We start from the raw sequence: 72089 nt of genomic DNA, 5'->3' as shown, positions 1-72089 counted from the left end.
GATAAAATCTCCAAAGCGAATCCATGTGATAATAATCAAGGTCCAGAAATAAACTTGAAAGACTTATCAGCATTTCTGGAAGAATCTATTTCAGAGATAACTTGTTGAAGGACTCTATTGATATCGTTCGTTTTCGAGCAAGATCTAAATGCATTATTAAGACTTTACTTTAAGAATGCTACCAAACTTTTTCATGGTCAAAAAATCTGGATTTTTCCAGACGTGATAAAAACTACTCAGGATTGTAGGAGAGCGTTTCTAGCTTACAGAGAAGAGGTTAAAACTATGGGTGCTACCTTTTTGCTGGCTTATCCCTGCAAATGCTGTATCAAGTTTTTAGGGAATAAATATATATTTTTTGAACCAGACCAGCTAAAAAAGTTTATAGATGCTAAAAAGCTATCCAAGTAAATGTGTAGAAGATATTAAGGAAATGGAAATTTGACGGGGGAATATGAACCAGGCTATTTACTTTTTGAGTATCTTGTTTTATCTCCTTAATTGCTTTATCTCCTCTCCCTCCTTCTGATTGTTGTGGTCTAAGAAAGTAGACTATGTTTCATAGTTAATATCTGTTAGGTATACTGAAATACTTATTAGTTTGAGATTATGTTGAATTGCTTCATGGTAATACTAACCTATGACAATTTTACTGCTGTATTTCCATTTATAAGTCTATCTTGTAAAAATGAAAAATTCAATAAAGAAAAAAAAAAAAATCATGCCTCTGCCCTTAATGGCAAAAACAATGTTATTTTTTTCTTTCTTCTAATGGAAAGGAGGAAAAGTCCTCAAATGTCCTCTCTAGGCGGCAAGTATGAAAACTTAATGCCAGCTCATATTGGACTCCGGTCATATCATTGGTCAAAAACCTCCTATGATAAACTCTTCATTATTTTTTGGGTTCTTTTTTTTTCTTTTATATGAGATAATCAACACTTTGAGAAAAACACCATGGCTGTATATATAATTCCTCATTTCGTAAAAGTCCAGCGGCTTATTAAATAGATATGATTTAAAAATAAATCTATTGAATAGATAAGCAGCACTTAGCTTATTTTGCTTGATTCATACACCCAATGGGGCTTTCCATTTCACTCTCCCAATGAGCTTCTTCATGGGACTAAGTGCTTTCAGGACCTGCAGAAAACATATAATCATATCAGCCAATACTCTTGATGTCTTCTAGCAAAACCATAAACGGCAGAGTGCATTCTTACTGTGATCACAATGACGGCACGCTTCCAAAATGGCATTTCACCGGCTGTGTGACTTTGACCTTAAAACCGGAAACGGAACTAGACCCTGTAAATAGACTAAAGCATGTCTCATTTGAATGAATGAATCAATCAATCAATTAAAACATGTTTATTCTCTATAGCAGACTAAATGATTCTTCAGAAAAAAAGCCATCCATTTTATTTGAGAATTCAAGCCCCATGGTTCTAGGGATTTTAACAAATAAATCCAATGTTGTTCTCGTCTTACTAGAATCTTGTTTTGGTCTCCTCTCCTGTTATTAGGCTGAACATAATTTCATTGTTATCCAGAATGAGATCACTTAGTAGATTAGCCATTGTTTCTGTGCTATGGTTTGTGCAAAAGCTGGCCTGTAGAGGATGTAAGATAGATGTTTGTTCAACATAAGATGTAAATTAGTTCTGAAACACATGTGTACACTGGTATTCTAGCCATTTACTTGGGCATCTGCCATATACTGTAAATAGTGCCTTCTTATCAGGACTCAATGTGATTTGGCTTTCAACAAAAAGGACCTTTTCATATGTAAGTCCTTTACTTTGGAACTCTTTACCATGTGAACTGCATAATGCTCCCTCTTATTTTAGCTTTCATAAGTTTTTAAACATTTGACTGTTTCAATAATGTTTTAATTAGCAATTTGTATTGTTTTTGATTTTTGTACTTTTGGATTATAGGTTATATGATGTTATATTATATTGCTATTGTTGATGTTTTTTTGTAAATTGCTTTAACACATCGTACAAAGCAGTATATAAAAAAAATCACTAAATCCAATCCAATCCAACCTAATTTTATGAGGATTAGAACCAGGGATGGCCCTAGGCATAGGCCAACAGGGCATGCACCCCATTCCACCTAACTCTGCTTCGAGTCAATGTATGGTGAGTACAATAGCATCCTCTGATGTTTGCACATGCAGCATATCAACATTTGCAGAATATGGAAGGAGGAGAAGTAGGATTCCATCTTGCTGTTGTCATTTGATTTAGCCCCACCTGTGCTGGCACCAACAACAGGTTCTAAACTTGTGAGATGGTACTTTCTGCTATGAGCTCTGAACCAGCCTGCAGTGCCAGCACCAGTGGCGGGAAAGCAGTTGATAGCCATAGGATGGATACTAGGGGAAGGCAGACATTAGAGGAAGTCATGCAGGATGGATGCTGGAGTGGAGGGAAGTATAATGATGCTGGTGCTGGGGAAGGGGCCCGAATGGCAAAGGGGTAAATGCTGATGGCAGAGGCTCAAGTGCAGGAAGAGAAGGGGAAAAGTGAAAGAGAAAGAGAGTGGATTCTTGGAAAGGGGGTAGAGGCAGTGGACAGATAGGGAATAAAAGGGGGGATGAGATGGGTGTTTGACAGAGAGAAGTGGTAAGAAATATGAAAGAATGAAAGAAGGAATTATGGAGGAAAGTTTATGACTGGGTGCCTCCAGTTAGGTGCTCCGAGGCCGTGCAGAAGCCTATTCGATAACAGAACCCAGACGTAACCCAGTGTCAGTGTACCTAACATCTAGGTGCCCAGATTTATGCCAGCCATAGAGGTGGCATAAATGCAGGTGGCTAAATGTGGCAAGAATGCATGAAACTTACAGTGTTCTCTAAGATATGCATGTTAATGGGAGTCCCGCCATGCTTGACCCCTGTGTAACTGTTGCAAATACTTGCTATGTAAGTGGGTATTTGCAGAATAGCACTTGGGCAGAATATTGCTGTTTATGTATGTATGCGCACATATACACATGCATATGTTCATTATTCTAAATAGAGGGCAACCAAATTGCTTTTTTCAGTTTCAATCAAAACCAAAACTGTGGCCAAAACTGTCTGAATGCTTTTGGCCAAAATCAAAACTTAGTTATGTTAATGTGAACCAGTGAGTGAATGAACAAGTTTATTGACATACATAGGAAACACATTTTGCAATAACCAAATGCACAGTAGTGCAATCTGAACACACATTCTTGGATAATGTTTCTGTTACCAAAGTCAAGCACACTGCAGTATCCAAATATACTGGCCTGTCATTGTTAAGTATTAGAGCAGAACTTTGTTATAAAGGACCTGGATATAACAGACACAAATGATATAGCAGATGAAAAAGTTTGCCCTAGCCAAGAGAATAGGACTTCCAATGTATTTCTGTTCGGTTATAGCAGATCCCGTTATATCGGATTTCCGGTTTCAAGTGACCATCTTACATGGGCCTGTGACTTGAAAGGACTATGTATACAAGGAACTCACATGGCGGTCACACTTCTAGTGAATTGGCTTATGGCTAGTCTCGATTTATGACAAATGTGGTGAACTGACTTATAGCTGGTACTGACGTCTGACAAAGTAGACATTCTATGCTTGATTTGGAAGCAAAAATTGCCATAACTACTGACACTGAGAACAGTCAATTGTATATGCAAGACTAAATCTTGCAAAACAAACAGTACATGGGATATGGCAGGAAAAAGAAAAGCCTAAGAAAGTGTATGAAATGTCTTCAACTGCGAGTAGAAAGCATTTACGAATGGTAGAATTTGAAGATGTAGAATCGGCACTGTTAAAGTGGTTTCATTTGGCACGATCACAGAATGTTTCAGTTAATGGTCCAATGCTGCGTGAAAGAGCAGATATTTTCACCAAGAAATTAATGCATGATGCATTTCAATGCAGCGTTGGATGGCTGGAAAGATTCAAAGACAGACATGGCATTGTGTTTCACGAGGTGTGTGACAAAGTGGCAGCAGTGGACAAGAAAATCATCACCAAATGGATGACATCAATTCTACCAAACCTGTTATCATCATACCTACCATGCGATATCTTTAATGCTGATGAGGCAAGCATTTTTTCCACCTATTCCCCGATAAGACCATGTGCTTCAAAGGAGATGCATGTCACGGTGACTGCAATGGTTTGTGCAAATATGGATGATAGCAAAAAAACTGCCACTGTTAATCATTGGCAAGTTCGAAAGACCCTGCTGCTTTAAGTACATAAAAATGCTGCCGACCAAGTACATTTTCAACAAGAAGGCTTGGATGACTTCAGAGATGTTCACCAATTGGCTAATGAAACTGAAGAAACGATTTAAAACACAGAAACAGCGTGTACTGATGGTTGTGAACAACTACCCGCACATCCGAAAGTAAAAATATGGACGGTGTGACACTAGCATTTCTGCCACCTAATGCTACAACATTGCACTTACAAACATGTGATATGGGACTAATAAAGAACCTCAAGGTGAAGTACAGGTGATTAGTAGCGAAGCGCTTAATCAAGAGCGTTGAAAACAAAATGAACTTTTAAATCAATATTCCTGATGCAATGCAAATACTACTTGAAACTCTGTTATCCGGCAGACGATTGTGAACTGCTTTACTAAAGCTTATTTCATAATTGTGTTCCACTCACAACGCAGTGCAAACGAAGACTCTAGTCAAGAAGTTATTGATGATGAAGATAACTTGCTTCTTTCCAGTTTATTATCTGAGAACAGCACATTCATGGATTACGTCGACGTGGATGATGCCGTTGAGACATGCGAACAACCAACTCATGGTGACATTGTTGCTGAAGTTGTATCACTGAAGGAAGAATCAGATGATGATGATGATACAGCCAATGATACTGGAGGTAAAGTGAAAGCCATTTCCACCTTTGTGAATGCTGTATCAGCTTTGGAGACGTTACAGCACTATCTTTACGCTGTCAAAGACAGTGAAGTGGCTTTGCAGTACACATAGGCGGTCGGTGGCCCAACTGTTTGGGGAGGCTAAAGGGGGCGGGGTCATGGGTGGGGCTTATATCCATAATTGTCTGACAACACAGAGAAAAAGAAATAAGTGAAAGTGAAATAGTCACAATTAATACTGTAAACATTACACTGGGCAAACCCTAATACACCAATTACCACCTATAGGAAAACACAGATTATCAACAATATGAAACAAGGAATCATAATATCACAATTCCTCATGTACAGCCACAAAACAAACTTTTAGGGTGGATAGTGTTCACAATGAGCTCCTTTTATTAATGACCAGATAGAGATAAGAGTTTTCAATTTCAACTGACACTAATATGCAATGGGATGTACCCCTATCAACACTACACTGGCTACAATTTCCAAAACAACCCACCTTACTTACATATACTGCTTACAAAATCATTAGCAAACTTGCATGTAAATCGAAGTTAACTTGTTAAAGCTGATTTGAAACAATGCCCCAGAGATCTTAAAAACAAAACACCAACCTTCAAGAAAACAAACGTTTCTTAGAGCAAAGAGCATTTCGCGGAGCCGCATACATGCTGCAGCTGCTGCTCCCACTGCCGTGATACTACCGCCCCCTCCCCCCGCATAGCTCGGGATCAGGAGCCAGAAGAGAAACATGAAGCGAGCCTCGGGGGTCAGCTGACAGAAAGCGAGCAGGCCTGGATGATGACGGAGCAGGAGAAAGGGGTCAGACACTGAGCAGGGGCTGGGAGTGGGGGGGGGGGGGGGGTCGGGGTGAGCGGCGGACACAGACCAAACAGGTGAAGGGAAAAGGGATGTCACACACCGACTAGGCCCCCAGACGCTGATTAGGCTCGCTGCACCTCTCTCCCTTTCCCCGAGACACTATAGGCAGAATGGGACGGAACCCGGCACCCTTCACCGCACTTGCTACAGGCCCGTGTCCCCAACGAGAAGCTGACGGAAGGAGGTTCCCTTCCGGCAGAGATGGAACCGCTGCCGGAACCACTAGGGAAGGAGGCTTAGGGAGATAGCGAGTCAGACAGGCAGGCAGTCAGTCAGCCTGTAAGAAAAGAAATGCGCGGTGGGGTGGGTGCCGGCGGGGAGCGGAAGATACAACAATTTTGTTCCTGAGGAGGAAGGGGAAGGTTACGGTTGGGCTGGGGAGGCTTAGCCTCCCCAAGCCTCTTATACGGGGCGCCTATGGCAGTACACTTTTGACATTGACTTATTCCTAATTAGGCATGAGTGTTGTCTTAAACAAACATCTCTTTCGGACTATTTTAACTGAAATGTAAGTGTTGTTAGAGACTTCTTTGAATCTATATTTGCATTTGCCTATATAGTACTGTACTTTACGTTTTTTTGTTTACAATAAACCTAGGTTAAAAAAACAGGTGTGAGCTTTCATTGAGTGTTAAAAGTTCCTTGTTTGGATATAACAGACCTTAGGAATAAGGGACTATTTTTGACAGTTCCCAGAAGTCCCTTATAAGGAAGTTCTACTGTATTGGCAATTGCAAAGGCCCAATATACTTCAGTGTAGTCAATAATTAAATTCAAGCAAGCTGTGATTTGCATATAGCTGACCAGCTGCTTGCTTGTACACTAGTTGGCAGAGCAGACAGGTAGGGAAAGGGAAGAAGATGGGATCTGATATACCGCCTTTCTGTGCCTGCAATCAAAGCATTTTATATACAGGTACTTATTTTGTACCTGTGGCAATGGAGGATTAAATGACTTGCCCAGAGTCACAAGAAGCTATAGTGGGAATCAAATCCAGTTCCCCTGGCTGCTGCACTAACCATTAGGTTACTCCTCCACTCCTTGTTGGCAGACTTGGCAACTGACTGCAATGCCAGTAGCCAAAAGTGTTGGCAGAATGAAGAATGTGTGGCTCCTTTGAATATGCTGCAAGCTGTTGTTCATACATTGGTTCCCGTTCAGTCCAGCTGATCAGACTCTGCAGCAATTGGCATGCTGTCATGTGCCTCTCATAGACCCGATGATATTGATGTCAGCCTTCTCCATACCTTTTCTAATTCCGCTATATCTTTTTTGAGATGCCAGAATTGCCACCATATTTGAGATGCGATATACCATGCAGCAATACAAAGGCATTATAATATTTTTAGGTTTGTTCTCCATTCCTTTCCTTATAATTCCTATTTGCTTTTTTAGCCGCTGCTGCAATGTATCATCAGTGCTTACACCTAGATTATTCTCCTGACACCTAGATTATTTTCCTGAGCGGTGACTCATAATGTGGAACTTTGCATCATGTAGCTATAGTTTGGGTTCCTCTTTCCCACATGCATCACTTTGCATTTGCTCACATTGAATGTCATCTGCCGTTTGGATGCCCAGTCTCCCAGTCCCATGCTGTTCTCTTGCAATTTTTCACAATTTTCTTATGATTTAACAACTTTGAATAACTTTGTGTTATCAGCAAATTTAACCACCTCAATCACTATTCCCATTTCTATATAATTTATAAATAGGTTAAAAACAGTGGCCCCAACACAGACCCTAGGAAACCCCACTATTTATCCTTCTCCATTGAGAATATTGATCATTTAACCCTGATCTCTTTCTTCTATCTTTTAATCAGTTTGTAATCCACAATAGGACACTGTCTCCTATTCTATTACTTTCTAATTTCCCCAGGAGTCATTCCTGAGATACTTCATCAAATGCCTTTTGAAAATCCAGACACACAATATCAACCGGCTCACCTTTATCCACGTTTATTCACCCCTTCAAAGAAATAGAGCAGATTGGTGAGGCAGGTTTTCCTTTGGTTAAATCCATGTTGGCTTTGTCCCATTGATCCATGCCTATCTATATGCTCAGTAATTTTGTTCTTTATGGTAGTCTCTATTATTTTGCCCAGAACTGATGTTAAGCTTACCAGTCTATAGTTTCCCAGGTCACCTCTGGAACTCTTTTTAAAACTTGGCATTATATGGCCACTCTCCAATCTTCTGGTATCACCCTTGATATTAAAGATAAATTACATATTATTAATAATATTTTTGCAAGTTCATTTTTTAGTTCTATCAGTAATCTCAGATGTATACCATCTGGTCCAGGTGATGTGCTACTCTTTAGTTTGTCAAATTGCACCATTACATCTTCCAAGTTTAGAGAGATTTGTTTCTGTTCCTCTGACTCATCACCATTAATACCATTTCTGGCATGGGCATCTTCCCTATATGTTTCTCAGTACAGACTAAAGCAAAGAATTCATTTAGTCTTTCCACTATGTCCTTGTCCTCCCTGAGTCCCCCTTTACCCCATGGTCCTCTAGCGGTTCAACTGATTTTTTAAAGGTCTTCTTGCTTCTAATATACCTAAACAAAATTTTATTATGCGCTTATGTCTCCAAGGCAATCTTCTTTTCAAAGTCTGTCTTTGCCCTCCTTATCAGTGCTTTGAATTTGATGTGTCATTCCTTATGCTGATTGCTATTATTTTAAGTCAGATCCTTCTTCCATTTTCTGAAAGATGTTCTTTTAGCTCTAATAGCCTCATTCATCTCACTTTTTAACCATGCCGGTTGTTGTTTGGCCTTCTTTCCACCTTTTCTAATGTGTGGAATAAATCTGGTCTGGGCTTCCAGGATGGTATTTTTGAATAATATCCATGTCTGATACAAATTTTTGATTTTTGCAGCTGCTTCTCTGTTTTTTTTTTCTTTTTATCATTCTCCTCATTTTATCATAGTCTCTTTTTTGAAAGTTAAATGCTAACTTATTGGATTTCCTGTGTGTACTTACTCCAGTTATTAATTCATATTCTGGTAAGACCTATGGTTATTCTATTGAACTATTTGGACAGTTTTGGCTGTTTTGTATAAAGATGTCATTTGTAACCCTCAGCAGTTTATGGATTGTTCTGGCACTTGGCAGGATTAAAATCTACCTGCACAAGTGGTTGTCCAGGAGCACACTGAGGGGTTGATAGCTAATGAGACCAAGCTGCCAGGACAATGATCTATTAAGGAATCGTGGACACTAGATTAGAACTTGCTGCATCAGAAACTGGAATTTGTTTTTCTAAGGCTCTCAACCTTAGGCTAATTTTCTGATATCTGCAACAATTATACCAAGAGATAATCCAATACTGCTTGTTGGAAATTTTAAAAATGGATGGAAATGAGATTTCTGCTATCAATAAGATCCACTAGCATTACACTGGAAGGAGAACAATAAGAGAGAATAGATAACCTGAGGAAGGACTGACATCCTTACATACCTGTATGTGTACTTTAGATCTCACAAATCCCTTCTTTTACAAAGGCGCGACACAGGCCATTCACTTTGAATGTGCTGTGTCGGCATTACCGCATCAGCAGCCGCTAGCGAAGCTTTGTAAAGGGGGGGGGGGGGGGGTTAAATCTTTAGAAAGATGTGTTAGTGAGAAATTGACCATATCTACACTTTTGGTATATTTATATTTGGGCAGGATTTTTTTTAGAATTGGCAGTCATTGCTCTGTGCATATAAAATTTGTATATTGTATTCCAGTAGTTAGGAAGTAAGGCCAGCGCCAGGCAGACATGTATGGTCTGTGTCCTGATTATGGCAAGGATAGATTAAAGAACAAGTGTGAACATTTTATATCACATTCATATCATATGCTATGAGTGTATCTCAGAGGGGGAGGGGAAGACATATTAAGGTTAATAGAGAGTAACATGTTATCAGCAACACTGTTGGATTGGATTTAATCAAGTATTGACCATAAATGTAACTCTACACTGCAGCCAAAATGATAAAACTACTCTTCCATGATGGCATTAAATATAACTGTCCATATGTGGCTGGCATGTGGTGAATTGCTGACTACCCTATTTACGATGGCAGTATTTGTTTATGAAGGAGTGTAACCTACACAGACTGGCATGTGTAGCTGGCCACCTTGTTGGGCAGACTGGATGGACCATGCAGGTCTTTATCTGCGGTCATCTACCATGTTACTATGTTATTATGTATTTCCTGCAGAGGATGACCAAAAATATATTTTTTTCAATTTTTGCTGAAACCAAATCTATATAAGTACATAAGTATTGCCATACTGGGAAAGACCAAAGGTCCATCAAGCCCAGCATCCTGTTTCCAACAGTGGCCAATCCAGATCACAAATACCTGGCAAGATCTACTACTACTACTTATCATTTCTATAGCGCTACTAGACTGCTTGGTTTCGGCTGAAACTAAAACTGACAGCTACAGTCCAGCTGGGCTTGCACCACCCCCCAATAGGAGTAGCCTTGCTCCACCCCCTAATAGAAGTAGCCCCCCTTCTAGACCATTCTCCACCACCCATAGGCCCCCTCAGGCCTAACTTTTAAGCCTTGGTGATCTAGTGGCGTAGTCAGGCAAAAGCCAGGGCTGCTTTAACCATCTATGGGGTCCTAGGCAAACCTTTGAGGATGCACCTCCCACCCCAGGTCCAGTGGCACCTTTCCCCCCACCTCATTCCCTGTCCAGCAACACAACTTTCTTACCCCCTGCCAGCCAAACCTCACTAAAAACAAATGTGGCATAAAGGTATGAAGCCAATGTCTAGGCCACGCTGCTGATGGCTCTGCTGGTTCTACCCCTCAGAAACAGGAACTCCACATCAGAAGGGGTGAGATCAGCAGAGCCTAGACAGAGGCTCCACACCTTACCACTTTGTATTGTTCAAAGTACTTTAGTAAAAGTAAAAATAAATGTATATTTTAATACTTAAGTAAAAGTACTGTGAAGAACACATAAAAAAATACTTGTGAAAGTAAAAAAGTTATTGCCTAATATAATATTTTTGAGTAAAAAGTACCCCAACTACAATGAATGCAAGTATTATCAATGTTTTTATCCCAATAACTTTATTGCTCTACAATTCAATCTACTTTGCTTGTAGTAAAACTACATTTTGAAAATGACTGTCACTGATGCAAATGTGCTTGTGAGCACGACTAAATCCAGCACAACTATTCCAGCACAACTAAAACAGCTGCACTAGAAGGAAGTGGATTGTTCAGTTTGATAAAAAGTTCCTTCAGATCAGGACAGGTTTCAGTATTACTGATGTCTTCCAACCGGGTCTGCAGGTTTTGATCAAGGGAATCTCTGAAACACTTGACTTCATACAGCAAAGAATACTTTTATCACCATTACTGTCACTATCATCTGCATTAGAAGTAATGCTGTCTAATTCATGTCTAATTCATCACTTGCATCTTTTATTTTTATGTTCTCATCATCATACTGCCCAATTATAAAGAAGGCTTTCACAAAGTTGGAATCATTGTCTGTTGTTGTTCAAACAATGTATTGTCTGATGCCAAATTCTGTTTGAATATCTTCAGGAACTAGTGCAAGAATGTCAAATGTGTGGGAACATTTCAGTCTTAAGGCCCAACAAGCAGACTTCCTCTCATAAGACTCTATCAATCCAGTGGTCAGTCAACGCAATGTAAAATTTTCCATGGGATGACCAGCAGTCTGTTGTTGTGTTAGGGACACGTGTCTGTTCACCAAAACTTTGCACCAGCTTCATCTGTGCTTTAAAGTGACCCAACTCATCACTGATCTGTTTGACTGGAGACCAGTAACTAGTTCAACAAACACAGGCAACTCCACTGTTCTCGTAGGCTACATTCACTGAATAGCAAAACTTAAGATGAGATACTCCACTGTTTGTGTGACGAGGTTTGCAATAGCCCTGTTCCTGGTTTTGCTGTTTCATTTGGTTTACTAAGGAATCGTCATTTTGATCTCATTTCCGCTTTTACTTTTCTTTACTATGAGCATCCATCCTTACAAAAACCTGCACTGGGGGAATTCATGTCTTTTGGGCACTTCTATGTATCTAGGTTTAATAGCAAATACCTCCATTCCTCTGAGATTTAAATGCATTGTGTGCTGTCAGCATAAGTCTTTGCACAGTTAGCTCACATGCAAAATTCATTTTTTATGTATTTATTTATTTGTAGCATTTGTATCCCACATTTCCCCACCAATTTGCAGGCTCAATGTGGCTTAATTTTGCTGTAATGGCGGTTGCCATTTCCGGTAACAGAATTACAAATGGTATTGCTTTAAGGTGCATACATACATGGTGACATACATGGAACATAACATATATGGAATAGATCATGGTATATATATATATATATATATATATATATATATATATACCATGTGCATACATACATACATGGTAAAAAAGAATAAATTATGGTATTGCATGAGGGTTCCTGAGTAATAAATTGGATTGTAACATACGTTAGGTCATCGACTATAGAGAGATCCTATTCAACATAAGGTTTAAAGTGGTATTGCTTGATCATGCATATCAAAGAAGTTAATCAGTCATGTCATAAGAGTTCGGTTTTGTATAGTCCGTGTATAGTGTTATTAACACCTACTGCAAAATTCTGTACAGAAGCAGCAGCTATGTTGTGCATAAGGCCTCCCAACTTTATTACAGTGGTGAAGACTTTTCCACTCTGAAAATTTGGGCATTCAGGCTTGTCTGTATCCTTTCAGATGCAAGAAAATCAAATAGTATTTTATAAGGTTTGTTTCTCATTTACAGAACAATTCAGTTTGTCTAGATTTATACCCAGGCCACACCATCTGAAAAAAATCTCACTCTTGGAGGTGGCTCACCATTGGCACCTCTGAGCCTCTATTTTTTTTAAATTCAGTGGTTAAAGATGAGAGTTAAACCATACTTTCCCTAACTACAGAAGTTAAAATGTGAGACCGAAATCTCACACTAGAAAGCCATGTGAAAAATACAACAAAGAAAATGTTCTATTCAATGTGGAAACTCAAAAGAATAAAACCTTTCTTCCCAAGGGAAATATTCCGCAGCCTGGTACAATCAATGGTGCTAAATCAACTAGATTATTGCAATACAATCTACGCCGGATGTAAAGAACAAATCATCAAGAAACTCCAAACTGCCCAAAACACAGCAGCCAGACTCATATTTGGAAAAACAAAATACGAAAGCACCAGGGGCGTAGCCAGACAACAGATTTTGGGTGGGCCTAGGCAAGAAGTGTGTGGGCACCAAAAAAATATCTCAGCTGGTGGGAAAGCACTTCTTTTCACCTTGGCAGTCTGCAGCAGGCATGCACTGAAAACTGAGCATGAGCAGGTGCCAGTATCATGGAGAGTACCATTTTCGTTACCATCAGGGGGTTGTCTTCAGTTGGCAGAGCATGGGATCCCCAGCAGCTACCGCTAAATATGTGCTGCTGTTGGGTGGGCCTGAGCCCTAAGTGGGTGGGCCCTGGCCCACCGAGGCCCACCTGTGGCTACGCCACTGGAAAGCGCCAAACCCTTAAGAAAAAACTTACACTGGCTCCCATTGAAAGAACGTATTATGTTCAAAATCTGCACTGTGGTACATAAAATCATCCATGGTAAGGCTCCGGTCTACATGTCAGACCTCATAGACTTACCAACCAGGAACACCAAAAGATCAACATGTACATTCCTGAATCTCCACTACCCCAGCTGCAAAGTTCTAAAATATAAATCAACATATGCATCCAGCTTCTCCTACATAGGCACGCAACTGTGGAATGCACTACCAAAAGCCACAAAAACAATACACGACATAACTAAATTACGAAAAATACTAAAAACCAACCTGTTCAAAAAGGCATACCACAATGATCCATCCTAAATACCAGACAACAAAACCCATACCAGAATTAGACAAAACCGAACTCTCTATACCTGACTGCTTAAATTACTCTGTCACTAATGCACTTTAACGCAGTTACCGCTGTATCTCTCACTACGTAGAGAGGTGTGGTAGCCGTTTTAGTCCACTCTTAAAGGTTATCAATAGAAATCAAACAAAATAAAACATGGAAAAGAAAATAAGATGATACCTTTTTTATTGGACATAACTTAATACATTTCTTGATTAGCTTTCGAAGGTTGCCCTTCTTCCTTAGATCGGAAATAAGCAAATGTGGTAGCAGATAGTATATATGAGAGAAACATCAAAGCATTACTTTGACAGTCTGACAGAGTGGGAGGGTGGGGGTATGCATGGGGACATCAAAGCATTTCATTGATATTCTAACAGAATGGGTGTTGGTAGGTGAGAGGAGGGTAATAAACAGAGAAATAAACAGAGAAATACAGCTTTATGTTTTACTAGTAAAAAAGGCCCGTTTCTGAGAGCAATGAAACGGGCGCTAGCAAGGTATTTGTTTTGTGCAATGAATGTTTTGAAAGGTTTTCGTGATTAATTTTGTTGTGTTAGTAATGAATAAGTGACATTTTAGAATTATGTGCAATATGATTTTGTTAGGGGGGGTTGGGTGTGTTGTTGTGGGCTTGTATTTTTGTGTTGTTGTAGTGTTTTTGTTTTATGTTGTTGTAAATGTTGTTTTTGTGGGGGGGGGGGGGGGGGGGTTGGGGGATGGCGGGGTTGTTGAAGTGTGAGGGTGGAGAGACTGAGTGGCCATCTGTCCATGTTGTGGATTAGTGTTTATGTTTTTTTAAGGGGGGTGGTTGTGTGTGTGAGTGTGAGAGACAGAGATGATGTGTCACCAAGATAGATTGTGAGTGTGTGTTTGGAAGTGAAAGAGGGTGTGGCAAAGTAGTAGTACGGGGGTGATTATTGTGCAAGAATGTTGGGGAGGGGGTGTGTTTTGCGATTTGTAACTGTGCTTCACTGTTCGTGTGACACAGAGAGTGTGTGTGTGTGTCACAGATAGTGTTTGTGTAGCGGGAGTGGCGGTCAGGGTGTTTGTGGGGGAATGTGTGTGTTTCTGTGGCCCCCCCCTCCGTTGCTGGCAGTGGCCCCCTCCCTGTCTCCCTGCCATGTGCGAGTGTGTGTTTGTGACAGAGTGAGTGTGTGGGAATGTGTTTGTGAGAGTGTGTGTTTGTGTCAATGACAGTGTTTGTTAGGCTGGGCCCCCCTCTCTCCCTGCCAGGTGCAAGTGTGTGTTTGTGATTTTGAGAGAGTGAGACTGTGTGCCAGTGTCTCTGTGGGAATGTGAGTGTGTGTGAGAATGAGAGTGTGTGCCAGGGTGGGGCCCCTCCCTCCCAGGTGCAAGTGTGTGTTTGTGACAGAGAGTGTGTGCCAGGGTGGCCCCCTTCCTTCCTTTTCTCCCTTCCTGCCAGATTGAAGTGTGTGTTTGTGACTGAGAGAGAGTGATTGTGTATGTGAATGATAGTGTGTGTCAAGGTGTCGGCCCTCCCACCTCCTTCCTTGCCTGCCTGCCTGCCAGTGTTGAGGACTTATTTCACTCCTGCATAGCATGGTAATCGTGTCTTGTCTGTCAACTGGTGGAATAAGGAGTGTATTGGTCCCCCTGCGGGTGGTGGATTGTGAGCATGGAACGGCACCGCCTCCGGAAAGGGGCGGAGCTTGTTTTGTAAGACAGCTACCCCCTGAGGAAGGGGCGGGATTTGTGTGTTTGTTTTTTTAAGCAAACAGCGCTGCTTTTTCTTCGCTGTCCCCCTCCTTCTCGTCTGCGGTGCCGATTAAGGGAAGGCGGTTTAGTAGTCCGTGTGAGTGTTTGGGAGGGGGCGTTGGTCTTGTTGCGCATGCGGTGGCTGGAGCTGGTAGTGCAGGAATCATTGACAGCTGATTGGTAGGCAGGGGGAGGAGTAGGGAAACCCTGGCTGTTTCGCGAGAACGGCGGCTTGCAGAATCAGCGCATGAAGAGCTTGCAGAGTAATGGTCGCGATGTAGAGGTGGTTTAGTGGGGGGGGTCTTCGGGCGCGCTTTCGTCGCGGTTGGTCCCCGTGCTGGTAGGTACCCCCGCCTCAGGAAAGTGGCGGGGCGGGACTCGTGTGTGGTTTTTTTTTCCTCCGAACTCCCCTGCTTTTTCTTTGCTTTCCCCCTCCTGCTTCTCTGCCGCGCCGATTAAAAGTCAAGGTGGTTTTGACGTACGTGTGAGTGTTTGTGAGGGGGAACCGAACTGGGTTTGCATCACCGGAGGCACAGCCAATCAGCAGAGCGACACGGTCGGTGTGTGTGTCATTGCTCCGCCCTCGACGTCATCACGTTTGACGCGTGGGTGGGGCAGACACTAATGGTCTAAAAGTGGTCTCTGCCGCCTCACTTTAGAACGTTGGGTAAGTGAGGCTTCATTAGAATGTTGGTGGTGCGTTTTATATAGAGAGATAATGAGTTAGAAAACCCAGATCCTTATTAAGTCCTGTTTGTTAGGTGTCAAAATATTCAATCATTCTTATTTCAAAGGTCTTACAAAAATGAATTCTCTATTCTTCATTGCTTAATCTACTCTGTCACTTATGAACTTTAATGCAATACCACTTTGTATTTCTCATTCTGGAATTGGCGATCGCCATTACGGAATGTAAGCCACATTGAGCCTGCAAATAGGTGGGAAAACGTGGGATACAAATGCAACAAATAAATAAATTAATAAAATAGAAAAAAATTAGCCTGCAAAAAGGTGGGAAAATGTGGGATACAAAGTGCAATAAATAAATAAATAAATCACTTCGGGCATGGCACCCGGACACTAGAATCAGAAGTTAATAGGTAACAAAAAAAAAATCGGAACCACCTTTTTATGGTGGTTTTAATGCATAGGAAAAGGTTGTACTCGGGAGGATGCGCGTTTGAGTCACCACAGTAATCTTACCTGCCCAGCCCTCTTAACGCTGGGGGATAGCGCAGAGCCATCGCCCCCCCCCTCCTCGCCCACCTGGAGGAGGCCGAACCCTTTCCGGCCCCGCCTATCAATGCCCGCCCCCTGCGCGAGGCGGCCCGGGCCACCGCCCCCTTCCCTGCACATAAGTATTCCTACATACATCACTACTTCTACCTGCAGCAGAGCTGTGATTCCGAGAAACCTGATCTTATACCGTGCACCCACGCCCCCTCAGCTACCTAGACCAGTAGACGGTGTTTGCTTGTTCTCATTTACAGGCGAGTGTTCCTATATTCACACAATTTTGCAAAACTGACAGTGGGGACAGAAAGAAGTAAGAAACGTACAAGTGCTGCTTGTAAGATCTGCCAGCTGCTGGGAGATACTTTACAGGTGCAAGCATGGGCTGCTGCAGGAGCGTTTACCAGCTTTGCATTTTTATGGGTAAGTCCGGCTGGTCCTTTCGTTGGGGCTTGCTTGCCCCCAGGTGTGCAGAGAAACTTGTTTGGCCCTGGAAATGAAGGGCTAGGGATGCTTTTCTGTTACAGGAACACCGTGTTGGCACTGAAAATCGGGTTTCTTCTGGGTACTGGACAGCGACGACCTTCGTTTAGGGTCATCTTGTTCTTATTTAGGCTTTACCTGGGGCATCTGAAATTTGAAAGAGATTCAGCAGAAGTTGAAATTACAAGGTATATAATAAGCTAGTATTTGAGAACCATCTTAAATTATAAAGAAATGACTGCTTAATCATTTTTTTTCATCTCAACTCATGATACCTTATGATGGTACTAAATTTTCCAGTATGTGTCAGTTCATAGAAATAGAGAGCTCTTGGGTTCAATTAATAAATAATAATAAATTAGAAGGTTATAACTTTAAACTAGCTAAATTAAAAGCTATATTATACAGCACCAGCTCTAATGTTGTTTCTTGATGGATAAAAACGATTTTACAAAGCATTAAGATTCCTGCTTTCTGACAGCCACAGATTATTATTATTATTATTTTTACCTAATTCTTAATTTACTACCAAATTCTCTATCTCTTATCTGCATGTAGATGGGCAAATCTGTCACATTTAATGTGCATGTGTCTCCATTTAATTATATAAGGCAGATATTTCATCACTCTAACCAAGCCCTTTGCAAAATAAGCTGGGTCAGTTTCTGTTTTCCTGGTGCCTTTGAATTTCCTGGTAGAATTAATTTCTCTTTACCTTTATTTTCTAGCCATCATCTGGTCAGTATTTATATAATTTGTTTCCTGTAAATGCCAGCCCCTGGTTAGAGGGTAGGGTTAAATGGTCATTTCTCTCAATGGAAAAAGTTTAACAGTGGAGTGACCCAGGGGTCTGTACTGTGACCTTGTAACATTTATAAATGGTCTCAAAATTGGAATGAGGAGTGAATAGTGATGTGATTAAATTTGCAGATGATGCAAAACTGTTCAAAGTTGTTAACTCACACACAGACTGTGAGAAATTGCAGGAGGACCTTAGGAAACAGGAAGATTGGGCATCCAAATGGCAGATGAAATTTAATGTGGACAAATTGAAAGCGATGCACATTGGGAAGAATAGTCCAAATCATAGTTACTTGATGGTAGGCTTCACATTAGGAGTCAGCACCCAAGAAAAAAGATCTAGGTGTCATTGTGCAGTGGTGGCCAAAAAAGCAAGCAGAATGCTAGCAATTTTTAGGAAAGGAAGAAATTAAGACAAATATTGTAATGCCTATTGTTCTATGGTGTGTAATTCTGGTCACCGTATCTCAGAAAAGAAATAGCAGAATAAGAAAAGATTCAAAGAAGAGCGACCAAAGTGATTAAGGGGATGGAACTCCTCTCATATGAGGAAAGGCTTAAGAGGTTAGGGCTCTTCAGCTTGCAGAAGAGGCAGCTGAGCGGGGGATATGATAGGGATCTACAAGGGCCAGGTTTTATATAAGGTGCCTAAAAATAAATCCATGCAGAAAACATTTCCGCCTAAGCGTATTCTATAAGCGACGCCTAGATTTAGGCACGTTATATAGAATATGCTTAGTTGACATCCCAGCACCTAAAACTACGTGCCTCCATTTACACCAATGAAAATGTGGTGTAAATCCCTGCTGCATGTATCACTACACATGTAAATTTTGGCACGCCCATGAAATGCCCATTTTGCTGCCTATAGCCATGCCCTTTGTGAACTGCTCGCATTAGAATTTAGGTGCAGTTCATTACAGAATACACTTAGCGAGTTATACATGTAAATTGTAATTATTGCCAATTAGTGTTAATTATTGCTTGTTAAGTGCTGTTATCAACGCTGATTAGCTTGTTACGCCAATTAAATTATGCGCATTGTTATAGAATATGCCTGGATTTCGGCACGGATCTCTAGGCGAGGTGTATAGAATCCGGAAGATAATGCATAAAAGTGAATCGATTGTTTACTCTTTCAAAAAGTACAAAGATGAGGGCACACTCCATGAAGTTAGATGGTTATACTTTCTAAAACAAATAGGAGAAAATATTTTGCACTTAAGGAATAGTTAAGCTCTGGAACTCGTTGGCAGAGGATGTGGTAATAGCAGTTAGCTTATCAGGGTTTTAAAAAGGGTTTGGACAAGTTCCTGGAGGAAAAGTCCATAATCTGTTATGGACAAGGGGAAGCCACTGCTTGCCCTGGGATTGGTAGCATGGAATGGTGCTACTATTTGGGTTTCTGCCAGGTACTTGTGATCTGGAGTGGCCACTACTGGGAGCAGGATTCTGGCCTAGATGGACCATCGGTCTGATCCAGTATGGCTATTTTTATGTTGCATTCACTTGTTTTACATATATTCTGTACCACTACCCATAGAAGAGGTGGTGTTGTATATACATGTACAGCAGTGACCACTGCTGTTAAATAGATGGTGATACTGTACATTTAAGTGGTTTAATTTAGGACAGATTTTTTTTTTTTTGCTGTCCTAAATTAACCCACATAGCTAGGTTGAATTTTCACACTCTGCCTTACTGCTCTCTGGATGGTGCTAGGGTGGTCTGCAAGAGGTTTCAGCTCCATTATAGTCGCAGGCCCCAATGCATGAAAGTCCCACTAAAAAACCGTGAGCGTTAAGATCCATAGACAAAGAAAGCATTTTCCAGAAAATGAGCGATGCTTAAAGGAAATCACATGCAAATGAGCGGTACACTATTCCAGAGGCCGATGCATGAAAGTCTTGGTAACATGTTGAAATCCACGCTAGTGACGTTGCTAGCCCATGCGCACAATAGTCATTCACAAAGCACCTGGTAAGCGCTGCTGCTGCTGTACACATGTCTAAGAAAATCACATCCTAGACATGCGTCCAAGGCATGTGTGATATGCATCTGGCCGTAAGACGAGGACATGGTGAAGTGTCACAAAGGGTTAGAAGCTGGTCTGCCGTTTGTCGTGTTCATCACTTTGCATTGCCGCAGAGTATTGTACTTGCACAATTGTCCACACTCTTGTGTTTTTATGGGTGTGAAATGTTTTCATTTTTTTCCCGCAGTTTGGGGAGAGACATCATTGGTGAGGTTTTGGGGATGTCAGGGTATCCTTTACCTTTTCCCCAAGGGTGGGAGGCACTATGCATTACTGAGGTTGCCCGGTGATGTTTTCTTAGCTGCCCGGCACGCTTCTTTAGTTCTTCCACCTGAATAACAACAGACCCACAGTTGTCATTGTTGCCACTAGGTAAAGTGCATATGGACAAAGGAGACGGGTGTGGGGAGAAACGGTGGGAAGCATGCTGTTGAAGGTGACTTTCCAACCCTCATCCATCCTAAAAATATTCCTTTTTCTCCCTTCCCTGGGAAAGAGCCTCTTCTTATTGACAGTAATCAGCTGGGCCAATCAGAGGACACCCATGTCAGAAAAATTTGGGTTTGTGCCCGGGAGGACCCAGTGCACCTTCCATTTCTGATTATAAGACAACAATGAGCAGTTTTTTTACCACCCACCCGCCACATGCACGCACAAATAACATGCCTCAATAACATGCACTGTTGGCAGTGCAATACATGTACATCATGGACGTGTTATGTTAACAGCAAACAGGCCCACAGTTGTCATTGCTACCCCAAGATAAAAGTGTGTATGGACAATGGAGATGGGGAGGGAGGTGCAGCAGCGTCACAAATGGCGCAAATACTATCTTACCATCACAGGTGGGAAGCATGCCTGTTGAACAGACGCTGGGTGACTTTCCAGCCCTCATCCATCTGATATATATTTCTTTTTTGGCCGTCTATGAGAAAAGCCTTTTCTTACTTATAACGATGAGCTGGACCAACCATAGTACGTCCATATCAGAGAAATTAGGTTTCAGCCTGCGGAGATCCTGCGCACCTTCCATTTCTCCAACACTAAACACACACACGCATGCATACACAAAGAAGATGCCCTTATAACATGCACTGTTGACAGCACAATACACGCAATCATGGACGTCTCATGTTATGTTGAGAGCTGATACTCAAAGCTACCGACAGCTCCAGACCACCCATTAAATGTGAGCGGTGTTTTATGTGTTAAGCTCATTTCAGTGCTAAGCAGCTCATTGGCATACATTTGCATATGATTATCATATACTTACATGAATGGGAAAAAGCTCGCTCCCTGTGTGCATTTTATGATACCTTGCATGATAAACTGGCTGGAACTAGTTGAAGTTTCACGTTGCTTGAATGGCAAGCTTTGTGCTTTGGCACGACAATGTCGCTGTCAATTCAGGGAGAAGGGAATTATATGTTTATCAACCACCACTAAATGTATTAACCTTTTTGAAAATTTATGGTACAGCCAATAGATTTTTTTAACGGCGGGGGGGGGGGGGGGGGGGGGGGGGGAGTGGTAGTGGTGAGAGAATGCAGCATAAAAACCTTGTTTTCAAGAGAATCAAATAGCAGCTCCAGTGAGACTTCAGTGAAAAAAGGTCAATGTTTAAAAATTTAGTCCACTAAAATGCATAGCACCTGTAACTTTAGTTTTACACATTCATTTACATCTCTCTTTAATAAGAATAACATTTTTTTTATATCATCCTTATATTATGATGTATTCATATAGTATGATATGGCGCTATGCATATTGGATTAAATTCTATATATAGTGCAGAAAAATCAGTGCCAATAGAAATGAGCACCAAGCACTATTCTAGAAACAGCGCACAGAGTTGGACACCATCGAGATTAGTATTTGGTGCCAGGATCCATGCCCAATTTTGGGCACGAGGATTTATACCGACTGAAACCTGGTGTAAATTGTCACACCTAAATTAGGCATGGATCCCCATTATTCTGTAACACTGTGCAAATTCCAGGAATGCCCCTGATCTGCCTCTGCCCCCTTTTTGGATCCATGCATAAAATTTACACTCAGATCCCGCTGCCTAAAGGTGCTTGTGTAAATCAGTGGCGTAGCTACATGGGGCCACGGGGGCCTGGGCCCCTGTAGATTTGGCCCTGGACCCCACTGCTGATGACCCTCTCGACCCCCTGCCGCCGCCGCCTACCTTTGCTGGTGGGGGACTCCAACCCCCGCCAGCCGAGGTCCTCTTCTTCCGGCGCAAGGCTTCGTTCTGTTTCTGAGTCTGACATTCTGTGCAGGACGTCAGACTCAGAAACAGAACGAAGCCTTGTGCCGGAAGAAGAGGACCTCGGCTGGCGGGGGTTGGGGTCCCCCGCCAGCAAAGGTAGATGGCGGCGGGTTGGAGGCAGGAGGGGAGGGTCGAGAGAGTTGTCGGCGGGGGTCAAAGTTGGTGACGGCGGCGGGGGGAGGGGGTCGGCAATGGCGGGGGGGGGGGGGGCTAAAATGTGCCCCCTCACCTCAGGCTCTGGACCCCCCTCCCAACAAAGTCTGACTACGCCCCTGGTGTAAATTAAAATTAATGCCTGTTAGCATCAATAATTATCGATGCTAATTGGCTTGTTGGCAATTAAATTGCATGTGCAAATTGGGTACATGCCCAAATTTGCACACATAGTTTTGAGTGCCATAGTAGAATTGGGGGATTATGATTTATATGATTTGTGTTGTAATACCTTCTGAATTACTGCAAATTGCTATCACTTGAACTTTGGATGGCAGTTGGGATATAATTTTGAGTTAGAAACCGAAAATTGTCATTTTTCTTTTGTTTCTACATATACAAATGGATGTGTCAGTGTATTTAGCTGGAATATTTAATGAGACTTGCTGCTTTTTCAATCATGGTAAAGTAATTTTAGTTGTTCTTTGCAGCACCTACAGTGTGAGTTAGAATAAATACCTTGCTTTCCAACTCCGCCCCCGCTTTGCTGTAAATGAACTTATTTGTTTGTTTAATGATGCATTCTTTTTTTCTAAAAATGAAGTCCCCTTTTAAAAATACTGAGATTAGTTTATTTCTTGTACAGTTTAAGCTAGGTCCTGTATCTGCAGTTGCATGCCGTTAGGTACATTAGAACATAGAAAACTGGCCACAGCTCTATGGCTGATCATTCCTCCCCCCCCCCCCCCCCCCCCCCCTCTTAGATCTTATCAAATAAATCTACAAAAAGTTAAGGGGCTCTAACATTTGCTAATTTTTTTGGAATCTAAGATAAGAACTCTCACTGTGATGTTGGCAGTGCACTCAACAATATAAGAGTCCTATGCAGTAAGTTACACTAAAGGGAAATTCATCATGCAGTGTTATGGCCTTAATACACGTTAAAGAAATTAGTGCGCGCTAAATGATAAAAGCCTATTCTATACCTATGGGCTTTTAGCATTTAGTGTGTGCTAATTCCCTTAAAGTGCGTTTACGGCCATAACGCTGCTTGATATTCCCTTCCCCCCCAAAGTGTTTAATATGATTTTTTTTTTAACACAAGGACATTGCACTGTTAAACAGTTAATTGCCATGTTAAATACCTAAGGCCCATTTTAGATAGAACTAGGCATTTGAATTGAGATGTTCCTCAACCCCCTCCCAGCTGGCAAGGATTAGCTGAGCCACCCAGGTATCCTAAATTAAAGTGTATAAGACTTGATTGTCAACCAACAGTCAACCCAAAGATCTCATGTCTGCACTTATTCCTGAGGCTGGAAAAGCCCTTTAATGGCATAGTAAACAAAGTTCTACTCTATAAAACTGGGTTGTGCTGTACTGTTGCAGCGTTATCACCTTGGACTTTCATCCTGAGAGCAGCTGGTCAGAAGCTAAGCATGGCTGAGCCTGAATCTGATAGTATTTGGATGAGAAGCATTCACAGAAACTGTAGAATGAAGGAAGTGGTATTGGGGATTCAAAATACAGAACTCCTCCCTCAATACAGCTGGTCTGGCCACTGGGCTACACATTTGCCTGGGGTGCAGTGGTAAATCAGTTATCCCTAATTAACCAAAATCAGTGTGACCTGTGTATGAGGCTTTGAATAAGGGATCGTGATCAAAGTCTGCCGCCTCCCACCCCTCGGAAGAAGAAAGTTTAGAGAGGGGCAAAACATAGTAGGCCTTGATCATGCTCAGATTCTCAAGGTCCTGTGCTGACCATGTAGATTCTTGTTTGTACCTTGCAGGCCTAGGAAAACTTAATGGTGCCAGTATAGCTGCAGCAGCAACAGTGAATGAGGAGAGGGAAGGGAAAGCAGAGAGATGCTTGAACATTAAGGGTGGGGTTAGGGAGAAAAGGAAAGGCAGAGGGCTAGGGAAGAGAAGATGTTGACCATCTCGCTGGGGAACGGAAGATGATATACACCTTTGGAGGAGGCTTGGGAAAGAAAAAGTTGATGCTGAACACATTGGTGGAGGGTGCAGAAGGGAAGGGGATATGCTGGACATCTTGAGGCAGAGCAGCACATGGCTAAAGGTTCACCTAGGGCATTAGATATCTTTTGCCTGGCCCTGGTAATCTTTTCAACAAGGTTTAAACGGAAGTTTCCTACTCTGTAGACATTGTGTCATTTAAAATCCTTGCAGGCCTCAAACCTCTGCTTTAAAAGTTGTAATTCTGGAAGAATTCATGATCCTTTTTTTAAATCTTACTAGCTCTGGTTATGCCCATATGTTTTATAGTACTTACTTTAGGCTCAAAGTCTTACTGAATTGTTTTCTGTGAGGACAAGCAGTCAGTTGTATTCTCACAGCTGGGTGACAGTATCCCACGGAGCCCAGTGCGGACGCTGACTAGTGAGATCAAGAACTTTCTAGTAACGTTCCACCATGCATGTGCTGGTGCCTTCCTGCCTGACACACAAGTGGGTCCCTCAAGTCTGTTTTTCTGTGGAGCAGGGAGGATGCATCTTCCTGTTCTCCACAAGCATACAAGTGTGATTTATGCTATTTATCTTGTTCCTTCCTCTGTGGGTTTTGAAGTCCTCTCGGATAATTTTTCCTTTCCTTTTTATCTTTTCTTCAGTTTACATTTTAATTTGTGTTAGTTTTTCAGCCCTTAGTTTCCTTTATTTTTCACTGTTTTAGGCCAGAGCCCCTACCTCAATTTGAACCCTACCCCTTTTTCTAGTTCAAGATTGAGGAGTTTAATTTGGCCGCAATTCTTTTCTCGATGTCCAGGAAGACCCTCTAGTGACTTCAAAAGGTATTCCTACTGTAATCGGTTGATTTCCGTGATGGACCCACACAATTGGTGCATTGGGTGCCTTGGACCTGACCATGAGCCTAATGCTTGTTCTCTCTGTTTTCAAATGTAGGTGAGGAGGACTCCACCTTCCTCAACACTGGGTGCTGAGAGTAGGTCCTGGGACCGGTCAGCATTAGACCCAACACTGAAGACATCTTGAGGATATCGGTTCGATGTCATCCTTGTCAGCACTGAAGGACTGCAATGCTCTGTATCGGAGCAAGCCCAAGAAGCATAAGCATCAGTCCTCCTCTATGCATGGTGCCAGGATTTCCGGGGCATCAGCATCGCCGGGACTCGAAGTGCCGACACTGGGAGGAGTGCTCCCCCTCCTTGGAAGAGGTGCCAGTATACAAATCTCCCAGCAGTCAGGTCTCCACTACCAGTTTGACACTGACATCTTCTCAGGCTGCCTCTCTACTTGCTTCCCCACCTTTGCTGATGCCTTTCTTTGATGAGCGATTCCAAACCATGCTCAGGGAGGAGCTGGTGCAGATGCTGCAGTTGCAAACTGCTTGGGCATTGAGGGCACTTGAGCCAACTGCGGATCTAGCCTAGATTTTTTCCTGAGGCTCCTTCTGTGCTGGTGCAGAGATTCTTGACACTGGGACCTTGAAGGGTGTCAACCTCAACCTCGACCTCGATGCATGCATTATCACTCTCGATGTTGGGGGAGGACGTTTTCCCAGAGTCAGACAGTAGGGCTGTACCTTAGCGCTCTTTGGGGCATGGACATAGATCCACTGAGTCAAGTCAGACACAGACTCATTCAGTACAATCTAAGAAGAGTCTGAATGGGATCGCTCATGGGATTCAGAGAAGGACCCACATTACTTCTCAGAGGAGGAGTCTTGAGGAGAAATATTATGGGATACCTTCTAATCCTTCCCCACCTCATGAGAGACATAAATCTCCACCTGAAGGTGTTTCTTTTTCACTGATTTTATCAGGGAAATGGCTTCTGCCATCCCATTTTAAGATAGAAATGGAGGAAGAGTCCAAGGTGGAGATGTTCACTGTCCTGGACTATGAATCTGTTCCTAAGGAAGGGGGGGAGGGGTCACTGTGCCGATGCACTGATGAAGAACTAGGAATCTCCCCTCAGTGCAGGTTTCTCCTAAGAAGGTGGATATGCAATACTGTATCCAAAAGCTCCTGGATTCGAGAGGCCTCAACTGCTACACCTTTCTCTGGTGGTTGAATCCGCTCTCAAACAAGCTAGGGGCTCCAGGAGTCATGCCTCGGCACCTCCAGGTAGAGAGGTCAGGACACTAGACTCATTTGGGAGGAAAACGTTTCAGGCCTTGATGCTAGTTGTCCACATCCAGTCCTACCAGTTCTACACAGGCCTTTACTTGCAGACTTTGGTCTGCAATATACTAAGTCTTGCAGATACTGTCCCACCGGAGAAGGCTGCAGAGCTTTGGCAGTTGGCTGCAAGCAGCCGGAGTGCAGGAATATCTGGCCAGGGACATATTTGATTCTTTTGATACAGCATTCAAACTCTACGTTATGGGTGTAAGGTGCACAGACTGTCATGGCTGCGTATCTCTGATCTAGAACTGGCAGTTCAGTAGAAGTTGGCAGACATTTCTTGCTGGGGTGACAACTTGTTTGGAGATAAGGTGGAGGAGGACCTCGTAAAGAAACGTACAAACACCATCCGTCTCTGCACCCTCCAACTGCATCCTCTTCCTTACAGAGGTTTTTGAGTGGGCCTAGATGATGAACTTACTGCTGCTGCCTTCCCATTCTGCCCAGCAGCTCCAGGCCAAGTGTTCTCGGACTCACCAACCCTGTCCTCAGAAGCTCCAGTTGAAGCAAGGGATGAGCTTTTGACTGGCTTCAAGAGAGCATAGCTGCACTCATAGTAACCATCCTGGATGGTCTACAGGTAGAGGGGAGGCTGAATTTTTACCATCACAGGTGGTCCCTTGTAACCTCAGACCGGTGAGTTCTTCAAATAGACCGTCTCAGTTATGCCCTGCTTTGGCATCAAAGACCACCAGATTGTCCTCAGCTCTCAGCACAAGCAAGTACTTGTAGAGGAAATCTCTGGCCTTCTCAAAGCCAGTGTGGTCGAACCCATGCCACTAGGGAACAAAGGGATTTTTTTCCAGGTACTTCCATAAGCCCAAGAAAAAGGGGATTTCGTCCCATCCTAGATCTAAGGGCCCTGAACAAATTCCTGGTCAAAGAAAAAAAGTTCAGGATGATTTCCCTGGGCACCCTTTTCCCCATGATTCAGGAAAATGATTGGATATGCTCTCTGGACTTAAAGGATGCCTATACCCACTTTTCGATACTTTCCAGTCACAGTATAGGGAAACACCATTACCAGTATCGCGTACTGCCATGTGGTCTCACATCAGCTCCCAGGATATTCAGTGCTGGGCCAATTCTGGTGACCGGCATTGATTATTCAGTTTATTTTTGGCCGGTTTAAACTTAACCGGCCAAGCTAATATTCAGTGCTGACCAGTAAAGTTTATAGTGGCCAAAGATAGGCCTGCTATTTCAGCAGCTCGATTTGGCTGCCAAACTTGGCCGGCGATGCACTGAATATAGATGGCTTAGCCAGCTGTATCACGCGATATAGCCAGTTAGCCACTATGCATTGGCCATGAAAATTCAGCAGGAGATAGTCAGCTATCTCCCACTGAATATTTGTGAATGGCCCGTTAAATAATGCTGAATGTCAAGGGTGGGGGGAATATCTAGCAGTAATAGCGGCATGTCTACACAGGCAGGGAGAGTATATGTTTCCCTGTCTGGACGATTGACACATCACAGGAGGGAGTCTCAGAGTCAATGCGCCTAACTGTTTGAATGTTGGAATTACTAAGGTTCATCATAAACAACCCCAAGTCACACCTTCTCCCAGGACAGCTATTGGAATACATAGGAGCTCTGCTACATACATTGCAGGCTCAGGCTTTTCTTCCACAAATGATAGCAGAGACCTTATCAGCGTTCGCCTTTCAAGTCCAAAGCAGAAAGCAGGTCACAGCTCGGCAAATGTTGAGATTGATGGGTCACATGGCTTCAACAGTGCATGTCATGCCCATGGCACGTCTCCACTTGAGAGAAGCCCAATGGATGTCATCCAGATTCCTCCAGAGTTGACTCATGCCCTTCTCTGGTGGACAATTCAGACTAATTTGACTGTGGGACTACCATTCCAAATTCCTTCTCCTCAGAAGATGCTAACAATGGATGAATCCAGCTCATGTAGATGGGCTTCACACTCAAAGGGTCTGCTCAGGAAACAGATTTCCATATCAATCTCCTTGAGCTCAGGGCTATTTGGAACACTAAAGGCTTTTAGAGATCAGCTGCAAAACCAAATTATTTATAACCAAATGGACAACCAGGTTGCAATGTTTTATGTAACCAAGCAGGGGAGTATAGGATCCTACCCCTTGTGGCAGGAAGCAGTGGGGATGTGGCAGAGGGCCCTCCTTCATGGGATGAACCTCCCAGCCACATACCTCCCAGAGAAGGACTGCCTGGTGGACAGACTGATCAGGGTTTTGCATCTGCATGGGGGGGGGGGGGGTCTCAATATGGGTGTAGCTTACAATATCTTCCGTGAGTGGGGCACCCCCTCGGTGGATCTTTTTGCCACTCATCTCAACAACAAGGTCCTCTGGTTCTGCTCCAGGCTCAGGTCACATGGCAGACTAGCCTCAGATGTCTTTCTTCTACATTGGGGGGGGGGGGGGGGGGGGTCTTCTGTATGCATATCCTCCATTAACTTTCAGTGAGAAGACTTTGCTGAAACTCAAGTAAGACCAGGGAACTATGATCCTAATCGCACCTTACTGGCCGAGGCAGATCTGGTTTCCTCTTTTTCTGGAGTTATCCTCCAAAGATCCATGGAGATTGGACTGTTTTCTGACACTCATAATGGAGAACAAGGGGTCTCTTCTACATCCCAACCTCCAATCGCTGGCTCTCATGGCTTGGATGTTGCAAGCATAGAATTTGAGACCTTGGATTTGCTGGAGGGTGTCTCCTGCATCTGGCTGGCTTCTAGAAAAGACTCCACTAAGAGGTGTTATTTAAGTGGAGGAGGTTTGCTGTCTAGTGTGAGGGCAAGGCCTTAGATCCCCTCTCTTGGCCTACACAAAATCTACTTGAATACCTCCCGCACCTCTCAGAGTTTGAAACCAACTCTGTAAGGGTTCATCTCAATTCAATTAGTGCTTATCACCCTGTGGGAGGTAAGCCCATCTCTGTACAGCCTCCTAGTTGTTTGCATCACGCAAGGTTTGGTATTGACAAAACTCTACTGCTACTACTACTACTAATCATTTCTATAGTGCTAATAGATGTACGCAGCGCTGTACACTTGAACGTGAAGAGACAGTCCCTGCTCGACAGAACTTACAATCTAATTAGGACAAACAAGAGATAAGGGAATATTATCTCTTGTGTCATGGGATCTCAACGTTGTCCTCATCCAGTTGATGAAAGCTCCTTTTGAGCGCTTGATTCGTGTCATCTGAAGTATTTGTCCCAGAAAGTTGTGTTTTTGGTGGCGATCACTTCAGCTTGTAGGGTCAGTGAGCTTCAGGCCCTAGTAGCTGACCAACCTTATACTAAGTTTCACCACAACATAGTAGTCCTCTGCACACACCCTTAGTTTATTCCTAAGATAGTGTTGGAGTTCCATCTTAATCAGCCAATCGTTTTACCAACATTTTTTCCAAAACCTCACGACCACCCTATCGAGAGTGATCTGCCCATGCACAGTCAACCCAGCTTTTTGTTTCTTTTGAGGCAAACCGGATGGGGGTAGCCATCGGCAAACACATAATTTCCAACTGACTAGCAGAGTACATCTCCTTTTACTTATGCCCAGGCTGGGCTGATTCTAGTTCTAGAGGGACATGTCAGAGCCATGGCTATGTCAGTAGCCTACTTGAGGTCAGCCTCCATAGAGGAGATTTGCAAAGCTATGACATGGTCATCTGTTCACATTCACATCTCATTACTGCTTTGTGCACAATACCCAATGAGACAGCTGATTTGGGCAAGCAGTCCTGAAAAATTTGTTCGGTGTCTAGAATTCAACTCCACCCCCCTCTCCCAGGGCCAGTTTTCTTCTGTTCCAGGTTGCACCTCCACAACTAGTAAACAAATTGTTTCAGGTTGATTGAACAGGCCTCAACATTAAGACCTAGCATTGTTGTTGTCAGTGAGCCTGATAGCTAGGGATTCCCAGATGTGAGAGTACAACAGCCTACTTGACCTCTGAGAAAAGCAAAGTTACTCTTATGTAAGAGGTGTTCTCAGAGGACAGCACATTTAGTATTCTCACATACCTTCCCTTGGATTTACTACTACTACTACTTAACATTTCTAGAGCGCTACTAGGGTTACGCAGCGCTGTACAATTTAACAAAGTGAGACAGTCCCTGCTCAAAGAGCTTATAATCTAATAGACAAGTGAACGGTCGGTCCGATAGGGGCAGTCAAATTGGGGCAGTCTGGATTCACTGAACGGTAAGGGTTAGGTGCCGAACGCAGCATTGAAGAGGTGGGCTTTAAGCAAAGACTTGAAGACGGGCAGGGAGGGGGCTTGGCGTAAGGGTTCAGGAATTCTTTAGCTTTTTTACAATGACTGAGGGACCCGCACTCGCACATCTGGCAGAAAGGCACCAGCGCATACATAGTGTAATTAAAATCTGGAATTCATTGCCAGAGAATGTGGTAAAGGCGGTTAGTTTAGCAAGGTTTTAAAAAAGATTTGGACGGCTTCCTAAAGGAAAAATCCATAGACCATTATTAAAATGGACTTTGGGAAAATCCACTGCTTATTTCTGGGATAAGCAGCATAAAATGTTTTGTACTGTTTTAGGATCTTGCCCAGGTACTTGTGACCTAGATTGGCCACTGTTGGAAACAGGATGCTGGGCTTGATGGACCTTTGGTCTGTCCCAGTATGGCAATACTTATGTAGAAAGTTCTTGATATCGCCAGTCGGTGTCTACACCAGGCTCCGTCGGATGATGTCACCCAGCTGTGAGAATACTTGGCCTACTGTCCTCGGAGTACACCTGCTACAGCTGAGTAACTTTGCTATAGTGTTTGAAGTACTAGAATGCTGGCATCCATATTTACAGTGGCTGTTTAGTTAGAATCTGCTTTTAGAAATTGATTTTGACAGTCCTTGACAGTCCCCACCCTTGGCACAGCCAGGTGATGTATATTGCAATGGCTTCTGCTCCCACTTAGAAGCATGAAGTACCCATGTCTTTCGGACCTGATTAACCAGGCCTTTTCCTGTAAAAGGAAAGAGTAAAACATCAAGAGATTTCTTGATAGAGCCATTGTCCTATGGCAATAATGTTTTTCTTTCCGTCAGCCTGTCACACTGGAAATGGTTGTTATCCCTGTAAATTTTGGGGAGATGGGCATCTAAGCTCCTCCCAGGGAAGAGGGGCCATGGCTTCCTTCCTCTTCCCCCATTTTTAGATTGTAAGCTCTATTGAGCAGGGACTGTCTCTCTATGTCAGGTGTTCAGCGCTGCGTGCATCTGGTAGCGCTATATAAATGTTAATAATAATAATAATGGACTCTGACCATTTAGCTTGTACTGTGCTTCTCACTATCTTATGATTAGAAGATAACAGGTTTCAGTCAGTCACTGAAGTTGTTAAAATGGGCCTAGCTGCATGGCAATGATTGATTCCTTTTTGTTGTATTTATTCATTTATTTATTAAATAGTCCATTTTACAAGTTCTGTCCTCACTATTCTGCTCAGTAGTGCAAAAGTATGCCCAATAACAACCACTGTATAGCAATTAAATGCTGTTGTTCAGTTTTTCAAGCACTACCCCTGCAGTCCTCCCTTCCACCCAGAAATCAGTTTATCTGAAGTGAGATCATGCAGCATGTGATAAGCATATGATAGCAATAATAATCTTAGAGAGCCAAGGGGTGGACAAGACAGATTTAGCGAATGGAAGGGAATTAATAGTATGTGTTTTTTAGCAGGAGGTGTGGAGTCACCTAGTAGTTAGAGCAACAGACTGAGAACCAGCGAGGCCAGAGTTCAGATCCAACTGCTGCTCCTTGTAATCTTATACAAATCACTTAACCCTCCATTAGCTCAAGTGCAAACTTAGATTGTGAACTTTCTAGAATGTACCTGAATGTAACTTGCCATAACCTACTAGTGATAATGCATGAGCTAAAAAAAAAAAAGAGCAGTTTAAAGAATTACAACACACGCGCTAGGTTAATTTCTGAAAAATATACACTACAGTGTAACAATGAGAGGGTAGAAATTAATTTAAATAAACTGGTTCCTGTCTGTATTTTTGTGTTCTCCGAGGACAGGCAGGTTGCTTGTTCTCACCAGAGCCGTAGGCAGACTTCGGCAGGAGGGGGGTCCAGAGCCCGAGGTGTGGGGGCACATTTTAGCCCCCCACCATTGCCGTCGACACCGCCCACCTGTCATTGTGGACCCCCCCCCCCCACCCGCCGTCGCCTACCTTTGCTGGCGGGGGACCCCAACCCCCCGCCAGCCGAGGTCCTCCTCGCAAAAGGCTTCCTTCCGTTTCTGACGTCCTGCACGTCCTCGGAGAATACCTGTTACAGGTACGTATCTTCGCTTTGCAGAGGGTACAGATTCCTCTCAATGACTTTAAGGTTGAGAGGTGTGCAGTACAGCTACGTTCTTATGGCCCATAAATCTGGGTTGCACCGTAGAGAGCGGCACTAGTAGAATCAAATATTGGCTCTTCACAAACAAACCGTGGAGCACCAAGCAGTTACACAAACACTCTTTATTGATGATAGTTAGGGACTCGACACGGTACCGTATGTCAGTTCAACGTGCCTGGCTCAATCAGCTGGTCTTTATAAAGACCTTTGAAAAGTTCCTTCCTGGACAATTTGAGCGGGTGCACAGTTAGTAATACGGCTGATCTAAAGTGTTCTTTTCCTTTGAGACGCACTGTAGTTTCAGCACTAAACGCTTATACCACACCTCCCATCAAGAGAGTGCTGAGGCAGACACGTTGAGCTGACAATACAGTGCCTTGTAGAGTCCCTAACTATCACCAATAAAGAGTGTTTGTGTAACTGCTTGGTATTCCACGGTTTGTTTGTGAAGAGCCGAGATCCCGCTTCCCACTCTTTCCTCATTGGTGTTCCTCTGTGGGATTCTGGTGTTCTCCACTTCTGTGGCCTTTACTCTTGGGCTTTGATTCCACTAGCACCAAGTCCAGACTGACCTTGTCTTGCGGGGATGTCTCTGAATTCAGGTTTCTTTATTCCCAGTGATATTGTACCACTCACAACAAAGGAAAACATTTGAAAATGAGCCATTTGATTGACTTTTTAATAAGGACATCAACCATGCGCAGCTGTGCTTTCCGGACAGCATTTTGGCTGTGGGTCTGCTTTTGGGGGAAGGTTGCTATTCTTTACTTAGAATTTGTGTAATCACATTTGCCCACTTATAGGGTAGGGCACATATCTCGGGAATTAAGGGCTTTGTTAGTACTTAAGTGCCTTTGCCTCTAGTTTGGCAAGCAGGTCAGCAGCAGTTACTGTTCAGCTGCTGCTTGTTCCCTTTGCTTACTATCTATTTATCTAATCGGACATAGGTATTTGCTTAGGTATAAAAAAAATGGAAATGGTATGATGAAATCTAGATCCCGTCCTTTCTAAGCTAGTTCTGATGTGTAACAGAGAAATGCGTGTGTGAGCCTTATACAGTGGCGTGCTGGTAAATGTTTAACAACAGGCTCTCTCCCCGGTCCACCTCTGCGCCCCCCCCCCCAAATTGCAGAGCTGGCTATAGCCGGGGAGAGAGCCTGGGGGGGGGGGCAATCTAATTCATTTTTAATGTGGGATAAAATGCCATAAATAAGTAAATAAAAATAAACCTTTAATGTTGAGCACCTGATTCTCAAAGTGTTTTTCTGATCATGCCGGCCCAGTATCCGATTCTGCTGCTATCTGTCCTCTTAACTCCATTTCCAGGGCTTCCTTTCCATTTATTTCTTTACTTTACGCCTTTCTTCTTCATTTTATGTTTAAATTTCGTTATTGTCATTGAAAATAAACAGCACAAAGTGCTTTAATAACAACATTTCAACTAAAGTGTATATAATCAATCATACTAACAAACAATGAGCAAGTGCAAAGTGATGCATGTGGGAAAGAGGAACCCGAATTATAGCTACGTCATGCAAGGTTCCACGTTAGAAGTCACCGATCAAGAAAGGGATCTAGGTGTCGTGGTTGATGATATGTTGAAACCTTCTGCTCAGTGTGCTGCCTCGGATAAAAAAGCAAATAAAATGTTAGGTATTATTAGGAAAGGAATGGAAAACAAAAATGAGGATGTTATAATGCCTTTGTATGGCTCTATGGTGCGACCGCACCTCAAATATTGTGTTCAATTCTGGTCGCCGCATCTCAAAAAAGATTTAGTGGAATTAGAAAAGGTGCTGAGAAGAGTGATGAAAATGATAAAGGGGATGGGACAACTTCCCTATGAGGAAAGGCTAAAGCGGCTTGGGCTCTTCAGCTTGGAGAAAAGACGACTGAGAGGAGATATGATAGAGGTCTACAAAATAATGAGTGGAGTGGAACGGGTAGACATGAAGTGTCTATTTACGCTTTCCAAAAATACTAGGAGACTAGGGGGCATGTGATGAAACTACAAAGTAGTAAATTTAAAATGAATCGAAGAAAAATTTTCTTCACTCAACGTGTAATTCAACTCTGCAATTTGTTGCCAGAAAATGTGGTAAATGTGGTTACCTTAGCGGAGTTTTAAAAAGGTTTGGACGGCTTCCTAAAGGAAAAGTCCATAGACCATTATTAAATTGGACTTGGGGAAAATCCACTATTTATGGAATAAGCAGCATAAATGTTCAGTACTTTTTTGGGATCTTGCCAGGTATTTGTGACCTGGATTGGCCACTGTTGGAAACAGGATGCTGGGCTTGATGGACCTTTGGTCTGTCCCAGCATGGCAATACTTATGTACTTATGTAATGACCACTTTTTTTTTTTTTTAAATCCCACCCTCCCCAGATACATAACTAATATTTTCCCAGCCCCAAACTACTCGTCCAGAAATGGCTATTAAGAATTAACTGTCCAACCTGCCAGCTAAAATTCCAGAGCATGTAACTGAATAAATTACAATGTTCTTAGATCTAAAGTATTGAGAAAGAGACCATATTTTAGTGTTTAACTGTTAACGTATTTAAGGGGTCCATAGTTTAAGAAACTGTTTCTTTGCCTTGCAACATCTATCTTCCACTGAAAGGTGTTCCATTCGCGATAACGCATGCATCTGATTGTGTCATTGGAGCAATGAGGGTGGTGATGATGGTATCCATTGGAGCAAAAGGCATCTTTTTGCTATCAAACAAGCCTTACATAGAAATAAGACCACAAGCCTTATGTAGAAATAAGACTGATTAATAAGAATCCCTTCCTAGGCAGCAATAAATCCCTTAGAGGAAAGGCATGCAGGCAAGCGATGACATTGTGGGGTTTGTTATAACAGGGAGGTCCCAGCATTCTATTTATTTATTTCTGTGCACCCTTTCAATCATAATGTCCGATTCTGAAATAGTCTGAGGATTCACTGAGCTATATTTGCAGGCAGATGTCCCTTACTATATGCATACAGTGTTCATTCCCATTTGTCTCCAGGACACCCCAGAGACACATATTAATCCTTCTGGAACATTTCTCTAAATCTTCAACCTTTTTCCAATAAAGATTCTATTGTGGCATCAATCTATTCAACGCCAATTTTAGAGTAAGTATTTGTTCCTTGACTTGCCTCTGTTTCACCCAATGGCCTAAATCCTCTAGGCCTCGTATAGATCTGTTATCAATGCTTTTAGCTGTTGAGCTCTGTCGGAGGCATCTTTCTGCAGAGTGCATTTGAGGTCTTGTAAAATTGCCTTAAGGTCCCCTTTAGTGAGTGACTGGAGCATGGCCAACCACTCCAGTCAAAATCCTCCAAATGGCGATGTGCCTTGAGTCTCCAACATGTCTTCCATAAGTGTCATGGCACATGGCCCGCCATGCTCCCCTACCCCACTGCAAAGAAATGGTGTTTGATCTCACCACTTCGCTTGCACGACATCACACCTTGACGCTGGATGTCCTGCAGCAAAGCCAAGCTTAGCTTGTATGAAGCCTCAGGCCAAAGTGTCCATATTCGGATGACAAAACTGGAAGCTTCCTTGAAAATATTAAAAAAAATTTTTTTTAATACATCTTTCATATTATGCTGATAAAGATGACAATAATAAATATTAAGAGCCTCATCTGGGGACCCTTGTGCTAAACCGCATTAAGCGCTAACAACATGGGGAAAAAGGCCTACACAAAATGCATTAAAAAGTTTTGCGGTAGTTTGCCTCTAAAGCGTGTGCTAATTGAACGCTATTTATTTTAAAATATTTTGGGGGAGGGCTGTAGCACAGGTACAGAATGGGCATGCAAGTGATTTCCGGCAAGTGCATTCGTATTAGTGCATGTTAACTGGATAACATGTACTTTAATGCAGGATCATTAAGCTTTTCCTATATGAGTTTGCAGATGTGGAATGCACTATCATTTGATGTGAAAACAATGCGCGATCTAATCAACTTTCGGAAATCACTGAAGCATACTACAACGATCCATCATAAAAACTGTAACACATTAACGCTTTATCTGTTATTCCGAATGTGACCTCTTCATACTGATTGCTTAATTCTATTATGCCACCCATGTTCTTTATGTAATACTAATTGTATCTTTTACTATGGAATGGTGATTGCCATGACGGAACAATGTAAGCCACATTGAGCCTGCAAATTGGTGGGAAAATGTGAGATACAAATTCAACAAATAAATAAATCACATAGTGCCTTCTAAATAGAAGGTGGTTCGTGCTCCTGTGTTATTTTATTTTTTTTGCAAGTCTCACATGTTCATGTAAAAACTGGCATGGGACCTGCAAAAAACCGCCAAAACAAACCTTTAATGTACTGCTGCAGTAAATCTGAGCTTAGTGCAGTAGGGTTCCTAGGGGGGCGGACACCCGGGGCGGTGCCCCGCCCCCCCCCCCCCGATGCAGCGCGGACCCCCCCTCCGGCAAAAGACCCCCCCCCGCGAAAGAGCCCCTCCCGGGTGCATGCTGCTGGGGGGGGGTGCCGCAGCGCGCGCCTGCTGCGAGTTTACTAACTTTGCTCGTTCGCTGCAGCTCCCTCTGCCCCGGAACTGGAAGTAACCTGTTCCGGGGCAGAGGGAGCTGCAGCGAACGAGCGAAGTTAGCGCTCTCGCAGCAGGCTCGCGCTGCGGCACCCCCAGCAGCGTGCACCTGGGGCAGACCGCCCCCCCTTGGTATGCCACTGGCTTAGTGCCCTCCCATTGGCACGCCCCTGGCCTACCTTTTAAAGGAAATTTCTCCCTCCCAAACACAGACAGCATTTCACCTAATACTACTCACATCAGCCCCTGCATGTTCCCTGTTCCACACCCCTGCGCAAACAGGATGTCAAAAAAGGGGTGGGGTGCGGCAGAAGGAAGATGCCAGCGCTGATGCGGGTAGTGTTAGGTGAAATGCTGTCTGTGTTTGGGAGGGGATACTGCCTTTAAAAGGTAGTCAGGGGAAGATGACCTGAAACAGAAGAGCTGGCAACCCCCTTCCTCTTTCGTTTTTCCCTGCACATACAACACCACCAGGTAAGCTCTGAGCCAGTTTAACCTATAAGGCCAGTGACATCACAGGATCAGGCAATTGGCACCCTTTATCTTTGGCGCCCTGGACCAGAGCCTCACCTGGTCATAGGTTAAGCCGGCCCTGCACAAAGGCTTGGATGTTACCACATGGTAATGGCCAAAAGTATGCCTGGTGAATGCAAAACCTCTGCATTGGGGGTATCCCTGAATTTTTGCATGGAGCTAACAGAAAAAAAGAGAGATGTTGCATGTTAACTGTATGATAGATAATTTGATGCAGTTAGCTATATCTCTTGAGGTGGTATTAACTATATAGTATTATCTATTGTCTAGAGTTAGGAGGGGGTTTTATAAATAGCACCAACACCGAAAAAAAGTCAGTACAGAGCGCTATTCTATAAACGGCACTGTGGGCTGAGTGCTGTTCGCACTTAGAGCCCATTTCCACGCCAGCTAAAACCTGGTGACTACTATAAATGCTGGTGCTCAAGTTTGGGCATTTTGGTGTAAAAATTGAGCTATTCTATAACTCCACACACAACTTTTTCTAACATCCATGACACGTTCATGCCCCTCCCATGGCCATCCCCCTATTGAGTTAGGTGTGAGAGCAGTAAGTTGTCATGCCATATAGAAAAGCATGAATCTAGAAGTATGTACAAATGCTAATGGCTGCCAATTTGCATCAATAATTGTTAGGACCTAATTATTGATAATTTGCACATGGATCTCTAATCGGCAGCAAAATCTCAGAGCCATATATAGAATCTGGGGGGGGGGGGGGGGGGGGGGGGGGTTAATGTGGAGCTAAACACTGAGATGCTCATTATATTCCTATGGGCATCTCAGCGTTTAGCACCAGTTGATTTTTAGTGTGAGCTAAAAACGCTAGCACATTAGTAAAAGACCCACTAAACAACGCAGCTTAGTAAATAGCCCTGCAAATAGCGTGGTCCATAATGTTTGTAAAGAATGCACAAAGTGGAAAAAAAATTCAAAATCTGAAAAACATCAACTAAAACTCATAAAAGAAATTAGCAAATGACTAGAAAGAGCTTGAACCACCGGATCATTGTTTTACTTTCTATAATAAAAATAGTTGAACAAAACGTTAGTCTCAGAACATGCTAAGGTGCACAAATAGATTTATGCCTTTGTTCATTTTGTACTAGAGTAGATATCCAGTCAATATTCAGCCAGTGGTGGTCAGAATTCTTTAAATGCTGACTGCCACCAGCTGAATTATGGCTGAATATTCAGTGCTGGCATGTATCCAAGTAATGGCACAGACTATATGGCTCTAGGGCTGCTGCCGGAGATTACCCGGTACTGCAGTACTCCGATAACTACGCTGTTAATTTAGGCTGTCCTGTTTGTTGCCCTAAGTTATCTGGTTTAACTGCTGAGACTCTGCACCAGCCCTAACTGGAGAGTGCCATGGCGGTCAGAGCTAATACTCAGTTGCATTGTCCAGTTAAATGTCACCGATTATTAGTAATTGGGCCAGATGGCACGATTTAAATGGGTAGGAACCTCTCCTGTTTGGTGAAATCATTTTCAATATGGACGCCTCTGTTTATGAGTGGCAGTTCAGCTTTCAGGCATGGGCATTTTAGTTGCAGGTGTATGTGCATGCGCCACTTAGTGGTCTTAATTCTAGGGAAATTTGGTAGTTAATAATGTATGAAGTGGGCAGTGTGAATCTGATATGAAGATGTGGGACTCTGATCTGAACATATGGTAGTTGTTTTTTTTTAAGGAGGCCTATCAGGAACATCTGCCCACAAAATTCAGGTTAACCAGGAATCTAGTCCAATTGCAGGGGTGTAGGTAGGTGGGGCCACAGGGGCATGGGCCCCCACAGATTAAGCCCTGGCCCCCTCTACTTTGTACCCGCCGCCGCCAGGTACCTTTGCTGGTGGGGGTCCCCAACCCCCACCAGCCGAAGTCTTCTTCAGCGCCGGTCAACTCCGGTGCCTTCGCTGATCTGTTTCTGACTCCTGACATCCTACGTGCATGTCCTATATGTAACCCCGTGCAGGACATGCACACAGGAGTCAGGAGTCGGAAACGGATCATCAGCGAAGGCGCCGGAGTTGACTGGAGCTGAAGAAGACTTCGGCTGGCGGGGGTTGGGGACCCCGCCAGCAAAGGTACCAGTCGGCGGCTGGGGGGGGGGTCCAAAGTGGCTGGCGGCCTAAACTGTGCCCTCCCACCTTGGGCTCTGGACCCCCCTCCAGCTGAGGTCTGGCTACGCCCCTGGTCCAATGTAATATTTATAGCAAAAATCCTGACATTATTATAGAACACAGTCTCTCTGAAAAAGCAAGAAAAGGCACCAAAAGCTAACAGTAATGGAAAATAGTTCATGCTTCCTGCGTAATACATTACTACTACTACTACTTCTAATGCCCAAATTCTATGTATGGCGCCTTAAGTTGTGCGTGCTAATTTGGCGGCTTGGCCAAATTGTGTGTACAACTTAATTGATTAACAAGCCAATTAGCACCAATAATTGGTACTTAACCAATTAGTAGCACTAATTGACTAGGTGTATTCTATAGCGTGGTGTGCGCAAATTCTAATGTGCACAAAGTGGGTGTGGCCATGGGCGTGGAATGGGTGGGTTCTGGGTATTTCAGAAAACTATGCACCCTATTATGGAATACACCTGACCTGGGTCTAAGTTAGGCGCAGGTATTTAGGCATGGTTTTAAGTGATCTAAAGGGGTACACCTAAATTTTAGTCGCAAGAATGGCACGTGAGCATGTTCTATAAACTACGCCTACCTTTAGGCGTAGTTTGTAGAATCTCACTGAGCATGTGGGTTTTCAGCATTGATTTTTAAGGCACAATTTATAGAATTTGGCCCTAAGGGCGTCTTTTTTACAAAGCAGCGTTACCGATTCTCAGTGAGGCAAATGAGAGGAAGCCTATTCCATTCCTGTGGGCTTCCTCTTGTTGCTGCACAAGAATCACTAGCACAGCTTTGTAAAAGAAGCCCTAAGCAAATAAGGTACTACGGAAGTGCATTTATTATCACACCTTAAATTTAATGCATGCAAAATATAATGCATTAATTAACAAGTTAACAGGCGCTTTTGCTACAGTAATCTGGGTTTAGCATATTCTAATGTGGGATTTTCCCACACACTAAGGTGTGCTTTTAGTAAGGTGTGCTGAAAAATGGCCTGCGGTAGTGTAGGCGTGGGTTTTGGGCACATGCAGGTCCATTTTTCAGCGCACCTGTAAAAAAGGCCTTTTTAAAATTTTTGGCGAAAATGGACATGCAGCAAAATCAAAATTGGTGCGTATCCATTTTGGGTCTGAGACCTTTCCACCAGCCATTGACAGAGCGGTAAAGTTTCACATGGTAACTGCGTGGTAATGACCTACGTGCATCAAATGCCACTTGGTGTGCGTCCAATGCGCGCATCCGAAAAAAAAAATTATTTTGGACATTATCGGACGCACGCCAAAATTGAAAAATTACCGCAAGAGCCATGCGGTAGCCGGACGGTAACTCCATTTTGGCACACGTTGGACGCGTGTAGACGCTTACGCAGCTTAGTAAAAGGGCCCCAAAGCTTTTTTTTGTTTTTGTTATTTTTGCAGGTCATGCTCTAATGTTCGGCATTAGCACGTGGTGCCTGCAAAAAAAATAATGCAGTAACACTTACCATCTTCTATTTTGGAGATACAAAGTGCTCCTTCATTAACACTTTATTATCCAGTTAGTGAAGGCTAATCGTAGTGCACTAGCTGAATAATGCGAGAATGCCCACACTCCAACCATTACACATCCTGTTCTAAGAATATTTTTTAACAATAGGGAACCTACGAGTTACCATGCACAAACAGCCAGAATACCACAAAATGCTTTAACGCATTCTGTGGTAGCCCATTAGCATGTGCTAACTATGTTAAGGGTCAGATTCTGTAAATGGCATCTAAAACCTAGACGCGGCTGAAAAAAGCACTTGGTGCTAGTCTATATAACATGTGTAAAGTTAAGCGCAGTGTATAGAATAGCACATAGGGCCGGTGAATGCGCCTACATTTAGGTGTGGCCATTTACGCCACTGAAAACCTGTTGTAATTACCTGTGCCTAAATGTAGGGGTGTGCCCCCAAATTCTATAGCAATGCGCATATATTTGAGTATTGCCCTGACACGTCCACATGCCTCACGTGGCCACACCCCGTTTTCAGCTACGCACATTGAATTTACGTGTGCCTTTTTTTTATAGAATATGCTTAAAAAGAAGCACGGGTAAATTCCAATTGCCAATTAGTGATGATAATTGGTTATTGGCCAATTATGACTAGCTCGTTACTCAATTAAGTAGCACACATAAATTGGGCATGCACCCAATTTAATGCGTGCTACTCGCCACACCTTATATAGAATCTGAGAGTAAGGGCTTACACTTGCTGTGAGGAATGAGTAGGAACTTCAGCAGCAATTATGAAATGGCAGAAGTGCTGTACCACCTTTTGGCACACGTCTCGATTAAGTTTCAGTATACTAAGAAACCCAGAATAATGCATGGAATTACTGAATATCTCATTATGAAATTTATTTCAGTCAGGTATTTGGCTTTAAGTGACACAAAACCATTTTATTTATTATGTTCCCGAAGATAATTAAGCGCACACTCAATTTCCTTGTAAAATTCATATTTTTATTTAGGGGCCCTTTTACTAAGCCGCATAAGCGTCTGCGCATGCCCAACATGCGGCAAAATGCAGTTACCACCCGGCTACTGCGTGGCTCTTGCGGTAACTTCATTTTTTTCCGCACGTCCGATACGCGTGTCTGAAAAATAATTTTTATTTTCTGATGCGCGTATCGGACACGCACCGTGGCATTTGACACACATAAGTCATTACCGCCTGGTTACTGCATGAGACTTACTGCTAGGTCAATGGTTGGCGGAAAGGTCTTGGACCCAAATTGGACGTTGCCGCACTTCTATTTTTGGCAAAAAATTTTTAAAAAGGCATTTTTTGCCGGTGTGCTGAAAAATGAATCTGTGCGCCCCCAAAACATGCACCTACACTACTGTAGGCCATTTTTCAGCGCACCTTAATAAAAGGACCCCCTATATACCTTATCAGGGAGTTAATCATGAGGATATTGTGTGAAGTAAAGGAGCTTGCATAAAGAGTAATTTTATTGCTTAGTGTTTCACTATTTATTGAAAAATTGTCACAGTACAAATGAGCACCAAAATGACTGATAGAGAAACAGAAAAACACAGTTAACATTAGGAGCAAATCTGTATCCAACCATGCAAAGAGGAAAACATTTACACTTGTATACACTCACCCACTCATCCTCCCTGCCCCCCCCCCAATCCCACACCCTCCCAATGCATAAAGTATAACTGTCTGGAATGACTCACAAATTAGTTAAGTATAAAAATCAACAACCAGCAGATCGAAGACCATAATGTTGAATAAAATCATCAGTAAACCCTTTCCACTCTTTCCTTCTGTCTCTCCCTCAACCTCAATGACCAACCCCAGCCTTAAGTACATTTCTCCTTTAACAAAAAGTTGTCAGAAAGGGCCTGAATTCTTAGAGCCTGAACTCTTATAGCCCCTCCATTAATTCTTTTACGAAGTGACGGTAAGCCCATTGCGGGCTACTGCAGCCGCCTGTTGGTAGTTTCTACCCCCAGCACATGCCACTTCCAGTGCCGTGGGCTACCGGTTACTACTGGGGTATCACGGAATCCCTGGGTGGCGGTACGTCCACCCCGAAATGGTCGAATGGCAAGTGCTTCATTTGCCTCACTTGCCGCACGGCCATTTCTTAAAAAAAAAAAAAAGAGCCTTTTACCCACTGCGATAAAAAGGGGGCCTCGGCGCACGTCAAAATCATTTACCGCAGCTTGGTAAAAGAACCCCTCAATTTTTAATCAAAGTTTAACCAACAACTAAAATAAAGGTTATTAACCCTCTCTTCCCCCTCCCCCCAAAAGCTCTCTACCCTACCAACCTAAATCATAACCCTGATACTCTCCCAGCTATAGGAACATCAACTTCTCCCATCAAAGTGCCCAAGGTAACCTTCCCAATATATTCAAAATTTGGGAGTAATTTTATTCCTTAATGATACTCTAGAGCTGTTCTACTTGTGAATAATCCAATTACCAGTAACTCTTTCTCTCTCTGTCTTGGTATTTCAGCTAGGTGTGTAGAGTGTGATGTAATAGCTGAAGGTCGAAGGCCAGATCTTATGCAAAGTGGTCCAGTTACATTAGGCTGTATTCTTTTTATAGACCTGTTGGCATGTTTGCTCAAGTATTAATTCTTGGCTTATCGATTGCTAAGACTTTTTTTAAAATCCTTTATAGTAATGTTTTGTTGCATGTTTTCACAGCGTCACTTTTCTTCCTTTCCTGCCTTCTCCCCAATCTATTTTTTTATGACCAAGATAATGGCACAAGTTTTAAAACAATAAGGCTAGCCCAAGAGTTTGTTATGAAATGGCAGGAACAGTTTACCTGTGCTCCAAAGTATCTGAAGATTACTGCTCTGTGCCCAAGGGTGGACCAAAGTCTGGGATAACCTGGCTATGAGTGGCACACCCAGAGTCTATCAATTAAATAACAATTGCAGGTATTTCTTCTGTGCCCTGATACAGACTGGAACCAAGCTTCCAGCACTTAAATGGCAATTATTCCACTCTTTGAGCTTTAGGTATTTAAAAAACATGAAAGGCTGGTTAGTCTGGCTGCAGAAAGCAACACTTCACTCATAGAAGTTCCTCACACAAGACTGCTACCTTTTTATTAGCACAATGAAACTCCCTACATTTTTTTATATTATGGAACATTTGATCTTTTAGTCAAATTAATATGAGATTTGCTTTATAGATCAAAAGCAAATTAAGAGGCTGTCTTCTTTAGTTCATGTTGGTTATTAATACAAAATGGGCCCGATTCAGTAATTGCCACCCAAAGTTAGACACCGTTAACATCAACACTAACCCCTGAATTCAATTGTGCATGCAATTTAATTACATAAGGCAATTAGTGTCAATAATTGGCCTTTTAACAAGCAGTTATTGGCACTAATTAGAACTTACGCATATAAATATAGGTGTAGGATCTGTACCTAAATCTTACAAGCTACCCAAAAAAGGGGGCATGGAAATGGAAGGGACATGGGCATTTCGGAGACATGTTTCTGAGTTATGTGTGGGAGGGAGAGAGGAGACATGATAGAAACGTTTAAATATCTCAAGGGCATTTATGTACAGGAAGAGAGCCTTTTTCAAATGAAGGAGAGCTCTGGAATGAGGGGGCATACGACAAAGTTAAGAGGGAATAGGCTTAGAAATAACCTAAAGAAGGGGAGGCGTGGAATGGCCTCCTGGTGGAGGTGGTGGAGTCGAGGACTGTTCCAGAATTTAAAAAGGCATGGGATAAGCATGTGGGATCGCTTAGGAACAGGAAGAATTGGGGATTACAGAGGATGGGCAGACTGGATGGGTCATATGGCCTTTATCTGCCGTCATGTTTCTATGTTTCTAATTATAGAATGTGGGGGGTTCCACGTGTAAACTTAGGTGCGGGCGTTTGCACCACTGTTTTGTTGGCGCAAATGGTGGTGCCTAAATTTACGCACGACCCCTGGGCATAAGCACTTCTATAAAGCATGCCAAACTGGTGTATACAATAGTGCTTTTTTTTTTTTTTGCTCCATGTATAGAATCTAGTCCTAAGCACCAATTCTATAAGGGTCTCTTAGTGCTAAGCAACCTTTATAGAATTTTTATAGAACCTTTGTAGAGAGGATTCCCACGCCCAACTGTGGCACAAGAACTTATACCTGCTGAAACCTGATGTGAATTCTCACACCCAATTGATGGCAGTTGAGCACGGAAATCCAAGTATTCTATAACATTGCACCTAATTTCTAGGAACACCCCTGACCTGCCCATGCCCCTCCCATGGTCACAACCCCTTTGAGTTGCATACTATGGAGTCCTTTTACTAAGCTGCAGTAAAAAGTGGCCTGCAGTAGTGTGGGCGCGTGTGTTTGGTGCATGCTGGGCCATTTTATACCACGACTAGTAAAAAAAGCTGTTTTTTAATTAGGCAGTAAATGGCCATGCGCTATAATTAAAGGTAGTGGGTGGCTATTATACTGCCTGAGCCCTTAGTGCCACCCACATGGTAATCATGCAGTGCGTGCCAATGTGAGTGCACTACAATTACCACCAGGAACACCCCCGTGGTAGAAAATAGAAATTATTTTGTACCCTGGGAACCAGTGAGCGGCAACTTTTGGAATTGCCACCGGGCGGTAGCGCTGATTTGGTGCATGCTACCCTCGCGTTACCCCATCCCTGCTTTGTAAAAAGACCCCCATGAAATGTAGGCACCCGTGATATAAAATAAGGTCTAGGGTAGATGCGCACACAACTCATAAAGTCCAATAATTGATTGGTGGCACCTAATAAATTAGTTTCTGCCTGTATCTGGGATATATGGCCAACTTTGGGCACCCAACTTAGAGGGAACCTTTTATAAAATCCTGGGGAATATGACTACTGCATTTATGGTTTTAAAGCAGTGTTCCTTGGTAGAGGAGCGTGAATGACCATAATCCATGCTTAGCGTTAGGAGCCAGTTGTCTGGCTGCTGAACACCCCCAGTATATTGTGCAAGCTCCTTCATTGTGCCCAGGAAGGGTTAACAATTGTGTTTGACACCCCAAATCAGTTTAGAATGTTGGCTCCTCTGTGGGTCTCATTTGTCTACATCTAGTAGTGAAGCTCATTAGAAACCCACTTGCAATCCATGAATCCCTGGCTTAGAGTGACACACAAATGATTCAAGTTTCCTGTAAAACATCACAGATTGTTAATCCCAATATTTTTTTCTTGTCTTTGCATTTGATCATAAGGGTTTTTTATTTATTTATTTATTTATTTTAAATTTTCATTGCATTTACCATAGTGCCAGTAGGGAAAGGTGATTTTTATTTGAGAATATTGAAGATGTTGTACAAATGTACTTTTGTGAAGTAATCTTCTGGAATTTGATTGGGGAGACTTTCCTGCTTATGGCCTTCTCCTAAAGCCAGCCAAATCGGTATAATCGAAAGCCAATTTTGGCCGGCTTCAACTGCTTTCCGTCGCAGAGCCGGCAAAAGTTCAAGGGGGCGTGTTGGCAGTGTACCGAAGGCGGGACGGGGGTGTGGTTAAGAGATAGCCGGCTTCGGCCGATAAGGGAAAAAAAGAAAGCTGGCCCTGACGAGCATTTGGCCGACTTTACTTGGTCCCTTTTTGTACACGACCAAGCCTCAAAAAGGTGCCCCAATTGACCAGATGACCACTGGAGGGAATGGGGGATGACCTCCCCTTACTCCCCCAGTGGTCACCAACCCCCTCCCACCCAAAAAAAAAATTAAACATTTTTTGCCAGCCTCAAATGTTATACCCAGCTCCATGACAGCAGTATGCAGGTCCCTGGAGCAGTTTTAGTGGGTGCAGTGCACTTCAGGCAGGTGGACCCAGGCCCATCCCCCCCACACACACACCTGTTACACTTGTGGTGGTAAATGGGAGCCCTCCAACCCCCCCCCCAAACCCACTGTACCCACATGTAGGTGCCCCCCTTCCTCCCTAAGGGCTATGATAGTGGTGTACAGTGTGGGTAATGGGTTTTGGGGGGATTTGGGGGGCTCAGCACACAAGGTAAGGGAGCTATGTACCTGGGATCAATTTGTGAAGTCCACTGCAGTGCCCCCTAGGGTGCCCGGTTGGTGTCCTGGTATGTGAGGGGGACCAGTGTACTAAAATTGCTGGCTCCTCCCACGACCAAATGCCTTGGATTTGGCCGGGTTTGAGATGGCCACCATTAGTTTCCATTATCGGCAAAAACCAATGGCGACCATCTCTAACGCCGGCGATCTCTAAGGGCAGGCCAAATGTTGAGATTTGGCTGGCCCCGACCGTATTATCGAAATGAAAGATGGCTGGCCATCTTGTTTCAATAATACAGTCGGGTACGCCGCTTGACGGGGCCGGCATTAGAGATGGCCGCCCTTATAGATGGTCAGCCCCATTCGATTATGGCCCTCTTTGTGATGTGGGTGGAAGAGCATCAGTTAAGCTTGGCTCTGGGCCAAATGTTATGTGGTAGCTGAGCTCATGGATTCAGGAGTGTATGTTGAGAGGCATGATCTACACTCCGAATGATCTACACTCTATTTTAGACTGTGGTGAGGCTGCATTTGTGATATCTGTGATATCCATAGATATAACTGCAGACTTTGACCTTGTTCACCACTGTCTCTTGCTTTCCAGACTCTTAGCCATAGGTTTAGTCTACAGGTGGTTCACTTCTTTTTCTTGCTGATTGGGCTTTGACTGTGCCACTATTCTCCACTACTTCTGCCTCTCTTCCATTACCATGTGGTGTTCCCCTCAGGGCTCAGTTTTGTCACCTCTTCTCTTTAATATATTCCTTAGACCTCTTGCTATGTCAGTCCAAGAGTGGTCCATTAAAACATATTTCTATGCTGACAATATTCTTTTGGTCTCTACTCAAGATCCTTATAACCCTGACTTGTCTGTTTTTCAAACTTGTTTAGATTCTGACACCTGATTTTCCTCTCTTCTTCTTCTTAACCCCTTGAAATCCATGGCTTTACAAATTACTGGTCAGCCCCTGCACCTATGTCTTACTCCAACAGTACATGATACCCCACTAACCCTGGTGGATTTCTCCAAGTACCTTGGATAATCTTCAACTCTTAGCTGTCCTTCAACCTCCCAGTGACCTCAGTGGTTAGGTCTAGTTTTCTGGCTCTACACTACATCCAGTCTGTTTGTAGTTATCTTGATGAAGCCACATGTGCAGCCCTTCTATATTCTCTTGTACCATCCTGGTAAGACTACTGTAGTTTAGTTTAATAACATCACTTATGCTGGGTTTTCCTCTTCTCTCCTTAATAAGGCTACAGTCTGTTCAAAATATTTCAATTAGATCCCTCGCATATGCTCTTCATGACCATGTTACCCCATACATGGCCCAACACGACTATGACTTATAGAATTCAACACAAGATACTAACACTATCCCTTGAGGTTCTGCACTCAGGTATTCCATCTTACTTATCCTCCCTGACTTCCCCGTACACGCCTTCTCACTCTGTGTTCCTCCTCTGAACACCACTTTCCACTCCTCCTGTCTATTGCTCTTGTCTCAAGTCCATATAGCACTTGGATTTTTTTCTGCATTGCTCCCTCCTTGACCTCTTTGAACATTCACTTAGGCTTTCCATAAGTTGGCAGTGGGTAGACCTCTCGGTGGGTAGCAGTGATAAGCTCCCCCTCCGTACTCTCTGCTGCTCTACTTCTTTTTACTTTCTGATCAGGGAGTTGTAGTTCCACTCCTCCTCTACAGGTATTACATTAACTGCCTTGCTATCCCTCATTGAAAGGTGATATAGCAAGCTCTTAATAAACATAAGTATGACTGTCAACAGTGACAGTCTGTACATTGTACTTAATACCATGACGTATTGAAGACTGTAGTGAAAAAATATCAAATGTTAATCCCAATGAATAGCAAGTAAGATTAGCCATTTTTTTTTTTAACGGTTCATACTTTTTTTTCCCCTTAGGATTTTATCTGTTCCAAATTGCTTTTAGTACAACAGTGGTTCCCTTATGCGGAGATGGTGATACAGCAGACAACTGTACAACAGCTTTAGGTAAGATTTACAATTCTACTTCTCTGTCATCAGAACTAGAGCAGTAGTGGTGTGGGATGAGGACATCATGGCGACCGGGCTGTGGAAATGTATGGTTGGTTATATGACTAAAGTCATCGTCAGAAGGCCGTAGTAGTATATGTGGCAGAAAATGGTTGCAGATACAAAGGGTAAGCTGAATAAAACTATGAGAAGAAAGAAGCAAACCAATGCTAGACCTTAATCATATGGCAGACAACATTCATAGCAGCTGTCCTACCATTTAGTTAGGTGCAATTGCCTTCAGAGTGTTGCAAGGGTAGTAGGCACTATAGGTTAACCTGAAGCTTTGCACCTTCCTCAACCAGGGCGGCTGATAGACAAGCCGGGCCCAGGGCAGGGCCGCCACAGCTGCCCCCCCCCCCCACTCTGGACACAGGTGTTGCTCCCCCACTTGGGACGCTGCCGCCCCTTGCTCGCTCAGGCCACCACTGCCCCCTACCTTCAGTGCTTCTGTTCCTCCTTGGCCTCCAAGGGGGGCCCAGCGCTGGGGTCTGTCTCTCTCCCCCCCGCTCCTGTGTGCCGGGACCAGGTTATCGTGTTAACACAATCACCCGGATCCCGACAGGAGCAGGAGAGAGACAGACCCCAGTGCTGGGCCCCCCTTGGAGGCCAGGCCTAGGGAATTTTGCCCCCCCCCCCCCCCGCCCCCTCCTCTCGGCAGCCCTGTGCCCACCTTCCTAAAGCAACTTTTGGTCCCTTGGAGAAGGAGTAGCCTAATGGTTAATGCAGTGGCCTGATAATAAGGAGAACCAGGTTCAGTTCCCATTGTAGCTCCTTGTGACTGGGCAAGTCGCTTTACCTTCCATTGCTCTTAGTACAAAATAAGTGGCTGTATATAATATGTAAACCGCTATGATTGTAACCACAGAAAGGTGATATATCAAATCCCATCCTCTTTCCCTTTCTCTGAGATTTTGATAATTCAACAAATCATAATTGTCCAAACCCACACCTTCCGATATGATCCTGATAAAAACTTTGTTTCCTATTGAGGGCAGTTTTCTAAAAGCCATTTGCCTGAATTAACAAGAATATTTGAAAATTGCTTGCCTTCTCTGCAGGTAAGTGTATGCTCTGATGACTCTTAGAGTTTGTGTCACTGTCAGGATCTACTACTACTACTATTTAACATTTCTATAGCGCTACAAGGCATACGCAGCGCTATTTTGCTTTGACCACAGCTGCTTTTTGCCGCCCCCTCCAGTAGCTGACTCCGTAGGCAACAGCCTCTTCTGATCAATGGTTAAGCCAGCCCTATTTGCCTTTTTGAATGGATGCTAGGTGTTTTTTTTTAAATGATAGTTTAACTGAGGGCCCTGTTAGCGTTTTTAACTCGCCTACAATTAGTGCACGCGCTAACCATGTAGGCATCTGAAGGGATATTGTAGGCACGTACACGGTTAATGCACATATATGGATGGTGTACGTTATAAACACTAACATGCCCATAACATGGCTTAGTAAACAGGGCCTTTAGTTTGAAATGCTGCTGCTGAGGTGTTGGGTTTCGTTGTTGTGGATGTACATTCATGTAGATGAAGGGTTTTGTAAGCTCTAGGACTAAGACCTTATAGACACAGTATTGGAAGTGACACCGTCAGAGAAGAAGACAAAAATGATAAATAGAGCATCTCCCTTATAAAGAGAGGCTAAACAGGTTAGGGATCTTCAGCTTGAAGGAAAGGCAATCAAGGGTGATATGATACAGATTTATAAAATCATGACTGGGGTGGAACAGTTAAATAGAAAATGCTATAGGAAAATTAATAACACAAAATCACAATTTAGTAGCATCAGGTCCACATCATGGAGGAACAATTTTCTACTGAAACACTAAAAAAGATTAAAAAAAAACAAACAATTAAAGTAATAGTAATTGGACAAAGTCCCCCCCCCCCCTCTCGATATTCAAAAGCATTTAACCGGCCAAGCAGCCCTTTTACTAAGCCGTGTAAGCACCTACACGCGCCAATTCTGTGTTACCACCCGGCTACCGCATGGCCCTTGTGGTAATTTCATTTTTGGTGCGCGTCCACTACGTGCGACTGAAAAATATTATTTATTTTCTGGTGCACGTCAGCTACACGTGCCAAGTGACATTTGACGCACGTAGGTCATTATTGCCCGGTTACCACGTGAGACTTTACTGCTAGATCAATGGCTGGCGGTAAGGTCTCAGACCCCAAATGGACATGTGTAAATTTTCATTTTGCCACATGTCCATTTTCAGCAAAAATAAAAAAAGGCCTTTTGTACAGGTGTGCTGAAAAATGACGCTGCGTGCGCCCAAAACATGCATTTACACTACCGCAGGCCATTTTTCAGCGCAACTTAGTAAAAGGATCCCCAAAATTGGCACCTAACTGGTTAAATGCCCCATAACGAGCTATCCACAAATTTTCAATGGGACATGGCTATGATCCGCTGGAAATTTGTAGTTAGCAGCTAATGGGTTATATTGCGATATAACCTGCTATCAACTGATTTTCAGCACAAGTTTGGTGGCCATATTTGGCCGTGTGAATACCAGACCTGTCTTTGGCTGGTTCAGACTTTACCAGCCAGCTTTGAATATTGGCTTGGCTGTTTTTTTTTTTTTTTGTTGTTGTTGTTTTTTGTTACATTGGTACCCCGCGCTTTCCCACTCATGGCAGGCTCAGTGCGGCTTACATGGGGCAATGGAGTTAAGTTTGAACCAGCCAAAATAAACTGGTTATTAATGCTGGTTACCGGTAAGAGGTTTGGAGAAGTTCCTGGAGGAAAAGTCCATAAAAATATTAGCCAAGCAGACTTGAGAAAGCCATTGCTTCTAGAAATGAGCTTTAGAGAAATGTTAGTCTAGTTTTTGGATCTGTCTGGTACTTTTCCCAGTCTGGGCAGTGGCAGAGACTAGGGTTGCCGACTGGATCAAACCTGTTGGGCAAATCTGGATCCAGTTGGCAACCTTATTAAAGTTAGGATGCTGGACTTGATGGAACTTGGTGTGACTCAGCATGGCTTATCTTATGTTCTTATTACAGCTGTACTGAATATTCATATTCAATTCGATTTGGCCCCAAATAGTGCCCCAAATACACTATTTGCATTCGACCAAATAGTGATTTGAATAGCAATTTGAATATGAATAATCCAGGGCAATGCTGTGCTAAAGCCTACTGAAATAAACCCTTGATCTCTGATTTCACACTGCTTCTTTTATTATTTGTTATGTTGGAGCTCAATGCCCACTGTTCGTATTCATATTCGGCCAAATATTTATCATTATTCGCAGTGGCGTAGGAAGGGGGAGCGGTGGGGCGGTCTGCCTCGGGTGCACGCCGCTGGAGGGGGGTGTCTGCTCCGCTGGTTCCCTGCTCTCTCTGCCCCGGAACAGGTTACTTCCTGTTCTGGGGCACAGAGAGCAGGGACCCAGCGGAGCCGACACAGCTCTCAGCGACGTGCACTCGGGGTGGAGCGGCCCTCCCACCCGTCCCCTTTCCTATGCCAGTGGTAAGAATGCGCGCCGGGGGTGTATGTGTGTGTGTGTGTGTGCGCAGTGGCGACCCACCCCGGGTGTCAGCCGCCCTCGCCACGGCACTGATTATTCGTATTTGGCTGAATAGTAAAATGTACTGTTCGGTACAGCTCTAGTTCTTAACAAGTATTGACAATGCAGTGGTGTTTATTGTAAAGCAGTACAACAAAGAAAAGGGGAAATGGAAAATTAATCATACTGCATTATTGTTGTAGCCCACTCACAGCCCAGTTCCCGTGTGGCTCCAGTTCAAGTAAAATGCCGACCAGAAATGCAAAGTTACTGTTTTCACGGAGAATGCAAGTATCTGGAGGAAGCGGATATTCACTACTGCCAGTAAGAAAATACCTTTGGCATACTGCAGTGTCTTTCTATAACTGTAAAAATATCCTAGGTGCATCGTTTTGCAGATTTTGATTGTGCCAGTATCTGCTATTTCTACAAACTTCAGGGCTACGAAAATATTCCATGTCATGACAAAAAGATTTTTTTTTTAATTGAGTAAATCAATAGGAGAAAAGCTTGTACTTGACTTAGTACGTGCACATTTTTGCGTTTGTTTTATTTTTTTATTTTTTTTTACCCCTCTGCACCTGTCCTGAGGAAATTACAGCAGAGGAAGAGCTGGATTAGAGAGCAGAGCAGTACTCTGCTCTCCCTTCTTGATCTCTGAAGGCTGCTGCCTATAAGGAGAGGGGCTGGATAGTGCAGGAAATAGAGGGCTGTTCATTACAGGCCACGGACCAGCAGAGCTGAAGCACCAGCCCTGTTTACTTGGACCTCTGACAATCCTGCCCTGTGATGCAAAAAAGTATGTAGGTTTCTCGCTCGTATTTTGTTTTAAGTAATAAACTTACTGTGTTTTGTGTTTGAAATATTGAGGATCTTGAAGGAGCTATGCAGAAGCCCAATATACATTATGATGGGCCATACAGGGTACCTTTTCAGAAATAATTCATTTTGCAGCCTTATTTTTGAGCATAAATAAGTTACTTCCTTCTGCCATTGTAGGGCAGAATACAGAACATTTCTAGAATCCAGTAATTGGTTAATATTAGGCATTCTGTTCTCTGTAATTTGAATTAACTGCTATCAGCACTTTTATATATATATTTTTCTCCCTTTTGATCATATTATGTATTTGATAACAACCTGTACACATTGTCATGCCAATAGTTTTCATGAATCTGTAACCCCCCTCCCCTCCTCACCCCACCCCCCCCCCAAAAAAAAAACAAACATTCCAGTAGGGGAGGCAAGGGAGCAGGTGAAACTAGTTCTAATGGGAAAGGAAGGGGAGAGGGAAGTTCTCTCTCGATTCCCTCCCCGGTGCTTTTTCCATGTCCCGACTGTGGCAGAGAAGCATCAGCAGGTAAGAGTGCAGCTCTCTCGTGCCTCCTACTGGCAGGAGGGAGAATGGGAAGCGGCAGATTGCACCGAGACTGAGCTTTGCAGCCAGATACAGGGTATGATGTTTCCTATGGGCATGTAGATCAGTGGTCACCCTGATTCTCTCCATCCAACACCCTGCCAAGGGCAACACTGAATCTCACTACCATCACATTTTTTTTCTAGGAAAAAAAACCACTGAACATAAGACAATATTGTACAATGAGTATTGCACAATATTAGTCTGTGTTCATTAAGGAATATTTTAAAAAAGAAACAAATACTAGGAAAAGTTCCTTTTAACAAATCAACTTGCCTTCTTCCTGTGCCATTATAGTGGCCAAACATTAGGTGCTCATGTCAGCACTTCCTGGTAGCTCCCCTTTTAACATCTCACTTCTGCCACATACTATTAAGAGAAAGAAATGGCAGAATTTGCAGCTCCATATGGCCACTGCATATGGCTTTTCTATTTTTTTTTTAACTCAGCAAACAGAGAAAAAGCCCCTGTCTGCTTTGAACTGATGCCTGTACAGATAAAAATCAGGTAAACATTCCTTCCCAGTAGAATACCTGTGGCAAAATATATGAGCTTGGTGAAAGTAACCTATAATTAAAAAAAAATTATAGTTGTTTTATAATTTTACAGTAAAGTTGTTGAGAAGCCACCACTACTGTAAAAAAAACTGGAGTGTGTATCACTCTGTCAGTGATGGTTTAACTCGCTAGTATGTGCTCTAGAACAGGGATAGCGCACAAAAAAAAAGCTCAGCACCAAAACAACAAATTTTTGAGCAGATTCATTATGTAAAAGTCAAAGACCTCAGTGGTGACTTGTTTCACAAGAGCTAGTATACTCTTGGGCTCACCTTGCCTCCTCGTTGATCCTTAATGACTTTAAATTTTACTTAAACTTCATATTAATGCTATGCTATACATCAAAATTATTTTTCAAAAACTTTTTTCAGCTTATAAATAAAATAAAAAGCTACTTAGCTTATCAAATTCAGATTACAGGACTGCTAGCTGACATGCGGCATGTTTCGCATCCAGCTGTGTCAGGGCTCGGTCCTCAGAAATGACAATAGAAAAACATCAGTTTTAAAGAATAACTATAACATAAATTGCTCAAAAATATATTTATCATACAAGTCGCTCACCTTTTAAACACACCATGTAGTTATAATTTTTTTAAATATGGGGGCTAGGCAAGACACTTTAACATACAATCAGGCTTATTTTCGAAAGAGAAGGGCGCCCATCTTTCGACACAAATCGCAAGATGGGCGTCCTTCTCACAGGGTCGTCCAAATCAGCATAATCGAAAGCCAATTTTGTGAGTCCTCAACTGCTTTCCGTCGCAGAGATGACCAAAGTTCACGGGGGCGTGTCGGAGGCGTAGTGAAGGCGGGACTGGGGCGTGCCTAACACATGGGCATCCTTGACCGATAATGGAAAAAAGAAGGGCGTCCCTGACGAACACTTGGCGACTTTACCTGGTCCTTTTTTTTTCTTACGAACAAGCCACAAAAATGTGCCCTAAATGACCAGATGACCACCGGAGGGAATCGGGGATGACCTCCCCTTACTCCCTCAGTAGTCACTAACCCCCTCCCACCCTCAAATTTTTAAAAAATATTTTTTCCAGCCTCTATGTCTGCCTCAAATATCATACTCAGCTCCATGACAGCGGTATGCAGTTTTAGTGGGTGCAGTGCACTTCAGGCAGGCGGACCCAGGCCCATCCCCCCCACCTGTTACACTTGTGGTGGTAAATGTGAACCCTTCAAAACCCACCAGAAACCCACTGTACCCACATGTAGGTGCCCCCTTCACCCCTAAGGGCTAAGATAGTGGTGTACAGTTGTGGGGAGTGAGTTTGGGGGGAGGTTTGGGGGGCTCAGTACACAAGGTAAGGGAGCTATGCACCTGGGAGCAATTTATGAAGTTCACTGCAGTGCCCCCTAGGGTGCCTGGTTGGTGTCTTGGAATGTCAGGGGGACCAGTGCACTATGAATGCTGGCTCCTCCCACGACCAAATGGCTTGGATTTGGCCATTTCTGAGATGGGCGTCCTCGATTTCCGTTATCGGCGAAAATCGGGGATGATCATCTCTAAGGTCGACCTAAATTTCGTGATTTGGGCATCCCTGACCGTATTATTGAAAAGAAAGATGGATGCCCATTTTGTTTCGATAATACGGGTTTCCCCGTCCCTTCGCCGGGACATCCTGCGAGGACGACCTCAGGAAAACTTTGGCGCCCCTTTCGATTATGCCCCTCAATGTCATGTGAATGCCATATGTAGGCCAGATTTTTAAAAAAAAATGTTTCTATTGTGGTGGTAATCGGGCATCGCTGTGCGCTGCCCAGTTACCGCAGGAACCCCTACCGCCACTTCAGTGGGTGGTGGTAAGTGCTCCCCACCGCATGGCCATGCGAGGACCCCTCAATGAATAGTGTTCAGCACCTTAAGTTAGGAGCATAGTTCTCAACATGGGCTAAGGTTAAGATCAGTGGCGTAGCCACAGGTGGGCCCACCCATTTATGGCTCAGGCCCACCCAACAATAGCACATGTTTAGTGGTAACTGGTGGGAATCCCAAGCTCTGCCAGCTGAAGATTTCCCCCTGATGGTAATGAAAACGCTACTCTCCATGACACTGGCACCTGCGCATGCTCAGTTTTCAGTGCATGCCTGCTGCCAAGGTGGAAAGAAGCGTTTTCCCACCAGCTGAGATAATTGTTTTTTTTGGGGGGGGGAGGGGGGAGAGAACACTTGGTGCCCACCCAATTCTTGCCTAGGCCCACCCAAAATCTGTTGTCTGGCTACGCCCCTGGTTAAGATGTGGTGTTTTACCACTAACTCCTACTATTTTAGTACAGGTCCCATTTTATTCAATGAAACCTAGTTACTAATAACTGAGGTTAACAGTACAATAACACGTCTTAACAGTAGCTCACAGTGATAACTTCCACTTTAGCTTTCCAGAAGAGATGTAGTCCCTGATACTTACTAAAACAAATCAAGTCGGGTGTGGAAATATACACTCGCTAGAATACAAAATTTCGATAAATTCCACAGCCTGAAAACGTCCTGGTTAGGTGTATACCATTGCTAGTCTAACCATATGCAGATCATATGATTCAAACCTGGAAGGAAAAAGGCCTCAAAGAGCTCCTAGATAATCAAGATCTACCAGAGATAACCAGATCAAACTGATCTTCTCTTCATCATCGGCCAGAAAAAAACCTTCCGATTGTGCTAATCTTCTGCCCACAGAATTAGCCCTGTCACTAAGACCCTGAAGCAGCAGCGCGAAACGCTGGCTACCGTCGGCTTGGGGCAAGGGGGTGAAGATAGCATGGCACAGCGTATGATTTCCCAGTGCCAACATTAGAAAGTACTGACATTAAAAGATAAGTGTCTGTACAATACTACCTTTCTGGTGGGAGGTGTATTTTTGCAGTCCCTCTGATAAATATGCAGACAAGTATCATTGCAGTAAGCGAGAATAAATATATATAAGTGATAAACAAAGTATATTTGAATAGTAAGAAGATTAGCACAATCGGAAGGTTTTTTCTGGCCGATGATGAAGAGAAGATCAGTTTGATCCGGTTATCTCTGGTAGATCTTGATTATTTAGGAGCTCTTTGAGGCCTTTTTCCTTCCAGGTTTGAATCATATGATCTGCAAATGGTTAGACTAGCAATGGTATACACCTAACCAGGACGTTTTCAGGCTGTGGAATTTATCGATATTTTGTGTCCCTGATATTTAAATCGTATTCACAACGTACCCCTTTAATTTGTCAAAAGATATTTTATTTATAGCTTCCCACATACATGCCTATCACAAAGATAGTTTATACCATCCAGCTTATAATCGAAAGTGCTCGCCGGCTATCTTCCAACACAAATCGGGAGATGGCTGGCGATTTCTTAAAAGCGGCGAAATCGGTATAATCGAAAGTGGCATTTTAGACAGCATCGCCGCTTTCCCGTCGCTTCACCGGCGAAAGTTCAAGGGGGCGTGTCGGTAGATTAGCGAAGGCGGGACATGGGCGGGCATGGGCGTGGCTACCAGATGGCCGGCTTTCGTCGATAATGTAAAAAAAAAAAGCGGCGTTAAGCAGTATTTCGCCGGGTTTACTTGGTCCTTTTATTTTCACGACCAAGCCTCAAAAAGGTGCCCCAACTGACCAGATGACCACTGGAGGGAATGGGGGATGACCTCCCCATACTCCCCCAGTGGTCACCAACCCCCTTCCATACTAAAAAAATAAAACTAAAAAGCTTTTTTGCCAGCCTGTATGCCAGCCTCAAATGCCGTACCCACCTCCATGACAGCAGAATGTGTTGTATCCTCTAACAGCCTTTTCCTGGTTGCGATGTGGCTCTCCGGTGAGTGTGACACCTTTTCTGTTAGGTGCCCTGCAGAGTCACATTAGCAATGCATTGTGGTGGGTGTAGGGTACTGGGCTCTACTCCCATGGTGCTTTTCCCCCCTGCTAACTGGGTCAGAGTGTGCCCTGTTATGTTTCCTGTTGTAGTCCATGCGGTAGTGGCCATTTTTGTAAGCCAGTTTTAGTTCCCTTTCCTGTGTTACCCACGTTAGAGAAGGTAGTTCTTACCTTCAATGGTGCTGAAAGAGGGCATTGTACACCATTGTGCCAGCTCTGACCTACTGCTAATCTTAGTACCAGGGGACTCTTTGCCAGTGGGGCACAACCTCTGATCTGCAGTTAACTGAGTAAACGTGCTTATTTCAAGAAAGGACTTTTTCAGAGAGATTAGTCTTCAGGTGTGAACTGGTGTGCCAAAGTTATACAGCAGCAATAAGTCCTAGAGGCTGTATGCATGTCCCTGGAGCAAGTTTAGTGGGTGCAGTACATTTGTGGGTAGTGGGTTTGGGGGGGGGGGGGGTTGGGGGGGCTTAGCTCCCAAAGTAAGGGAGCTATGCACATGGGAGCTTTTCTGAAGTCCACTGCAGTGACCCCTAGGGTGGCTGGTTGGTGTCCTGGCATGTCAGGGGGGCCAGTGCACTAAAAATGCTGGCTCCTCCCATGGCCAAATGCCTTGAATTTGGCCGGGGTTTGAGATGGCCGACATAACTTTCCATTATCGCTGAAAAACAAACCCGGCGAACTCCAAGGCATTTGGCCGGGCTAAACCGTATTATCGGAAAAAAAAGATGGCCGGCCATCTTTTTCGATAATACGGTTCCAGCCAGCTTTAGCGCCGCCGCCGTCAACCAGGGGCGTATCTGCGTGAGGCCACAGGGGCCTGGGCCCCCACAGATTTTGCCCTGGCCCCCCTCCCTGCCGTCAACCCTCCCCCGCTTCTTACTTTTGTTGGTGGGGGGCCCCAACCCCCGCCAGCCGAGGTCCAACCCGAAGTCTTCATATTTCGTATTCCTCCGACTCCTCCGTGGCCATGCTGTAAGTAACGCTGCTGATTCGTTGAATCCAGTTCGGAGTCTGACGTCGCAGCACGTTGTACGCACGTCAGACTCCGAACTGGATTCAACGAATCAGCAGCGTTACTTACAGCATGGCCATGGAGGAGTCGGAGGAAGACGAAATATGAAGACTTCAGGTCGGACCTCGGCTGGCGGGGGTTGGGGCCCCCCGCCAGCAAAGGTAAGCAGCGGGGGAGGGAGGCAAAAATGTGCCCCCTCTCTGTGGCTCTGGCCCCCCCACCGCCGGATTCCAGATACGCCCCTGCCGCCAACATAGATCGCCGGCGATCTATTTGGCTGGTGACGTTCGATTATGCCCCTCCATACTACATAATCCTAGGAACTCACTCATACAACCCTTTCACATCACCATTCAGCCCTACTACATATTACATAGAAGTATAGCTCTAAACAATAGATTAGATCACCCAATTACTCTCAGCATTTTCCTTTTATTACATTAATTGAAGGAGATGGAGAATTAAGGGTTCCCAAGTGATGAAATAAAGAGGCTCTGGACATTTTTCTGTGAAAAAGGACTTATGGACATTGGTCCCTGTTAAGGGGCATTACCAGTGAACGCTGATATAAAGAATATACTTCGGGGTGATACATAATTGTTTCCTCTTTTCTAAAAGGAAAATGCTGAGAGTAATTGGGTGATTTAATCTATTGTTTAGAGCTATACTTCTATGTATAATGTAGTAGGGCTGAATGGTGATGTGAAAGGGTTGTATGAGTGAGTTCCTAGGATTGGAACGTATGTGGGAAGCTGTAAATAAAATATCTTTTGACAAATTAAAGAGGTACGTTGTGAATACGATATACAGGATAAGTACTCCGAGGAAAGTTATTGGTTTCCCCGTGTGTGAGTGGATTATACCTGATATTTAAACACCATGGTCAGTTTTGACTTCAAACATTAACTGTAGTGTTTAAAGTTATATTTGGATATTCAGAGCTGGGTCATACACGGATTCAGCACTGACTAGCTGGGTATAAAGTGGTTGCTGGAGTTATCCACTTACTGCCAACATTCAACACCAGTTACCTGTATAACTATCTGCATACATCAGCACAGTTAGTTTGCTATTTCACTGTCATAACTTATCCGGACAATTTTCTGGGTACCCGGATAGCATCCGGCTCCACTTTGGCTCTTCCCCAGATTGTCCCATCTCTACCCGCATAGGGCCAGATTCTATATAAGGCGCCTAAAAAAATCTGTGCAGCAAACATTTCTGCCTAAGAGTATTGTATAAGCGACACCTAAATTTAGGCGCGGTATATAGAATATGCTTAGTTGATATCCCAGCGCCTAAAACTACACGCCTCTCCATTTACACCAGCAGAAAAGTGGTGTAAACTATGCACGTAAATTTTGGAATGCCCATTTCCCCACCCATAGCCATGCCCCTTTTGAACTGTGCACGTTAGAATTTTGGCGCAGTTCCATACAGAATACGCTTAGTGAGTTGTGCACGTAAATTCTAATTACCAGTTAGTGCTTTATTGCTTGTTAATTGCTGTTATCAATGCTGATTATCTTGTTAAGCCAATTAAGTTACGCGTGCTGTTATAGAATATGCCTGAATTTTGGCGCAGATCTTTAGGGGCACTATATAGAATCCAGGGAATAGTGTCAAAATGGCCAGTGTAGATTTCCAGGAGCTTTGTCCAGATATTGCAGCTGAAATCAGTTGCTAGACCCTGTAAGAGGCCTGTATCCGGACATGAGTTGCTCCTACCTTCATAAGACCTCTGACTATCAAAAAAGTATTTTGCTATCCTGATGTGTTTGTATTGTATTCTGGGTTGTCTCTTTTAGGAAGACAGTATATATATTTTAACATAACCTAACTTTTCTTTCTACCATTTCTAGGTGTGATAAGGGCTACACTGGTGCTCGCTGTGTGCATTCAGATCTTGTAATTCAGCCCATGAGCAGGGAGCATGTGGTACTCATAGTGGTCCTCGTAGTCTCATTTCTCATCCTCCTCATCATTGTGTGTCTCTCATACTTTGCATATAAAAGGTAAATGTTACTTTCCTACTGTGTTAGATCTGTCTCTGTGGTGGAGTGCAGAGGGAGAGTGCCTAGCTTAGCTGTAGAAGTCTGAAGCAGCGTTTGCAATGACTGCTCAAGATGAAGGAATACCAGACTGCCATTTTTCTTTATTCTGTTTAGCAAATAGTCTTTAAGAGACTCTTCATAGCATTTTGTCATATGTAACGTAGCATGAGTTTCACAAATGTGTATGATATGTTAGTCAAAATGGCCCAAATTCTATATATGGCGCCTTAAAAAACAAAAGCACTACGCGCCACTCGCTGAGTTGGGCACCATTTATAGAATAGTGGCTAGAGCCAGGACCCACACCTAACCTTGAGGTGCAAAGATTTACACCAACTGAAACCGGGTATAAATCCTTGCACATAAATTAGGCGTGGATCGGCCGTATTGTGTAACACACTGCGTGCAAATTCGTGGAACACCCATGCCACTCATCACCATGAGCCTTTTCAGATCCATGCACAGAAATTTGAGCGTATCTTTATATAATGGTGCCTATCAAGATGCCACGTAAATTCTAATTATTACCGATAATTGATCGTTAGTGCTGAATTATCAGCACTAATTGGTTTGTTACTCAATTAAATTGTGCCCAAATTTGCATGCACAATTTTGTGCACTATATATAGAATGTGTATTTAGGTCTCCCTTGCTTACTTTTCTGTGAATGCAGGACTCATGTTACTGGTTTTTACTTACTGCATGGCATTTCCAGATGTGTGTGGACTGATGTAGAAGAAAAGTGTTTTTAGGCTCAAGGGCACTGAGTGTCAATTATGTGGAAGGGCATAATCGAACGTCACCGGCGATCTATTTTGGTGGCGGCGCAACAGCTGGCCAGAACCATATTATCGAAAAAGATGGCCGGCCAAATGCCAGAGTTCACCGGGTTTGAGATGGCCGGTTTTGTTTTTCAGCGATAATGGAAAAAAATGTCGGCGATCTCAAACCCGGCAAAATCCAAGGCATTTGGTCGTGGGAGGAGCCAGCATTTGTAGTGCACTGGTCCCCATGACATACCAGGACACCAACCGGGCACCCTAGGCGCAACTTCTAAAAATTTTTTAAAAATATACAAATACCTTCCAGGTGCATAGCTCCCTTACCTTGGGTGCTGAGCCCCCCAAATCACCCCCAAAACCCACTCCCCACAACTCTACACCACTACCATAGTCCTTATGGGTGAGGGGGGGCACCTACATGTGGGTACAGTGAGTTTTGGGGGGGGGGATTTGGAGGGCTCAACACTTAGCACCACAAGTGTAACAGGTGGGGGGGGGGGGGGGATGAGCCTGGGTCTGCCTGCCTGAAGTGCACTGCACCCATTAAAAACTGCTCCAGGGACTTGCATACTGCTGTCAGGGAGCTGGGTATGACATTTGAGGCTGGCATACAGGCTGGTAAAAAAAGGTTTTTTATTTTTATTTTTGTAGTGTGGGAGGGAGTTGGTGACCACTGGGGGAGTACGGGGAGGTCATCCCCCATTCCCTCCGGTGGTCATCTGGTCAGTTGGGGCACCTTTTTGAGGCTTGGTCGTGAAAATAAAAGGACCAAGTAAACCCGGCGAAATACTGATTAATGCCGCTTTTTTTCCATTCGCGAAAGCCAGCCATCTGGTAGCCACGCCCATGCCCGCCCATGCCCCGCCTTCGCTACGCCGTCGACACGCCCCCTTGAACTTGCACCGGTGTGGCGATGGTGTCAAAAAAGCCACTTTCGATTATACGGATTTCGCCGCTTTTGAGAGATCGCCGGCCATCTCCCGATTTATGTCGGAAGATCGCCGGCGATCACTTTTGAAAATAAGCCTGATAATGACAATATTGTGCATAGTTGCCAGTACAGAATACTAGCATAAGTGCGTGTTTGGCACCAAAGTCAAAGCACATGCACTTATACCATGTCAATGGCTGGTGTAAATGCTCGCTCCCAAATACTGGCACTTAGGTGCATAAATAACAGTAATACATAAGTTGGCACCAAATTGCTTGGCATGTCCTGACCTGCCCGTCAGGGGCGTAGCTATGTGGGGCCACAGGGGCATGGGCCCCCGTAGTTTTGGCCCTGGCCCCTCCCACCGCCGCCAACCCCTTCAACCCCCCTGCCGCCAACCCTCCCCCGCCACCGCCGGGTACCTTTGCTGGGGGGGTCCCCAACCCCCGCCAGCCGAAGTCCTCTTCGGCGCAGCCGCGTTGCTGATCTGCAAGGGCAGGCTTCTGTTTCTGTGAGTCTGACGTGCAGGACGTCAGACTCACAGAAACAGAAGCCTGCCCTTGCAGATTAGCAACGCGGCCGCACCGGAGAAGAGGACTTCGGCTGGTGGGGGTTGTGGACCCCCGCCAATAAAAAAATTCCTGGTGGTGGGGGAGGGATAGCAGTGGTGGCGGGAAGATGGGGTCGAAAGGTTTGGCGCTGGGGGGGGGTCAAAGGTGGTGGTGGCGGCGGGGAGGTCAAAAATGGTGTGGTGGGGGGTTAAAATGGCTGGGGAGGGTCGGTGGCACCGGGGGGGGGGGGGGCTAAAATGTGCCCTCTCACCTCGGGCTCTGGACGCCTCTCCCACCAAAGTCTGGCTAGGCCCCTGCCGCCTGTGCCCCTTCCATGTCCACACCCTCTTGGAGTTGCGCACCATAGAAATTAGGTGCAAAATTTGTAGAATGGGGCATAAGTCATTTACATGCATAACTACAAATTAGGGCCAATTAATGCTTTTTTGATACCAAATGCCAATTTAACACCAATTAGATAATTCAGGGGCCCTTTTACTAACGGTGGCAAGCCCACCGTGGGCTTCCCATGCGCCAATCTGGAGTTACCCCCAGCTCCAAGCGGGCACCAGTAATAGTTCCACCTCCAGTGCGCAGCATTTCTGGCACTAGTGTAAATATTTTAAAAATATTTCTGCAAGGGAGTTACCTGGCGGTAATTGGGCAGTACCGCATGCTACCCAGTTACTTCTGGGTTAGCGCGGGAGCCCTTACCGCCACCTCATTGGGTGGGGATAAGTGCTCCCCTCCCCCCACATAGCCACACAGTAGAGTAATCTTACCGAATGACCATGTCTTTTTCTTTTTTCCCGGCCTTTTTACCCACTGTGGTAAAAAGGGCCTCAGCGCAGGGCCCTTTTTTTTTTATCACAGCTAGTAAAAGGGCCCCTTAGTTATGTGCATAAAGGACCCCGGCCCGCCCAATTTCTACTGCTCTTTTTAGAATTGGCGTAAATGTAGAAAATTTGAACAGAAGAATATCTGCAGCATATTCACAGGCAATCATTTATTCCATGAGAAAAGAGTGCACAACAGTCGCACTTGCAATACCAGGTCCTGAAGAAACAAAGGACTGTAACTGCTGAGTTAGGGAGGAGGAGGGTGGGGCGTAATTGAGGAAGAGTCTTGGGGAGCCATGGTAGCTCAGCCTTTTGTTTCCCCCTCTACTGTCAAATATCAATAAATAGGGGCGGTCTTGTTAGGGGTCTTGTTGTGCTGGTAACCCAGGCATGAAGGAAAAGAAGCCAGCCTCTCTTCCCCCTCCCTACCGGAAAAAAAAAATCAACTAGAGATCAAGGGCATATCACTGAATCTATTTGTTCACATAAAGAGTAACCACTAATAAAATGGATAAATGGCTTTTAGTTCTCTTGAAGTCATGAATCCAAATACACCACATAGTACAAGCTAATATAAGTGCCAGCCAGACACCCAGTTTTGGGCCGGCTCGAGCCTAAAGTGGGTGGGCACAAGAACCCCTCTCCTGGTCCAGCATCTCTTCCTCCTCTCCCCCCCCCCCCCCCCCCAGGCACAGGCAAGTACGAGTCTTTTAAACTCCGGTCCCCCAACCATCCAGTACTTTTTAAGTCCTTCAGTTCTTCCCTATCAGCAAGCAACAATTCATACCTGCTGTTCGTACCATCCCTGAGCCTTCCCTCTGATGCAGGTATAAGTTGCTGCTGACTATCAGCAAAGAACTTAAGGATTTAAAAGGTACCATGGGGTTGGGGGAGTGAAGAGACCCCTGATTGCCGAGGGGAGGGAGAGGTGCCAGGAGTATTCTCTGGCAGTGAGCCACATCACAGCTGTGCTGCTGCTGGGTGGACCCGAGTTCAAAGTGAGTGGGCCTATGCCCACCTGTGACTACATCATTGCCAGTATGTACTTGAGTGCCTTCAGTATCGGAGAAAACTCCTGCATAGTTTCAAGATCAGGTTCAAGATCAGGTTAAGAGTTTAACATTGCCAGTCATTTCAAAAAGTTGTCTTCCGTGCAAATAGCTTTGCTGTGAGTACTGAAAACACAGTAATATAGTAAGGAAATACCATGGGTGGTTCTGATATTGTAACACCCAGACTATAAATTCACAGAAGGAATGTCTTGTATATAACTGAAATGTTTTAGCAAGTAACAAACTGATGCTCTTCTATTCTTATACTGATTACTTTCTTTTGCAAGCATTGATTCTTGTGTGGTTTTTTTTTACATTTATTGATTGATTTATTTTAAAAATGTATGCACTGCCTACAACCTAGGTGGTTTCCAGAAAGCCATTCACACCAAGACTATAAATTCACAGAAGGAATGTCTTGTACATAACTGACATGTTTTAGCAAGTAACAAACTGATGTTCATCGTATCTTGTACTGATTACTTTCTTTGAAGCACTGATTCTTGTTTTTTTTTTATTTATTGATTTTACTTATTTTTAAAATGTGTACACTGCCTATAACCTAGGTGGTTTCCAAAAAGCCATTCATAATAAAAAATAAAAAAAAACAGAAAAATTAAGAACAGAAATCATTACAAATCAGAACAGTGGTGCTCTCTACATCAGAACGTTATAACAAATTGCTCTTAGTGAAATGCTGTAGCAAATAACTGTCTTCAATAGCTTTTTAAATTGCACCACATTATTGCATAAACGGATGTGTCCAGGAAGTGAACACCTGCAATGGGAAAAGTTGTAGATCTAGTATTGGCATAGTGAACTCTTGCCACTAAGTCTAATGGTAATCACATTGTGTGTTCTGATCTCAAGGTTGCCTGGTTCTCCTCAGCCCACTATATATATATATATATATATATATATATATATATATACACACACACACACACACACACACACAAGTTAAAAAGGCTGTTCTATCCCTAACTTGTCTACTGGGGGATTGTGCTTGACATCCTAGTATATAGAATTAACATTTTTGATGTAGGCATGGATTAAAATTGCAGACTCATTTCACACAACTACTGAACAGAGGACAGTAGATTTTGGGGTCTGATTTTAATAAGAAACTGGATAGTAATGGGCTGCTTCACTTGGGATATTCACATTCTGCTACCTAATCCCAGCACTGGTTCTATGAAGCTTTGGCGTGGAACTGAGCATATATAGGGCTTTTGTGTGATAAATGCTTTCGTCTTTTACTGACGTCCTTCTTTTATATGGAATGTTTCCAGGTACAACGCCAAAAGATGCAAGCAGCCCAGAAAGGAATACAAGGAAGTTAGCACCGTGAATGTGTAACCCGGGACACTGCCTTTCACTGGAAGATCTACAGCATAAACACGGACAATTTCACTCTAACTAAAATTTTTAGTATTTATATGAGAGGCAAGGCAGTTTCTTCATGAGGAAAAAATAACACAGAAGTCAAAACATTTTTTGGAAAGTTCTTGTTTCTCATTTTTGTTTTTAATCTGCATTAAGTGGACAATTTAATGTTTCACACATGCGGATAAAACTGCATGTAAATAATTTTTATAGTAAAATTTAATGTTTTATGAAATATATATTTGTACCTATTTATATGATGAGCAATATGTGTACATAGGGCTCATTTGATATATATTTTATTTTTCAAAATAAGCTAATTAAGCGTCATTCATGCATTGTGTAGGATACGACTGCAGAGGGCTAATTTTGATATGGCATTAAGACTCGTTCAATAGCAAGATTAAGACGGCAGAAAAGTGTGAAAAAGTTCATGGCTCAGGGCAGCGATGCATTTAGTTTTTAAATAGTTGTGGTCAGACATGGTCAAATCACCTGTGGTTAAGTGTTCTGTAGTATTTTCCAGGTGTTCCTAGTGCAGACTCTAGAAGGAAACTATTGGCACAAAAGGGAAAACCCCAGTAGGATCAGTTTCTCCCCTTAGTATCTTTTTCCACATCACTGCTTCTCAGAAAAGCCACTCTTGAGGGTCTCCTTCTAAAAGGGAAACAGACAGATGTATGAGTGATGCAACTAGCTTCAGTCAGTGTATACTAATGCTGATTGCATCAAAAGTCTGTACCAGCTAATTCAACTGAACTACCAACTGCCATTCAAATGACAGACTTGTTTACCAAGAAGCACTGTGTGAAGGAAAACATGAGAAAAAGTGTGCTGAATGTGCTAGTGGAACTATATTCCAATGTTTAAGTGGAATAATAAAGCATTGAATGAGTTGAATTAAGCTTGCCGAACTACATCGGATCATTCTATTGATGTACGTATTTATTTCATCAGGCAGTATACATGTAGGGGATGTATGCGGAGCATGGCTCATGAAATTCTTTCCAACTCTTCTGTGCGTGTGTGTTGTATGTGGTTTCTGTGTGTGAACTTGGAGAGAGGGAAGGGGATGGCTCGAGTAGCACAATACCCAAGCCTTCTGTTGGTTTGAAAGGACTAAAACTTGATCCCAGTTTGATTAATTTATGAAACATCTAATGGATGTCGCTGACAACAAATTTTGAAAGGATACATTTTACAGTTTAAGTATTGGATGCCACTGGCCCAAAGCTATGGACAGATTAACACTATATTGGGCCTTAGGCAAACATACATTTATGGACCCCTGCCATAGATCTTTATTTACTATCGGGTCAATATTCAAAGTGATGTAACTGGCCAGGAACAGCTCCTGGATGTTTAAATTGCTTGTTCGGGGCTGACTGGCCATTGATTAAATCAGTTCTATCTTTATGCGGTGCCCCATAGCTGGTTAAGTACTGCATATCACACTTATGGTTTATCTGGCTCCAGAAACCTGAAAATTCAATGCTGAAGCCCACCTGGCATAGAATTTTTGGGTATAACCATCACCACCACCAAGGATCTGTTTTCAAGGCTTTCCTCTAATAATTCACCTCTCTTGAAGTTAACATAGGGCAAATTGTAGGACCTAGTTCTGGGTTTGGCAGTGACGGCAGGCAATGAATGATTGTGGGGTCCATAGCCTAATGATTAGAGTAGTGGGCTAAGAACCAGGCAACCTGAGCAAGTCACTGACATCCTTTCCTTTGGTACAAATCAGAGAAATGCATGGATGGACCACCCCCAAAGAGGTTGTGTCAAAGATTTATAATCTGGAAAGATGTTTGTCAAAAAGACTTTACAATTTGGCCAGGTAATTAGTTACCTGGGTAAATTCCTCAAACTGAAGTGCATCCTTCCACTTAGCACGCACACAAGAAGAATATTAGTTACAAAGTGGCCCTTGCTGGAGAAGTCCACTAAATAGCTATGGGGTCCTGACAAACTTTTGTGGATTGGCCTCTCCCCCATTCCCCCCCCCCCACTGTGGTTTTCTTATACCCCTGCTAGCCAAGCCACTACCTGGGAAAAAGAGGCAGCATAAAGGCATAGAGCTTGTGTCTAGGCTGTGCCGCTGCTAGATCTGCCAATTCTGCCCCTCATAAATAGGAAGTCTCTATCAGTGGTTGTGCACTTTTATGCTGCTTTTACCGCAATGGGAAGCTCTGAGGCTGGTGGTGGTGGTGGTGGGGGGGGGTAGGTGGTATGGAAACTGCTGGATCAGGGATAGGGGAAAGGAGGAAGCTGTTGGACAGAGGTGAGGTGTGCTCAGGATCATTCTCGCTCAGTCCTTGTTTGTTGGGAGTATTTTTGGGGTTTTTTTTAATTTTTTTAAAGAAAAAGAGGTGCTGGTACTCATACAGGGCCAACTTTAAGGATGGTGTTGACTATCCATGGCTCTACCCCATAGCAGTCACACACCCCCTGTCACCAGGAGCAGAGCATATAAAAGGGCTATAGACTATAAATAATGTAAATATTGCAAACGCTGGATATACTCAGGAAAAACTGTTACAGTTAAATTAGGTGTAGTCTGCAAAATCACCCCGACCTGGTACACTGGACCATCAAGGTATTAGGTTTAAACACAGGACTAGATTCTGTATATCATGCCTAAAAAATTGCTGCCAAATGAAATACACCTAGGCCTATTCTATAAAGTACACCTAAATGTAGGCATACTTTATAGAATAAGACTAAATTTCTGCGCAGTTTATAGAATAGGCCGAGCGTCCATCCATGAGACTAAATTTTGTTGCAGGCAATTACGTCAAGTAAAACTTGGTGTAAATGCTGACATCTAAATTACACATGGACTGGATCTATTCTATAATAGTGGAGTGGAGGAGTGGCCTAGTGGTTAGGGTGGTGGACTTTGGTCCTGGGGAACTGAGTTCAATTCCTACCTCAGGCACAGGCAGCTCCTTGTGACTCTGGGCAAGTCACTTAATCCTCCATTGCCCCATGTAAGTCGCATTGAGCCTGCCATGAGTGGGAAAGCGCAGGGTACAAATGTAACAAAAAAAAAATAACCATGTGCATAGATTTTAGAAACTCCCACAACACATCCATTCCACGCCCATGGCCATGCTCCCTTTCAGCTATGCAAGTTAGAATTTACACACATCACATTAAAGAATACACTTAGACTGTTCTGCGTATAAATTCTAATTAGTCAATTAGTGTCAAATGCTTGTTAAGTGGCAATTATCGGCGCTGATTGGCTTGTTAATTAAGTTGCACATGGAAATCCAGGATACGACTGGATTTGCTTGCGCAATTTTAGTTATGCTATATAGAATCCGGGGGATACTCTGCATCCATAGAAGCCTTCCTGACACAATGGTGGGTACAGAGCAGAACCAGGACATTTCCCCATACAATTCATGGTGCAAAATGAATGTCTGATTTTGGTGTCATCTCAATAACAGCAACATAAACCCTTCCCAGCACCAAGTAACTTGTGAAGTAATACAAAACCCTACAAAAGTCACTCAAGACTTAAAGAACAAATCTACCATTTGATAACCATGCTTCTGTGGCTGCTCGAATGTACCTCAATTTACACTATCCAAGTTGCAGGAATGTTAAATATAAATTACTTTATGCATCAACCTTCTCATACATCAATCCGAAATCTTGGAATGCTCTTCCAAGGCAGCTGAAAGAGACTGTTGACCACCAGCTCTTCAAGACATCCTTAAAGACGTTTTTATTCAAGAATGCTTATCCCACTGCCAATGCTATACCCTAGTCTTCCTCCTCCCTATCTTATCCACTTGTACTTACCCCTCCCTTTGATTTTATTGAATCCGTTCCCTCCCTAAATTGTACCATTTGTAATTTTGTAAGCCACATTGAGCCCGCTTTTGTGGGATAATGTGGGGTATAAATGTAGCTAAATAAATAAATAACAGCACCAACTTTCCTAACTCTCACCATAGGAGCCAACTTTTCAAAATTATTGGGGGTGCTAAGCCCAGTGGAAATAACCCCTCCCTGGACACATACAAGGAATTTTCTCAATATTGGGGGTGCTCAAGCACCCACAGAGTCAGTTCCTATGACTCTCAGAAGAATATGCCTAGGGAAATATAGCACTTTAAATACTGCAATGAGCCCTAGAACATGCAGCGATTGGGAAACTGAACAAGCTGCATTTCTACAGATCCCTTCTCAGGCACATGCAGAACAGAGATATCCCCTCTTCAAATACAGATAACTGGCCATAAGCTAAAAGTAGACAAAAATGAACCTGAAACCCTAAGAAGCCAGGAACTGCATGCAGCACAATACCAGCAAA

The 72089-nt window shown here is 43.5% G+C and overlaps 1 protein-coding gene across 1 annotated transcript; it reads left to right on the top strand.

The window, feature by feature from the left end:
• The first annotated feature begins 16834 nt into the window (after window positions 1-16834).
• Window positions 16835-68665, top strand: EREG (epiregulin). Its single transcript, XM_030192487.1, has 5 exons — window positions 16835-17094; window positions 49648-49737; window positions 53509-53629; window positions 62027-62179; window positions 67666-68665. The coding sequence occupies exons 1-5, from the start codon at window positions 17052-17054 to the stop codon at window positions 67730-67732; spliced, it is 474 nt and encodes a 157-aa protein (XP_030048347.1). The 5' UTR covers window positions 16835-17051; the 3' UTR covers window positions 67733-68665.
• Window positions 68666-72089: the final 3424 nt, after the last annotated feature.

This window comes from Microcaecilia unicolor, chromosome 2, assembly GCF_901765095.1.
Source record: "Microcaecilia unicolor chromosome 2, aMicUni1.1, whole genome shotgun sequence".
Taxonomy (NCBI): Eukaryota; Metazoa; Chordata; class Amphibia; order Gymnophiona; family Siphonopidae; genus Microcaecilia; species Microcaecilia unicolor.
This window is presented reverse-complemented; position numbering and strand designations above follow the sequence as displayed.

Coding starts and splice junctions, on each gene's coding strand:
- EREG (XM_030192487.1), top strand. CDS start 17,052: ATGGGCTGCTGCAGGAGCGTTTACCAGCTTTGCATTTTTATGG. Junction 17,095..49,647: donor CCAGCTTTGCATTTTTATGG/GTAAGTCCGGCT, acceptor TTTTCCCCTTAG/GATTTTATCTGTTCCAAATT. Junction 53,630..62,026: donor GCGGATATTCACTACTGCCA/GTAAGAAAATAC, acceptor TACCATTTCTAG/GTGTGATAAGGGCTACACTG.